Source organism: Myotis nattereri, assembly GCF_964212035.1.
Source record: "Myotis nattereri genome assembly, chromosome: 15".
Taxonomy (NCBI): Eukaryota; Metazoa; Chordata; class Mammalia; order Chiroptera; family Vespertilionidae; genus Myotis; species Myotis nattereri.
In genome coordinates this window covers 11,336,960-11,409,048 of record NC_138090.1, presented here as the reverse complement: position 1 = coordinate 11,409,048, position 72,089 = coordinate 11,336,960, and the positions used below count along the sequence as shown (strand labels likewise).

At 44.9% G+C, this 72,089-nt stretch overlaps 1 protein-coding gene across 1 annotated transcript; it reads left to right on the top strand.

The window, feature by feature from the left end:
* The first annotated feature begins 19,144 nt into the window (after positions 1–19,144).
* CDH11 (cadherin 11) lies at positions 19,145–66,660 on the top strand. Its single transcript, XM_081107030.1, has 11 exons — positions 19,145–19,548; positions 23,401–23,695; positions 26,621–26,740; positions 28,750–28,917; positions 32,118–32,305; positions 38,219–38,472; positions 43,471–43,607; positions 44,421–44,554; positions 45,020–45,137; positions 61,015–61,266; positions 63,526–66,660. Exons 1-11 carry the CDS (start codon positions 19,321–19,323, stop codon positions 64,020–64,022), a joined length of 2,391 nt encoding a protein of 796 aa, XP_080963156.1. The 5' UTR covers positions 19,145–19,320; the 3' UTR covers positions 64,023–66,660.
* The last annotated feature ends 5,429 nt before the right edge of the window (positions 66,661–72,089 follow it).

Genomic DNA, 72,089 nt, shown 5'->3' with positions numbered 1-72,089 from the left:
TGATGCCTGACGGAGGTATGACCTCTAACGCACAGGGAGGGCTCCCTAAACAGGACTCGGGGTGGTAGTCGTGATGGCGAGGCAGAGGTGTCTACACTTTAAAATATCCAGGCGCGTCCCAATGTGGGGCTGTGGAGACAGAGGTTGGCCATGATTGATGGAATCCAGGTTGCAGGCAAGTTATTGTGTTTTGTTTTTATTGATTTCAGAGAGGAAGGGAGAGGGAGAGAGGGATAGGAACATCAAGGATGAGAGAGCACCACTGATTGGCTGCCTCACACAGGGCTCCTCGCTGTGGCTGCTTCTGGCCCAGGCACCATGCAGTGGCGTGCGCGGGGGCTGGCATCGGGCACTTTCTGCAAGGAGAGGCTCTGCAGACAAGTGAGGATCTGAGCTCAGGCTTCCAAGCTTAAGGCTGGGGCTGGACTGTTCCATTTCGAAGACTATGCTATTCATGGATCCAGGAGAGAAGAGAAAAAAGTGGGAAGGGGAAGAAGCCTGATGTCTTTGTATCATTGGATTCCTACCCCTCCGCCCTGTGCAGGGGAGCAGTTCATCTCTGCTTTCCAAATGAGCAAAGGGAGCCTGAGAAAAATGGAGTCATTTGCCTGATGCCTCGCAGCTGGGAAGTGGCACGAGGAGAGGGAAATTGAGTGAATACTTCAAATCCAAACCGGAGCTGCGTGGCTGTAACAGCAGGCCCCGCCGCAGCCTGAGCGTCAGGTTTTCTGTCTGCGATGCCCACAACACAGGCCACTCGGTCGGCCCCTTGAACGTCTCCCCTCTCTCCCTAACGGATGGAAACCCAAGGCCACAGTTCATTCTCTTTCAGCGTTTTCCCTTTCACCCAAGTTTTTACAGACATCATCTCTGCCTGTCCTGCCTTTTCCTTTCAGCCCTTCGTCTGCTCATCTCAAACTCCCCATTTTCCAAGTCATTTCCGACAGGGAGAGGAGCAATGGGTGATCACACACAGACTGAGATGTCAGCATCTCCAATGACCCTTCTTCCCCCCAGAGTTCACCCACCTCTGGATCTAGGCCACTGCCTGTGGCCCCACCCTCATGGGTGGTCTTTCTGGAACTATTTCAGGGGTTTGCATTCTGAGTCATTTTTAAAATTGCAAGCACCCTGTCTTGGGAGAATATGGGGAGCTCGTCAGGGTTATCCAGGGAGGAGATGTGGGAGGCACGGGAGGAGATGATGCCATTTACCGTGGCTTGTGGTGAGTGGTGGCTTGTGGCTCTAATGAGATGTGTCTGCGTTTCTTTGGCGACTCATAAACTTCTCCATCTGGACAACTGGATGTGATTTCAGAGAGGAAGGGAGAGGGAGAGAGGTGGACACATCAGTGAGCTAACCGGCTGCCTCCTGCACGCCCCACACTGGGGATCGAGGCTGCAACCTGGGCATGCGCTCTGACTGGGAATCAAACCGTGACCTCCTGGTTCACAGGTTGATGCTCAATCACTGAGCCACGCTGGCTGTGGGGGAAAAAAATCAGTCTCTTTAATTGCAAAATATGGTCCCCAAGGAGGAGGAACAGAGCGGGCACCTCCAAGCAGGTGCAGTGTCAGGTTCAGCACCTCAGAGAGTCTGGGGAAAGTAAAGTTAAGCCTGGAATCCAGCGCACCTCTCATTTCTGACCCAGCAGGGCCACAGTGAAGATCAAGGCCCTGAGGGCAGAGAAAAGAAATACACAAACATCACAGATTATCTCCTCTATGAGGAAGGCTGTGCTAATTGGGCCGCCCACTTCAACATCCAATAGTGAAAAGTGAAATCTCTACCATCCGATGGCCGGGGTCACTAATGGCGTGATCTTGGGCAAGTTAATCTCTTGGAGCGTCCATTTCTTCATTGAAAAAGCCGGGATACCACGGTCAAAACCCACGGGGCTGTATGCGTAGTCACGGAACAAAGCCCGCGGAGCGCTCAGCACAGTGTTCAGCGAGGAATACACACCCGGTAACTGTGAGACGCCCTCGTCATCAGCTACTGTTTATTCATCATCTGTGTCCTGGACACAAAGCACCCAGCTCAGCTGAGTGAGCTGCCTCCTGCCCGCTCCCCACTGGGGATCAGCCCACAACCCCGGCCTGTGCCCTGACCGGGAATAGAACTGTGACCTCCTAGTTCATAGGTTGGTGTCAATCACTGAGCCATGCTGATGGGCAAAAATCAATTTGGAGGCTGACTTTGGAGCTGTCCACTCCCAAACAGAAATGACGTTCCCCCTCAAGCAAGTTTTTTCCTTTCCTGGGGCAGGAGTCTCAGCTTTTCTGAGAGCAGCCTTCATCTTCACGAATATCTCTGAACATGAACCAGTAGAGTATGACCTACTCCTTCACACTCCACCCACAAAACAAGGACACTAATAACCATGACCTTTGGCAGCCGAAGTGTAAACTGAGCTGACGTGTGTGAGGGCCCTTTGTAAATTGCAGAGTGCTACAAAGTATGAATGACTGTAATTGATCTCCTCTGGGCATTGCATAAACAATGCTGAAAATTAGGGACGCAGACTACTGGTATTTGAAATGCATCTATGCCTCTTTAAATATATAGCTCTAAGCTGCCAGCAGATGGGTTTGATGACTGTGCCTTCACTCTGATTTAAATATCGGTAACCCCACTGATAGCGACTTTCTGGCAGATGCCAGCAGGTAGTGGGCACAATGTTGGCTATGGCAGTTCGGTGGTTCCACGGGGTGGGCGACATTGCCCTGAATTATCAAAGGTCTTTTGAACCTCACTTTTCTCAATTGAAATATAGAGATGGCAATACCTACCTCACTGAGTTGTTGTAAGGAGTAAATGAGATAATGCTCACCAAGCCCTGGGCACATTACCTCCTGGAGGGGACCTGGAAACCTCTGAGTGCTGCCCGCCCCCTCTGATTGACAGGTGTTCTCTCTCTTGCCTTAGGCCCCTCATTGACACCCCAATCAGAGTTAGAGACCTTACCAAGGCCCCTGCCACCAGCTCAGCAGTCCACCTCCCAACACTTCCCTCACTCTGCTGACCTCCAGGCCTCCAAGGTCAGGCCCAGCATGGCCAGGTCTTTGCAGACTCCGCCACCTCCCCTTGGTAATTCTCCGTGTGAGCAGCCAGAACTCCTGGTCATGCTCCCCACAGGCCGAGGACCTGCCTGGATGCCAAGGACTCTATATGACCAGCCAACTCCGTGTGGACCGTCCAGATGCAGCCACGCGTACACTGCTCTGAGGACAAACCAGAGAAATGCAAAACTGACCTCAGCGCTACTACATTTTCAGGGCCAAGATTGTAATGCCGATCATAGTCACAGGTAGTATTTATTGAGCACGTACTGCGTGCTACAAAGAAGTGTCCAGCATTCACAAGCATGATCTCATGGAATCTTCACAGCCACCCAAGGAGAAATGGTATACGATGACCCTTGTTTTTCTGATGAGGCCACATGATAAGGCAGAGCACAGGTTGCCTTTGAACCTAGTACCCATGGCCACAGCAGAACCCCCGCTTTGCAGGGTGCAGATCTCCTGGGGAGCGGTGGCTGGGAAAACTGACAGATCCCAGTGGGCTGTGCTCCAGCCTGGCTCAGCCTGCACCGTGACCTTCCCATGTGTTAGTGTCCTGGGGCTGCCATACTAACCAACTACTGCAAACTCGGCGGCGTAAACAACAGAAATGTGTTGTCTCATAGCTCTGGAGGTTGGAAGTTCAAAATCAAGGTGTCAGCAGGGTTGGTTTCCTCTGAGGTCCTCAAGGGCCAATCTGTGCCTTGCTTCTCCTGGCCTGAGGTAGCCTCAACATTCCTTGGCTTATAGATGGTATTCCTCCTATGTCCCAATTTCCCCTTTTTAGGACAACAGTCATATTGGATTAAAGTTAACCCTAATGACTTCATCTTAACTTGATCATCTGCAAAGACCCTATTACCAAATAAGGTCACCTTCACAGGTACTGGGTGGGGTTAAGACTTCAACATTTTTACTGCTGCACAGTATGCATGGTGTAAATGTGATCTCTCCCCCTTTGAGACAGCATGGATGGACCTGGAGAATATTATGCTCAGCAAAATAAGCCAGTCAGAGAAAGACAAGTATCACATGATCTCACCCATATGTAGAATCTAAAGAACAAAGTAAACTGATGAATAAAATAGATCCAGAGACATCGAAGCAGGGAACAGATGGTTGAACCTCAGAGGGAAGGTGAGGTTGGGCGGGTGGGAGGGAAGAGATTAGCCAAAGAACTTGTATGCATATATGCATAACCTCAGAGGCAAGGCCTGGGGTGGGGGGTGGGTGCAGGCTAGAAGGGGTCAATGGGGCAGGGGGGGGTAGGGGAGGAGAGAAGCACATCTGTAATACTTTCAATAATAAAGATCAATTTAAAAACACACAATTTACCCCATAACACAAGGCAAGCTCATGTCTATATCACCAGGTTAGACATGACTGTGTCCCATAAGTCTTTATCTCACATGTTCTGTCAGGAAGTGTTCATTGAATGCTTCCCACAGGCTCCAAATCATACTGCCTACTAGACATCTATGGATGCACAAGGCACAGGAGCCCATGCCATGCAGCACTGGGCTGCATCCTTGGAGAATATACTCACTGGGCCCTCTCAGCACTGCAGCTACACCTTTTATCGGTAACTAGAGGCCCGATGCATGAAATTCGTGCAAGGGGCTCGGCCCTCGCAGCCCTGGTTTCGTCCAGAAGGTCTTCCAGAAGGACATCCAGAAAGTCCTTTGACTGTTCGGTCTAATTAGCACATTAGCTCTTTATTATTAAGATTCCAGTGCCCCATCTGAGTGATAACTGAATGTGTAGCCTCATCATTCTGGGTCAACCTAAAGAGATCACTGGAAACAAATATTAATATTGGATCAACTTTATTCGCCTGCTCACACCTCCAGTCCATCCATTGCTTTGCAAAGTGGCTTGTGATTTCTTAAAGTCTGTGTGTGTTTTCCCCCCTAGTTTCCTGGTGGGGGTCTCATCACAGGCCTCCCAGACCAAGCCCCGCCAGTAGGTGATGTAAGCGGGGTGCATCCCTGATTAGGTGGAGGAACTATTACCCCGTGCTCTGTTTAATTAAGCTTCACTTAATGGAAAAACTTTTTTTCTACAAAAAATCAGGTTTACTGGCACCTCATCAGTTATTTAAGGCAGTTCATTTCACAGCAGGGGGGGGGAAAGAAAGGAAAAAATATGTCTCGTTCGCTTTAACTCGATTGGTCTGAGAAAAAGCATTGCTGTCTGGGAGATGCCTAATTGCCGCCGCTGCGATGGCGCGTTTATTCTCCATTTAGTCCCTGACTTCTTATTGAAGCGCTAATCACGGTGAGGTCTCACCTCTTGATGAATGATTTTGTAAAAACTTGATATTCCTCAGCGCAGCTAGGAATGTCTGCAAGTATAATGCCACTCCAGCTGAATGGGGAGATAACTAATGCCCTTAATTTTGCAGAGAGGGCTGTGATTTGGTACATGCAGTACACATCAGGGGAAATCAGCAGACATTAATCCCCTTCTTTGCATAGGCACCGCCTCTGTTCTATCAGGAGCCACTTTCCTGGAGCTGTTTTTGCTGGGGATTTAGAGGATGCCTGGCACATGTCTTTGGGCTTATGTCTTGTGGCTGGGGTCAGATTTGGGTTACGCCTTTTTATCTGATGTTAGAAGTTGGGGAAATGAAGTTCTCTGATTCTGGCTTCATTGGTCGACTTCACACGACTGTAAAGAGGAAGGATCATTCGTGCTCTAGTTCAAGGTTGAACATTGCAGATATGCAATACACGATTCTCTCCCTTCCCTCCCTGACCCCCGCCCCCACCCACTAAGCCTTGCCGGTGGGACAGAGGTGGTTGTTGTCGATTTGTTTATCCCCACACCAGTCACACACCCAACCTAGGTCTAGGTCTGCTGCTTCTAAGAGTTCTAAGGGCTTAATGCATCCAGATGGAAAATGAATGCCTCAAGCAGAATCCATTTGTTTTCATTGAGGGACACCCAAATTATGGACGCTTGGCTATGTCTGCATGGTCGGCTGACTTTCCATCTTGGCATGCGGCAGCATAGATACGAACACAAGCATTTTCTTCACCTTGTGAAGAAACGTTATAATTAAAACTATCATTTATTATTTGTGTGTGTGGTCTACCATTGGCCTACGTTTTTCTGCGACACCCATGTCCTCATTCTTGAGCAGCCCTGAGTTTTCATCATCTCAAATTCCTACAAAGAAGAGTAACAGACACGTCATAGGCTTGGAAAGGTGGCACAGGAGGCAATGTATCCAGCAGATCTTTCTGGTTACAGTTCTCCTGGTTCTGTGCTCACTGAACAACCTTCTCAGCTACAAGTGGTTCTCTCCACAAGGCGGCTGTCCCAGGGACCACTCCCGATACTTTTCATACTGGAAGGCAGGAACATTCAGGCCGCATACGGCCCTCAAAATCATTTGGTCTGGCCCTGCCAAGGCATTTGCGGTGAGTTAATTAAATGTTTGACTGAATGTAGCAGGCTGATTTTTAAGTTGATAAGTTTGTATGGCCCATGAATGATGTTATAAATATCCAAATGGCCCTTGGCAGAAGAAAGGTTCCCCACCCCTGCCCTAAGCATCTCAGCTGGGCATCTCAGAGAGTAGCCGTCACAGTGAGGACCAGATTGGGGGGCGGAGGGGGCCCCCGGGAAAAAGGCATTGGCTTGGGGTGTGGAGAGTGTGACTTCAGAGGAGAGGTGAGGCTACAGTGCCTTCTCATTTATGCCTTTCAAAATGGCTCCCCTCTTCTTCTAGACCTAGGTCCTATCTCATTTCTTCTTGAACTGCCCAGACATCCTGAAGATATCTTGCCCTCTCTTACTGTTTATATTTATCCCTGATTTTATTGCACTGACTGGACCTGGAGTTATTGGCGACTCTCTGTGTGTGTACATTTGTCAAGTCAACTAGCTTTCAAACTCTGAATCTCCCACCTCGTGAGTTCTTGGTGGGCTCAATTAGGTTGCTAGATTTTTTTTAATGTAAATGTTTTAAAATTTTTCTACTAGGTTACATTCAATATTATTCAATATTAGTTTCAGATGTACAGCAAAGGGGTTAGAAAATCATGAACTTGACAGAGGGGTGTCCCCCCTCCCGCCCCCCATGCTTGAAGCAGCCACCTGGCCCCATACCGAGCTATCACAATATCGTTGACTCCATTCCACACACTGTCATCTCCATCTCTGTGGCCATTCTGTAACTACCAGTTTGTACCGCCCAATCCTGTTTGCTGGAGTTTAGATCTTTAAAATGTCTAGACTTGGAAGAGATGGACGATGGAGACTTTGACCTTGGGGATGCGGAGGGCTCAAGCCCAGGGTAGCCAGGGTCATGGTTGGGTCCAGAAGCAGGTAGAGATCCCAGACCAGGAAATGATGCCCTGTTTCTATGGCCTCGTGGGCAGCCATCCGTGAGTTGCACAAGTGGGTATTCTGTCTGAACTCCTTGCCAGGAAGGCAGTGAGTCCTGATGGCAAAGTTCATGGCTTACAGGAACTGCTTTCTTGTTCCTCCTTGGTCTGATCCTTGTGTGATTGGAGCAGCTGTGGTCCAAAGGGGCTTCCCTCACTGAGTGATGCTGGAGACTGCTTGCTACCTTGCCAGTGGTGCCACGGCTTTCGGATTTGCCCTCCAGTAACATTTTCTTGGAAAGAGGAACTTGGTCGATGGGTGTAAGATCCCTGAGCGCAAGGGCAAAGGCCATCCCCAGCCGTCCATGTATGTCCTAGGGAGACATCATGCACGCTTGGGGGAACATCCCGCTGGACTTTGCCACCCTGGGGCTCCATGAAACGATTTCCACGTTTGATATTATTTTGCTTATGTAATTGTGTAACGAACAAACAGAAGCAAGCCGTGCCGACTCCTTTTCATTTGCTGTTGAGAACAGGATTGGATCTCCTCTGCAGTGCGGGCCTGGAAGGGGCTGGCGGTGTGAGCAGTGGCGGATCACTGCCGCTCTTCCGGTCAGAGAATAATTCCGGGCCTCACCTCTGTGCCCTTGGAGGAAATATTGATTTGTGGGACCTGCCTCTCCCACCATCTAACTCCTCCTTTCGTGAGCGACATCCCTAATCTTTCCCACAATGATTAGCTCATGAGATCTCCCTGAGCTGCCTCCTGTCTGGCCGGTGCCTTTTGTTAGAGGATATTTATTGTCTGGCTGCCCTCCTGCAGTTCCCTGTGCTGCTCGCACTTTATTAGTCATTAGCAGCTTTGGGGGCTGAGGCAGTGAAGGGTGTAGAGCAAAATGCTGTTCGGATATGGAAAACGTTCAGAGGGAGAGGTCTGAAGAGCGCCATTCATTCGTTCAAGGGCTGTTGGGAAGCTTTGGGCAGGCACGTGGAAGCCTGGGGGAGGCAGGGGCAGTTCCTCTCAGGAAACATGAAAGGAGCCGTGGCGTTTGAAGTGCGGGATGCGAGACCCTTGGGTGAAATACCTGCTTTCTAAAAATTCCAGGAGCCTGTGAGTTCCTGGAGGCAAAGAGCATGTTTCGGGGAATTCATAGCATTGAACGGCTGCAGACACCCTCGTCTCCACGAATATTTCTTAAAGGGTTGCTATGTGGAACGAAATGTAGCCGAGTGCTGTGCATCCCCAGAAAGAAAAATTAAAACCTTCACAGGAGAATGACAGAGAAGTTCAGCGTGCAAGGTGGAAAGGCAGGAGCCTACGAATGAAGTGCCCTTGTTTCCTTATCTGGACAAGGGAGGCAGTAATACAAGACTCCTGCGGGTGCTGAGGGTCGGAGGTTATGAAGAATGTAGACAGATCACCTAGCATAGCGCCTGTGGCATAGTAGGTCCTCGGGTACCTGCCGGTGTGGCCTGGGCTGTACCAGGCCCAGGCTGGATGGAGAATGAGAGGTTTGCAGAGATGGCCTCCTGGCACGAACGAGGTCAGGAAGCCCATGCCATCTCCTGTGACTACACCTGGCAGCTTGGCCCGCACTCCCAGGGCTGCTCCATTCTCATCCCATGTCAAGGACAATGGAGACCTCGGTGGCCTCTGCAGAGGGACTTCTGCCTCCTTATTGATTCTGGGCCCTGATCTATTCTCAAAGCTTTCCCTTGGAATCAGCCACACCTCGTTCTCCCCAACAACCCCCACCCCCCAAGGAGTGACCCTTGAGGTCAGCATCTTCACAGATCAACACTATGGAGCCCTTTGGCGTCCCCGGGCCACCGGAAGGAAGCCCATGCACACGAAAGGAGCTCATTTGCGGCATCTGGCAGATTCACGTCCCTATCAGAGAGGAGTGAAATCTCATCCCCTTTCTGTAACAATAACAGGTCCTTTACATTTATCTACAACCTGCACCACTAAAGGTTAAAAGGCAGAATCTTAAAATGTACCCGGAGAAATGTAAGTTGCCACTGCTGTTGGCATGACATCATCCTTCTCCTCACCTGGGCAGCCCGCAGGATGCTTTTACAAAAGGCTTCCCGACTCATGACCTCATCAGACCCTCACATTAACTTGGGAGCCCGGGCGGTCAGGCACCTTTCATCCTTTTTCGCATAAGAAAAAACAGACTCAGAGAAGGGAAGTGAGTATCAGTTGTCAGTGGCCCCAAGGTCTCCTGAGCTGGGGCCTCCTCCATAAACCCGGGGTTATGGGCTCTGAGGCAGGAATTTGCTGACCCACCACTGGGCTGAGGCAGCAAGTCTTTGAGGTATCAAGATCTCAGGAGTGGTTTCTTTTCTCCTTTATTATAATTTTTAACTCCACTGAGCTGCTTTTTAAAGTGCCATTTAGCTGAATCTGTTTGCTGTGGGGTGAGGGGCTGGTCGGCTTAGCCATCCCCACCCGTTACAGCCCCGGGTCCTTGTAATGTTTCAGGACACGCTCTGCCTGCCGTTGGAGAGCCACGAACCTCCTCCAGCCCCTCATTTCACACGCAGGGAAGGGACCTAGATTATGGGACATGGTGCACTGAGTGCAGAGCAGTTCTTGTCTGGTGCAGTGTTCCTCCCACACCTTCCTCCATGGGCAGGCGTCCTGGCTTCAGCTGAGGATGTGTCAGTGCCTGACACCAACACTGACTCACAGCACTGTTTCCGGGGATTGAAATGACTGTTGGACACTTGAAATGGGACTAGCGCATCGAGGAAGTACCCTTTCCATCTCATTTCATTTTAGTTCATTCACGTTTAGAAAGCCGCCTGCGTCTAGGTTGCTACCATATTGGGTAGCGGGGCCCCAGACCAGTGGTTCTCAAGCTCCAATGTGGAACCGCCTGGGGAATTTCAAAAATACTGACTCCTGGTTTAGAGTAAAGCCTGGGCGATGGGCTTTCTCAGCTCCCCAGTTAATTCTAACATACAGTCAAGCTCTAGAGACACTGGTCTGGATGTTAGGCTGCACGAGGGACAGAGGCCACGTCGGCTGTACTTTGACAGCTGATAGCTCAATTTTGAAAATGAAATGTATTTTAATAAACATTGCCTTTATAATTATTCACAGTGTGTGTATACATATTGGGGGGGGGCACCCTATACATCCTGGGGAAGAGGAAGTGCCCTTATTAAATTATTTAAAAGGACAATGTGCCTGGCCAGTCGGCATTGACCAATGCAACAAGAGGTCATTGCCAGTTCGATTTTGGGTTAAGGGCATATGCCTGGGTTGGGGGCTCAAATCCGAGGTGGGGGACATGCAGGAGGCAGCTGATCAATGCTTCTCTCTCTTTAATGTTTTTCCCTCTCTCTCTCTAAAATCATTAAAACATATTTAAAAGGACAATGTGCCATGTAGGACAGCACAGAGTAGAGGATTCTAGAGCATCTCTGAGAGGAGGGAGTATAGTCAAGGGAATATGCCTGGGTTGCAGGCTTGATCCCCAATAGGGGGCATGCAGGAGGCAGCCAATCAGTGATTCTCATCATTGATGTTCCTCTCTCTCCCTCTCTGAAATCAATAAAAAAATGTATGTGTGTGTGCGTGTGTGTGTGTGTGTGTGTGTGTATATATATATATATATATATATATATATATATATATAGAGAGAGAGAGAGAGAGAGAGAGAGAGAGAGAGAGACTCAGAATTCTAAAGGCGCTCAGCAGTGGGGAGTGGAGGCACTTTCTGCCCTCTCTTCAGTAATTATTTCAAAAAAACAAAACAAAACAAAAAGCACATCAAGCCCTTGTCTTATGAAGGCCAGGTTGGCATAATGCCTCCTCTTATTGTTTATTCTTTAAAAAACAGACTTTGTAGAAAGTGGTTCTCAGCAGTATTGCAGATTACTTTCCCTCTTCCAGTCTCCCCACTGACAGTGTGTGTGTGTGTGTGTGTGTGTGTGTGTGTATATATATATATACGTATATATATACATATATATATATATATATATATATATATATATATATATATATATATAGTATTGATTTCAGAGAGGAAGGGAGAGGGAGAGAGAGAAACATCAATGATGAGACTCACTGATTGGCTGCCTCCTGCATGTTCCCTACTGGGGATCGAGCCCACAACCCAGGTATGTGCCCTTGACTATGCACCCTCCTCTGAGAGATGCTCTAGAATCCTCTACTCTGTGCTGTCCTACATGGCAGCCTCTGGCCACTTGTGGCTCTTGAAATGTGGCTGGTCCACACCGAGATGTGCCGTAAGTTTAAAATACACACCAGCTTCTGAAGACTTAAGACAAAATATCTCCGTAATTCATATGTTGATTACACATGGAAATGATGCAATTTGGAGTATAATGGGTTAAATATAAAATATATATGTTTATGTATTTTCTATAGTTATAAAACTTTAAATAATGTGGCATCTAGAAAATTTAAAATTATACTAGTGACATATATATTTCTTTTTTCTTTAATTTTTATTTATTGATTTGGGGGAGAGAGGAAACATCAATTTGTTGTTCCACTTATTTATGCATTCATTGGTTGTTGTTGATTTTTATATGTGCCCTGACCAGGGATGGAACCCACAACCTTGGTGTATCAGGACAACGCTAATTAACTGAGTAGATGCTCTAATCAATTGAGTACCCAGCCAGGGCCATTGTATTATATTTCTATTGGATGACACTGGTCTACTTTATCTCATTTCCCTCAAATGTTTGTATCATTATATTCAGCAGTTTCTGTTACAGTGTTATTTTGTGTATCTCCTCTTAATGGACAATCTCCTGGAGTCTTTGGGAAGTCTTGTACTTTATTACATGTTATATGTTGTATTGTATGTTATATGTATACTAGGGGCCCAGTGCATGAATTTGTGCACCTTGAAGGAACTGTGGGCACAGGGGCGGGTCTCAGCCCATCCTCCGCGACCCCTCCAGGCCCCTCCTGCTGCAGCCCCTGGTCCCGTCTGCCAGCAGCCTCGCTCCTGCCACCACTGCTTCCACACGTTGAGGGCGCAGGTCCTGCTCACACCCACTGACAGTGCAGAGCGATTGGGGCCAGCGCCAACAGTGGGTGCGAGCGGGGCTGGGGTGCATGGGAGCAAAGAATTTTCAGTAACCACTAGAGGCTAGCCCCGATGACATCAACTGGTGCCCCACCTTGGTCTGGCATCCCGGCTTACCTGCTCCACCATCCCTGCCCCCGCCACCGCCCCTCACCACCCCTCCCCCCCGTGGCCGACGCCTGGCATGTTCCGCACATGCCCCCTGGTGGTCAGCGCACATCATAGCGACTGGTTGTTTGGTTGTTCCACTGTTTGGTCTATTTGCATATTAGGGATAGATAGATATACATATACATATACATATACATATACATATACATAGATATAGATATATTACGTACTTTGTATTTTTATTGAAGGAGCAAAACTCCTGAGTTATCCTCTTGATCACCTACTTTGTGCAAGGTCATTTCAAGGACTATACAAAGTTCTCTCCTTGCATAATCTCCTTTCATCTTAGCACTCCTTCTTTAAGATCGGTCCTGGTCACCTTTTCACATGGCAGCCTGGACTCAGGGAGGTTGAGTCATGCCCCCAGTGAGCAGTAAATTTTGAGCTCTAAACCTCTAAGTCCATCTGACACCCGGGCCCATGCTCTCAGCCATTTTGTCAAGCCACCATTTCTCATGTCAGTTTTTCCTGCATACCTCTGACAGCTGGGCCTGCATCATCTCCTGCCAGAGTCCTTAATGATGGCCGCTGTCCAGTGAGGAAGTCCTGATTCCTAGTGCTGGGGTTCCAGACCTGGCACATGAGCAAGGCCCTGCACTGCCTGGATGCATGGGACACCATTGCTGTTATATGATGTAGGCGGGGTCTCCAGGTATTGCACTCTGAGCAGCCCTGCCAGCTGTGACCCAAATCTTCTACATGAGGAGCGAACCTTCATCCAGGGACAGTCGCTCTGTGTCAGCACAGACTCTCAGGCTCCTGCAGAAAGACCCTTACTACACTATTGCCAGCCTCCTCTCTTACAGAAGGGGACACTTGGTCCCAGAGAAAGACTTCATCGTTTCTGTGAAGTTGCACAGCAGTTCAGTGGCAGACCCCTTGCAAGAATGCACGCGTCTTGACTTCAGTTGTCACGATCTCCCTGTTGCCTCAGGATTCATTGGACATTCACAGACGAAAAGGACATTTTCTTCATCTGAACAAATGGTCCCCACAGCTACAGCACTTCCCCCTTGACCAAAAGAACCACGTAACTTCTTCCTCAGGATGATGGCCGTTTACGAATTTTGCTGTTTGATGATAAAAGGGAGCACTCAAGTTATCTCCCTAACAGGAAGCTAACAGGAAGGAGGTGTATGGTCCTTCGATGCACAGAACGTGGCAAATGACATAGAAATTCAGGAGCAGGACATTAGTGGGGGTGGGGGGGTGGGCCCTATGGTGCCAGCAGCTGAAGGGCAATCTTGATTACGAAGGTCTTCAGAGAGCAGGCCGTGCTGCCTGCTAGTCACATGGCCCGGGGCAAAGGCTATGCTCATTTCTGTCTGATTTCTGATTGGCTTGCTCATAACTTTAATTTCACTGAAATGCTGGCTGTAGGCTGTAGCTTTGTGTCCATTCCCCCAGGCACCTCATCACCTTCCCCCATTAACTGGCAAATGCTTCCTAGTTTCTTTTATTCAAGCAAATCTGGCTCACCTAGCTCATGCTTTTGGGCCAGGTTACACAGGTTGGAACCATCAGTGGACTAGATATTGGAGACTGTGAGTATCGTTGTTTCCCTGGAAAAAGCTGGAGCTACAAGTATTGGAAAACTGGAGTGACATGGTAGAGACTTGCCTCCCGAGATATGGCCACTGATTCCTCTGTGGTCCTGTACGTGGTCTTGTTGGCATCGATTGCATCATACCATCCTTCATCTGCTTACACTGTGGTCTCACCATTGCTTGAGTAGAGTCTACACATCAGAGATTCATGGTGGCCATGTATCCCCAAGATCCAATCCACGCCTGCATTGTGGAAATTTATTGCTGAATGAAGAGGCAGGTGAAAAAAGGATGCTTTATGGATATTTACTGCTCTGAGACAAAGGGAAATCTACATCTAGACTTTGATACCATAAATGGCCACTCATTAGGTTGAGCATCTGTTGATCATTGCCATTTTCGCCCTAATCTTCCCTCAGGTATTTTAGCTCATGCAAAAGAAAAACTGGAGATAAAATCTCTCTCTTTCCACACATTCATAGAGTGCTTATTCACAGTCTGCGATGATACTGCTAACAACATTGCTTCCTGTATGTGTTGGTATACGTTATTCATCTTAATTATTAAAATTCAAAAATATTACAGTGAGAAAAAAAATACTACTTTAGGGATTGAATAAAAGCACAAATAAGTTCTTCATTGCACACACTGTACTTAAGCATCTTATCCTTTGAAGATGATTTATTGACTTGAAGAGATAAATAATCACTGAATGATTCTATACATTTGGGGCCTGCAGACTTACGTGGGATTCCTGTGATCCTGTGTGGCGATATCCATGCCAGATACAGTGTTGGACTTGAGGTGGTCCTTGGGTACCAGTCATGCAGTCTCTTTGGACTGAAGAGGAGGAACATGGCCTCCCAGAGTTTGGGAGCCAGGTGAAGCCAAAGCGTGAGCTTAACAGCCACATACACTTGAGTTTGAATTGCATCCTTTGCAGGGATTCAGGGTGGATCCGTGCGTGATTTGCTTAACCACTCTGAGCCCCAGTTTCCTCCTAGATAAAATATGGGTGATATTTACATAAAGTTGAGGTGGAAGTACAACAAAATGGTGCGCACCAAGCCCTGAGTAGACTGCCCAGCACTAGAAAAATCAAGCACCTGGTCAAGGATAATCCTTACTATCATGACTCAATGTTAAGTGATAGAACCAGGATTGGACGCGGGTCTGCCCAGTGCCAGGCCATGAGCGAACTTTGCATCTCCCATGCTGACCTCCTGTGGTTCCCTCCTTCTCCAGAAGCAGAGAATCAGACTTACATTGGAGCAGTTTCCAAATTTCCACCCGCCCATAGAGAATGTCCTGGTCACGTGTAAGGGACCCATGTTGGCCGCAAACTTTAACATCTAGATTTGGTATGAGGGTGTGCAACCACATATGCAGTGACCCTTCTGCCGTCTCTGCTGTGTATTTGGCACCTGAGCAGAAGTGATTATTACCCTGAGCTTTTGCTTCGTTCCCAGTGTAGAAATCAGAGAGTAGGCAATGGGACTCAGGAGGGCTTTTCATACTTCCTCTCCCATTCTCGGTGATTTCCACAGACATGGCATAATTCCTGTGATTTGATTTGAAAGGAGAGACCCCCACTCAGTGCTGAGTGATGAAATGAACGGGGAATAAAATATGCTTGCATGAATTTGCATAATAGAGTCCCATTGGTTACAAAGCTGTGTTTGTTGAAGTGGAGACCAGCAAGGGGATTCTGCACACACAGAATGGAGTTTTGAGTTCTGGTGTGGGCCCCGGGAATATCCTTAGTGTAATGATAACGCATCTTAAACTGTAAATTACCTCCCTGGAAATGAAAGAAAGGGTCAGCCTGTATGATCCTTCCCGCTCTGTCGGGGGGAGGAAGCTGAAAAACCCAGGCCGCTTGCTTTCTGCTAAGCGCCTCCGTCTTTCTTTCTCTACCCGGTAACAATTTCCAGCAGGAGTCCACATATACTTAAACACCCATATATGTCATTTTCTTTTACGGAGACAAAAGCAGGCGCCGCAAGAGAGTTTTATGCTCAAGGCGCAGTCGCCTATGACGGGCGATCTGCTCTTAAGATAGAAAGGCGAGCCTTCCACTTAGAGCTGGTGGTTTTGCAAATCCATTTTCCCGTCATGTTATTACTCCCGTGACTTTCAACAACATTTATTTTTCCTCCCAAGCAATATTCTCCGATCATAAAATAAAGTCACTCTATGTTTCAGTGCAACCCCACTGCGTGGGCTTCCTGGCACACTGTTAGAAAGTGCTTTAATGGAAGGACTGTGCAAGAACCGCCTTGGGGGTCTTTAATAAAACGAGTTAGAACATTGATATATTTCCCTAATTGTTACCAATGCCACAGTCTTCTTAGGGGAGGAGGGGCAGTTTCCTATTCATTTTCATGCGTGATCCCTGCAAACGCTCTACCATTGAATACATTGGCGAGACCTCTAGAGTTTAGAAGCATTTCTAAAAAAATAAATGTCTCCCTGAACACATCACTTTAAACCTATATATTTAGAAACTCTGAAAGGAATCTAAGAATAAATAGCAAAGATTAACTTTTGTTTAATGGTGTTGTTTAGGGACCTGCACTATGTTGTGATGGACTAATGTGAGCTATAAAATAATGTATCTTCCTAGTTCTGGTTTGGTTTTAACATGTCAGTCAGAGTATTACTCCTGTCCTCTCGCCCCTGCCCCATGGCTGGTGCCACCAAAACTTAAGTTACTTTCATTATAAGACTATCAGGATGTGTGTCTATATTGGATTTGCAGGTTTCTCTCAGAGAGCTTTTATTACAATAGGATTATAAGGGATAAGAATGCAGGTTGTAGAACCAACCATCCAGGGCTCAGATCCTCTACCTGCTGGCTCTATAACCACAGGCAAGATACCTGATTTTACCATGCCTCCGACTGCTTCCCTGTACAATGGAGATAGCAGTGGTACCACAGTGTAGGGTTATTGTAAAAGTCTAATGACTCAGCCCATTGAAAGCACTTAGGAGAGTATTAGGCAGATAATAATTAGCAAGTGTTATTATTTTCACCATAGTCGTATTTTTAATAGACATCAAGTCCTAATATTGGTTTACTTTGGATTGCTTCTAGGTCACTGTTTTTATCACAGTGTCCATAGCATTTCCTTGTGAACTTTAAACACATGGCAAGAGTTGGTATTGATCACTTGTTGAGAATACAGACTCCAGAGCCCGATGTCCTGGGTTCTAATTCTAGCTCTGTTACTTATCAGAAGCATAACCTTGCACAAGTTGCTTCATTTATCTGGGCCTCCGTTTCCTCATCCTTTAAAATACGAATGTTCTCAGTACCTATTAACAAGTTTGTTATAGAAATTAGGCAACAGTGTAATGGCCATAGAAAGCTTTTGCTAAGTAAAATTTCCTTCTGAAACTGAAGAAATTGAAAACATCATGTCTTAAAGTTAATCTCATACAGACCTGAGATTGATCATTAAATAACTTTATATATCACACAGTCACATAAGCACTTACAAATAATGGGTCCAATGAATTACTTTTTAAAAGCGAGTTGGTGTGGCTGGTATTTCCAACAGAAAAAAAAAATAGACAATTTCATCTTTTCAACAAAGGGCTTATTATTTATTGGTCGTATGGAAGCTTTTAAGTTCATTAGTATCAAGCTAGAATTTTTTTTTTTTATAAAGGAAAAGAAAAAAGTTGTCATCTAGTTGCAACACTTTTAGTGTCAGAAATAATTGTGCTTTACAGCAAAATGGCAGCCAGAAGAAAGAGGTGCAGAAATATCAACTTTAATTAAACCCCTTCTTTCCAATACACTTCGCAGTTTATATGCGAGAATAATTTATCACCATGTGGATGAACACTTAATACTTGGCATGGTGTAAAATGGGCAGGGATCTTGCCGCACCATATGTTCTTCCCTTTCTGTTTCTTTTTGAGACTCTATGGTGTCAATGTCAAGTTTGAACTTGAAGTATGTGGTCCAAGTCATACTTCATCCTTTTGACACACTGCCAGGTGAGGTTACGGTCTTCAGCTTCTCATGTGGATGTCTGATCAACAAAAGCAAATCTTGCCCATCGAATTGACACTGTGGCGTTCAATGATTCACCAATGAGAACTGGACCCACGGTTTCACTGACAGATGTTTTAGTGACCATCAGTGTTTTCCGGATCTGTCCCAAATGCCCTTATCTAGCCAGGTCCATTGCTGCCTTCCTGCTTCCTTGTAGTCTCCACAGATGCCGGGTGTCTTGGAACTTGCTGTGCTTGTGACCAGCTGTGGGCTTTAGGACGTGTTGTTTCTTCTGCATGGACATCCCCTCCATTCTCTTCCTATCACAGTAACTCCCACTTCAGGGTTGAGCCCAGCCATCCTGTCCTCTAGGAAGTGTCCCTTAACTGTCCCCACTGTCGTCATCTCCATACTCGGTCTCCATTGATCATAAGTTCCTCTCCTGGACTCCCATGATGCCCTAAGTTTTTCTATTATTACAAAAACCTACCCAAACACAATTACAATCAATAATAACATAAATCTGGGGTGCTTACTGTGTACCAGGCACTGTGCTGATACTTAGGGCCATTACTCATTTAACAGCCTTGCAGTATGAGGCTCATCCCCATTGCATAAGCAAGTAAGCTGAACTCAAAGAAGTCAGCTTATCCCAGACCCACAGGCAGTGAGTGGTCTAATGGACACTAGGACCTGGGCAGCTGGATTCCACAGCACACATATTTTATCCTCATGTAGACATGGAGGGGTTGCTGTGTGTGTGTGTGTGTGTGTGTGTGTGTATCTCACCCACACGTGAGAAGCTGTGATAGAGGAAGGACTATCACTTACTCATGTCTACCTCTGCACGTGGTCCACCCTGGGTAAAAAATGAGGAATGGGGTTGAGATGAAATGGGGGTAGAGCCTGCAGCTAATCCGATCTTCCTCTCTGCCTGCAGAAGCCGCCTGGGGAAGCGGGCAGCCCTGACGTGATGTGCTCAGCGAGCAGAGTCATTCCACTCCAGGAGAGGTCTGCGTGACGCGTCCGGGAGGCCACCATCGGCCAGGCCAGGCGCCGCACGGTTGGTGGAAGGGGTGACAGCCGCATTCTCCTGTGCCTACCACGTAACCAAAAATGAAGGAGAACTACTGTTTACAAGCCGCCCTGGTGTGCCTGGGCGTGCTGTGCCACAGCCAGGCCTTCAGCACTGAGCGGAGGAGCCACCTGCGACCCTCGTTCCACGGGCACCACGAGAAGGGCAAGGAGGGCCAGGTGCTGCAGCGCTCCAAGAGAGGCTGGGTCTGGAACCAGTTCTTCGTGATCGAGGAGTACACTGGGCCGGACCCCGTGCTCGTGGGCAGGGTAAGGCTGCTGCCGTCCGGAGGGGTTTCTCTTCCTCCTCCCCCGTACGAGAGTATCGCTGAGAAAATCTAGGAGGGGAGACGCCAACGGTGTGACCGCCCACTCAGAACCCTACAGCCCTCCTTCCAGCCTGTCCTTATTTAATGCATAGCTGTATCCATGTGAGAACACTTCTGTTTCCCCCTTAACATTATACCGTAAAGGCTCTGTTTTTCTTTTTCTGCCTTTTTAAAAAATATATTTTTAGTGATTTCAGAGAGGAAGAGAGAAGGAGAGAGAAGACAGAAACATCAATGATGAGAGAGAATCACTGATCGGCTGCCTCCTGCACGCTGCACACCCCCTACTGGGGGTAGAGCCTGCAACCTGGGCATGTGCCCTGACCAACTGGGAATCAAACCATGACCTCCGGGTTCATAGGTCAAAGCTCAACCACTTAGCCACACCAGCCGGGCAAGGCTGCGTTTTCCATTGGCTGCCCAATAGTCTCCTGGATGGAAATGGTCATTATGCATTTAGCCATTCTCCAGCTGGAGGCATTTTCCTGACCACACCCCAACCCCGACTTGGATCCCCTTCCCTGGTGTCCTAACCCTCTTTACCCCTTTTAGCATCGCTTTCCTTTCTGTATTACACAGGCCTGTTTCATTGTCCATCTCCCTCCCTGGAGCCTGTGCCACTTGCCATCAGGAACAGTGTCAACCCTGGGTCCCCAGTCCCAAGGGTGGATGTATCATAAGAGTAGGTGGGGTTCTGTCCTCTCTGACTAAGGGCTGGCAAAGCTAAGATGGCATGGCTGAGAGGCCTGGCAGTACTCAGACTGCATTCTCCGTGTACACCCGCCTAAAAAGTACAAGGGGAGGAAGAGTCTAAAATATGTTTGAAGGACTGACTGCTCACTATCACTTATGGTAAAAGATGCCGCTGTCTTTCAGAGAATAGTCACACTGATAGGGTTCACATACGTAATAACGGAAAGCCCGCTGTATGCGGGTGCAGAGCTCAGCAAAGGGCACACTAGGATGGAGAGCCTGTGACCTCAAAGGGGTCTTCCCTGAGCAATTAGAAAAGCTAAACCCAGGAGTAGGGCAATGACAAAACTCAATAGGAATGATTTTGAATTTACATGGTAACATTTGGGTTGGATGAAGGGAGCTTCTGTGGAGACCATGATAACAGCTTGTGGCCAGAAAGATGAGCAGGAGGTGGAGGGACAAGAACAGGTGGCAGGTGCTCATTTCTGAGCCTTGTCGATCCAATGAGGTTATCTCAGCTGCTCCAAACATCAGCAGAGCATTCCCTGTTTATGAAATTGACATATTTGGAGGACGTCCATATTAATGTCTCAATAATATTGTTTAAATTTGGGAAAGGTGTTTTTTTTAAGAGATGTACGAAACAATTTCATTCATTTATACCCCCAAATGGGAAGATTACACCCAAGATAGAAGTACCCCTGCATGGAGGAGATGACTCTGTGCCGAGAGGAGGAGGGGGCTTCGGCTATGGGGCTGTGTGGATTGAACCACGTGGAGAGCTAGGTGTGAAGTGTTCAGAACCTCTGCCATGGGGCTTTCCTGCTGCGGAGTAGCTCTGTGTTGTGGGCAGAGACTGCAGGAGAGACAGGACCTGGACAGGCATTGCAGCATCTCTGGAACAAGCCATGCCCGCTAAAAGGAAGCTTAGGGAAAAGGTGGGGAAGGAGAAGACATGAGTGATGCTTAAAATCTATGCACACAAGAACACGTCAGGTGTCGGGTGGGATGGGGGAAAGAATAAAGTGGTTGAATCCTTGCATCTTTCTTTGGACATACTGCTGATCTGCAGTTTCCAATGAATCGGGGGAACAGACTAGATGACTGGTTCCCTAATAACCTTGGATTGGACGACTTTCAAGTGGTTGAAGATGCTGTGAGAACGTGGGATTTGGCAAACCCAGGGCTTGCGGGTTTCTTGCCGGAAGCACAGTCTGTGTCCCGCTGTGCTGTGCGGAGCGGAGCCATCCGTCCGCAGAGTCGGGAGTTGGCTGTGTCCGCCTCAGCTACTGGATCCCTCCATTGCACTGGATGGTTTCCCGAAATGCTTTTTGTGTTGAACCTAATAAATACTGTTGTCAATTGTATGGATTATCTTTGTTGGCGAGAAAAATAAAGGAATTTATTTTTGACTTTGAAATCCAAAAGCAAGAAAAAATTATGAGCAGTGGATTTAAAACCTTTTCAGTGTTTTAGTTGGTCATCAAATAATGTCTAGTTAATTCCCAAGAGTCTTGCCAAACTCGTATGTACCTACAGGGATCCCCCTGAGCTGAAATATTTGGTGTTTCACTGAGGCGTTGCAAAATCAATGAGATATTTTTGGAAAAATTTGAATCGATACAAAAAATTTTACAAAGCATTGTGTTCAATCTTGTTTTATGACTCTGGACAAACTCTCAAAGCCTTGATTTCATAAGAGTAATAATTAAAATGACATTGATAATAAGTGTAAAATAATATAATAATTTATTATCTATAATAATAAAAGTGTAATATGCTAATTAGACTGGACAGCTGGACAAAGCCAGGGCTGCGAGGGCAGAGGCAAGTCGCCACAGCTGCGATGGCCGAGCCCCTGGCAAGAATTTCGTGCATCGGGCCTCTAGTTATATAATAATAAACTAAAGCTTTTTATTTTTTTTCTGGCTTTTCTCATGTAGTTAGTAGAATGGAGGGTTTGTTGTTTTATTTTTTTTTTTATCCTGTCAGCTACTCTTCTAACCTATGAGAGTGGTTACAATGATGCACTGAAGGCAGAATGAGGGCAGGTTAAGATGAAAGCGGCAGAAATTGAGGTTGGACAACAAGGGAGGGTGAGTTTATTACAGGAAGCTCAGATGTGGCGTTTGGGGGAGAGAAGGCAGGAAGGCACAGGATGGGGAGTTAGGAGACCTACGTGACCTCCTGGCCCTGCCTGGTGTGCACTTAGGCAGGTACCACAATTTCCCTGGGCTTTGTCACAGGAGGGGGAAACCTACAGATATTTTTCTTCCTATGGTCTGAGAAGCTGCATGTGTCGCAGGCTATCCTCCAGCCCCATTTCCTCATTCAGCATGCCCCACTCAGCAGGTCTTCTGGAAAGGTCTAATCTGTGAATTGTTTGTAGCATCAAAATCCTGGGAACCGTTTTCTTGTCTTTTGGAAGGAAACTGCTAAAAGAAATGATCGTGGCGTCCACACAGTGTATGGAGGTCAATCTGTATGTCCCCCACGTTTATTCTTCAAGGACAACAGAGGGGAAGGGGGACTTGTGCCCTGTGGCACTTTACTGCATACAAATAAACAGGGCATTTGCATATCTGTATAGATATTCTTGCATATGATAGAATGTGTCACGGGACTCATGGGAAGCTGGTAACAACCGTTCCGAGTAGGGAAAATGAAGGACTAGGAGTCAGAACTGAGGGAAAAGTTAGTTATTGCATAAATGTTTGTTTTTTTATTTTTTGTAACAGGCAAATATTTCTTTCAGAATAACTCTGTATTAATGATATGTATGTGTACATATTTTGTATGTTACATATATATGGGGAGGAAGGAGAGAGAGCATGATTCTTAGAATTAAAAAAAAAAAAATTCACCGTTCCCATCTGTGTGACTTTGGCCAAGGCGTTTATCTTCTCTAATATTCCATTTCGTCATTTGTAAAATGGGGTGAGAACGTCTCCTCTCCTGTGTGTGTGTGTGTGTGTGTGTGTGTGTGTGTGTGTGTGTGTGGTGTACATGGCGTGTGGCAGCAGACAGCATGGAAGTGGGTATCTTCCTCCCCGTGCAGCCTTCGTGCAATTACAAATCTCAATTTCTCTTTTTCTAGCTTCATTCCGATATTGACTCTGGTGATGGGAACATTAAATACATTCTCTCAGGTGAAGGGGCCGGAACCATTTTTGTGATTGATGACAAATCAGGGAACATTCACGCTACCAAGACATTGGACCGCGAGGAGAGAGCCCAGTACACGCTGATGGCTCAGGCAGTGGACAGGGACACCAACCGGCCGCTGGAGCCGCCGTCCGAGTTCATCGTCAAGGTCCAGGACATTAATGACAACCCTCCCGAGTTCCTGCACGAGACCTATCATGCCAACGTGCCCGAGAGGTCCAACGTGGGTACGTGTGGCAGGGGAGACCCGTTCTGCCTGCAAGACTGGTCTATAGGGGGTGGGGGTGGGGGGATGGGGAGGCTGGTCCCAGATCAGGAAGGAGAACTTAGGCTGTATTTTCTATGCTGGAATAACAAGAGAAAATTTTATCTGTGTAGTCTTAGATATTAAAAATGGACCTGAGGGTTTAAAATCTAAACTGACAAACTGTGAGTGTGGAGAAGTGGGAAGGATATGATTGAATCCAGGTCCTCTCCACTCGGGCACTTCTTAGCTGGGTGACTTGGAATTAGTTACAGCTGTTCTCTGAGCCTTAGTCTCCACCTCTATAAAATGGGAATACCAATTTCTAGTCATGCAGGATTAGAGATACTCTGTATTCAAGTCACCAGTACATGTTGATGTTTGGTTATGAAAACCAGTGGTAATATTTGTAACTTGTAGGCATTGTGATAATTGATGATGTACATGCACTATTTCATTCAATTTGTGCAACGATTCACCTTTGCAATGAAGTGGTTCCTATTTGACATATTTTGCATATGGGAAACCCAAGCTTGAAATAGGTTAACTAATTTATCCGAGGTCACCTGACCCTTTAAGTGAATTGGGAATACACACTTAAGCATGGCACCATGTCACCACCTATTAGGCTAATTCAGAAGCGGGCATGTCTTTTCATTGTGCATCAAGACATGTTGCATGATTCCCTGAAGGGCTTCTTCAGCCAGCCACCTTCCCCTCGCAATGACTTCCACTTGACTTTGTAGAATGCATGTAGTTGTCGTCTTTTGAGAATCATGTCCCCTGTTAAGAAAGATTTGCCTTTCAGATAGTGAGCAGGGCTGTGCTGATCAGGCAGTGAGTCTGCTTATATGGATCAGAGGTTTAGAGCTCAAATGAACAGAAGGATCATCGGGGCCCACGCCACCCTTTTATAGATGAGAAAAACCAAGCACCAGGAATGGGCATCACCCTGCTCGAGAAAGCTAGATGCAGAAGTGACCCTGAGACACCCGGCTCCTTGCACTTTGCACGTGGAGCTTGTGATGTTAAAAGAACTAGTCCCTTACTCCTCCTCCAGGAAAAGTCAAACCCCTCTCGTACTTTACAGAAGCCGGGCTGAGCCATCCCTTGCCACCTTCTCTCCCCTGGGCCCCGCCCGGGCTCCTACTCTCTCAGTAGTCACCCCGGGATTTAATGAGAAACAGTGGGCATCAAAGAAACCATTACAGAGTAGACAGTAGTGTCAGCAGCTGAGTCAGGGGGCAAAGGCCAGTCACCAAAAAGGATTCTCCAGGGGAATTGTCACTGCCTCCACCTTCAGGGGCTCCTCAACTCTCAGGAATAACACACAGACTTTCCACCGTGGCCTGAGCGTGGACTGTGGCAGACAGTCCTGGGTTCCTGTCACACCGCACCTCTGACCACCACTGTCCTAGGGGAACCCAGACAAGTTCTTACATCTTTCTCGGTTTTCCTTTTGTCATTTATAAAATGAAGATAATGTAAAGAAGGGGAGGGTGAACTAACATGGATGTAAAATGCAAAGAGCTGTACTTAGTGGAGCTCTGGACGCAAATGAAGCATAGCAAGATTAATCATTTTCCTAGCCGTTTCCTGGTGGCAGAAAATAGATCCTATTCTCCCTGATACATCCATCTCCTCTACCTAGAATAGAGCCTGGTTATGTGGGAAGAGCTCCGAAAAGTTGTTTGCAGGAAATCAGGAATCACAGAAGCGTAATTAGAAGAAAGTGAGAGTTACTGTTACACCAGGTGGAAATCGCGGCCACCTTGTGCGTTAAAGGTTGTCAGAGGCTGCGCAGACAGCTCCCTTGCCTCCCACGGGGAAGCTGGCCCAGCTGCTGAAAATGTCACGGCAGCAACTCGGGTTTGCTTGTTTGCTGGATGGGGGTAGACTCCCCACTCCAATAATAACCCAGTTTTCAAAGTAGATTGTAAAACGTCATTCCTCTCCTACCCGATATCTCAAGTCCAGTGGATGCAAGTGAATACAGAGAGAGGGACATGGGCAGGGTACCTGGGATGTGCCCCAAACACTGCCTGGCGCAGAGGAATTTGAAAATTGCCTCTCTGCCACATTCCAAGCCCAACACCTCCTGCCCTCAGATCCTGTGACCATCAGGGAGCACATTTTTCTAGGAAACACACTCTCATCTCCCTTCAGTTCCCTGGTTTGCTTTCCCTCTGACCCACGCATGCTCACCCTGCGTCTCAGCAGATGCCTGCTGGTACTTTCTGTGGTCTGACCACTACACCCCTCAGAGGTGGGACCATGCAACTGTCAGGCCAGTAGGGAACGGAACGGCCTTCTGTGTGATATTTATAGCCATGAATTAATTAAGATGTAGTATGAGCAGCCACTTTCTTACATGCAGAGCAACAATAAGATGATGTGTTTATTGCTCTGCCACAGATGGAAGGAGGCCTGCATTCTGTCCTTTCATGAAAAGCAAGTCATCACTAATTACCCCTTCTTATACTCTTTGGGGAGATTTTTATTTAATTATTCAATCGATTGAATATTTCAACTGCCATGGGTCTTCGAATGTTTTTGCAATAATATTCATAGTAGCATTTTAACTACCAAGCATAGCAGGGTGGACTAGGAATATAGAAAGTTCATTTTTAAGGTATGGGAATTAAGAGGGAAGGAAGGAAGGAAGGAAGGAAGGGAGGGAGAAGAGAAGGAAAGAAGGAAAGAAGGGAGGGAGGGAGGGAGGGAGGGAGGGAGGGAGGGAGGGAGGGAGGGAAGGAAGGAAGGAAAAGTACCTTGCATTTCAACTCCAGGAAATGAAAGCATATAAAATAATCTCCTCCTTTTTATGTTTTAAAACGGAACTTTGTAAACTAGAATAGGATTTGAGAAGCCGAGGGAGCACTGCTAATGCATCCATTTCATTTCTAAGGCACGTCAGTGATCCAGGTGACGGCCTCAGATGCAGATGACCCCACCTACGGAAACAGCGCCAAGCTGGTGTACAGCATCCTCGAAGGACAGCCCTACTTCTCGGTGGAGGCACAGACAGGTACCCTGAAATGTCCCTGTGGCTTGTGACACTTTGTGAATCAGGAGCCCAGACCTGCTCCCTCAACCCAGTTGCTTTTCTCTGCGTTCTCAGACATGGAGAGGGCCACCTCCCAGGGTTAGTGGGAGAATCAAACACTGTGCAGGTGCCTGGCATCCCATGAGCCACATACACTGTTGTTTCCGTCTGTATTTCACCATGTCAGAACAAGAAATGTAATCTTAAAACGCAACTTTTATCTTAAAATTGTATCTTAGAAGTCAACTAAAATTGAAGAATTTATCTTAAAATATTTAAGTTTTATCTTAAAATTCAACAGTGGATCCAAATGAAGAGGCTACACAACTTGAAGGCTGATATACATACTGGAGGCTCTCAGAGGCCACGGTGCAGGGTGCACGCAGGGGTGTTAATGCTAATGTGCAAGTGCGTTTGGGAGGCAGCACATTCCGGTCTCCCCATCGCGCTGAGAGACACCCTGTGGGCCTGGGCATCAGAAAGAGACTCCTGCGCATTTCTTACAGATGACAAACAGCACACCCAGAGAGTGAGTGCTAGCAACAACCCAAACCGAAGTGTTTCACTTCGTTTATGCCAAGTGTGACTTTCATTAGAATACACACCAAAACCCTGTGAAACTGCTCGTCCACAATATTACTCCCTACAGCCCTTTCCTTCTCGCCACAATATGCCCCATATATTTGAAAGATGTTTACAAACAATTCACACTTATTGTTACAGTTATAGTCCACCCATCAGATACTTGGCTCATTTCCTTGATATTATTTCCGCCTACCCTATGCCCTCGTTTATTTGTAGCCACTGTGCTTCAGATCACAACGTACGGGGCTACTTGCTTTGGTTTCATCAAAAGCACTGGCATGTAGCCTTTCCGGCTTAACCAAGGATGAACGTGGGATTCCATCTCGACTTTTGAGATGTTCAGCACAGGTGGGGACTCACAACCTTCATGGTTTCAGGGTCTCATAGTTTGAACCTAACAAATGATTTACAGATCAGAAGAATGAGGCCCCATGAGATCAAGGGTGTTTCCACAGACATGCAAACATTGCGGGTAAGAGAGCGGTAAGGACCTATGGTGTCCGCAGTGCTCTTCATATTTCCATTGGAAATGTTGCCATTTGTACAGAGGGAAAAGCTCACACATGTTCCCAAGAGATTTAACTGAGCCTGATTTTCATGTAAATCATATGCTAATATCTAGGGATCTTAACGAATTACATCATTAATTTATTGCTGTTGTCAGCGACAGGTCATCATAGAGTAAATGTTTGTATAAGCATTCTGTACATTTTTAACCCATATGGTTCACTCTTTTCAGTTTTAGTATTAACATTTAAGGTATTGCATGAGATATATGCTTTCTTCTTTTATCCTAATATGGACCAAACATGGAAATGTTTCCAAGAATTGCATGCAGGGATAGACTTCAAAAGACTCTATTGGTAGTCCAGAAATTGGTTTCAATCATGGATACCCTCAAATATTTCAGTAAGTGTATACCTGAGAATGTGAGGCAGTCACTTGCATTTGAAATACAATATATAAAACATATAAAATTTCAATGCTGTATTAGTAATTATGGCAGTTTACTGGAAATACACCTCTGGCGCTCCAGGCACGGCTGCTTTGGGTTATAATTATCATGTTGAAGTGACTTTACTGTTCAAAGTAGGTTCTGTCTCACTCACCTTTGCACCCCTGGGACCTAGTACATTTTTAGTTATACTGTTGTTATAAGTCAGGGGTGGGGAATGTCCGGCCCGTGGGCCCTAGAAGGCCTGAGAAATCATTTGGTCTGGCCCTGCCAAGGCATTAGGGGTGAGTTAATTAAATGTTTGACCAAATATACTAGGCTAATTTTTAAGATGCTCATCTGTAAAGCCTGAGAATGATGTTATAAATATCCAAAAGGCCCGTGGCAGAAGAAAGGTTCCCCACCCCTGTTATAAGTGAATGCCTGTGATGGTTTCTGCTCCCCTGCCCAGGTATCATCAGAACAGCCCTTCCCAACATGGATAGGGAAGCCAAGGAGGAGTACCACGTGGTGATCCAGGCCAAGGACATGGGCGGACACATGGGTGGACTCTCAGGGACAACCAAAGTGACGATCACACTGACCGATGTCAACGACAACCCACCAAAGTTTCCGCAGAGTAAGTAGGTGGGCTTGGCTTTCGCTTTTCAATGCTGCTGCAGCCCGCCATCCTCTGTGACCCAGTCTTGCTTTACTCAGCGTGGAAGAAAAAGTCGAGAAAAATGGAGGTGTTTTACATCATTCGCGCCAAAAACGGAAACAAGACAGCAGCAGCCACAACAACAAAAACAACAACAAAAACAATGGAATAGATCTAGTAGGAGAAACGGGAGACGTAAAAAGTCCCAGGATTCTGGAAACAGGGAATCGATTGTGCTAGGTGCCTTACCAGACGCTGTTGATGCCATCTAGTAATGAATGAGCCCATCTCTGACTCAGTGTCCTCAATACTAACTACCTGGGAACCGCAGCACCTGAATCAGTTACCCACTGCTATGTAACAGACCGCCCAGCACCTTTGTGGTTTAAAACAGTAATAGTGGGGGTTTTTCTCATTAGTCTGCCATTTGGGCAAAATGTGGAGGAGACTGCCTGTGTCTATAGTGTCAATGGGGGACAGTTCACTGGGACCAGAGGGTGCACTTCCAGTAGGGCTCACTCATATGCTGGTGAGGTGGTGCTGGCTGTTGGTTCCTCTCCACGGGGGCCTTTCCATGGAGTGGCTTGGATAGGGTCTACAAGGGGGGCCCCCAGGAACATCAGGCAGCACTGACCTGCCTATGTGGCCTAGCGTCAGATAGCCCTTCATTCCCACTGTAGCCTTAAGACTGCCCACATGGAAGTGGAGTTCTTGTAGACCCCGCCTTTCAACAGGATGTGCACAGTCAGGTTAAAGGAAAAGCATGGGGGGCAGGAGATGTTGTTCTGGTCATTTTGGGAAAATACAGATTCCATAGGACCTGAATAATAGGAAGTTGTAGAACTAAATGAGCTAGTGTAAAATCTACAGTGACATCTGTCATAAGAGGTCAACCAATGTTAGCCTTGATTATTATCTGAGAGACTGTGGCCCGCCCTTCTACAAAATGTATAGGATTGCTGAGGGACGTGACAGAAAAGCAGATTTTGAAAGGTTGTTATTAATAACCATAATGACAACTACCATCACTTAGTGAATAGTTACTACTATTGCAATCTCTCTCAGAACCTACATTTTACAGGTAAAACTGGGCTCCTGGAAAGGCTCAGTAAATTGCCCAAAGAAAGTGGCAAAGCAGCATTTGAACACGGGTCTGTTTCCGGATGTCTAGGTATAGACAGGTTCAGTGCAATCATAATGCTGCTGCTGCTGCTAGTAGTACACTTTCAGCGTAAGTGTGTCTTCTTCATCAGGTTAGAAGAGTAGCTGGTAGGGCCTATGAGTTGATCGCCAGAGAGGTGACATTCCAAATGAGGGAAGAAGGAAGACAACCAAATATGGCCCCGTGAAGGCACTATGGTCACTCAAAGGACCCCAAAGACAACGATCTAGGTCAGAGAGACACTAGATAGAGAATTACAGGCAACACCCTTTGTCCTGAAGACCCGGGAGAGCTGGAGGAAGACAGCTTTGCCTGATCAGGAACGAGGTTCAGCATCCCCCAAAAGCGTAAGGCTCATGTAGCACTCTACCAGCTGCACGCTCCGTTAGCCACACCGTAAAACTGTCTGGTGTCTGGAAGGAAAAGGCCAAGCAGGATTATTAGCAGGCAGCCATTCAGGCCCTGGCCCTCCTACCATCACGTAGACAAGATACATCATTTCTATGCGGTCACCGGCTTCATAGCCATGAATGCAAATGAGATTTGGAGAAAATCAACTCATAGCTGGTTTACGGACTCCCACTTTCCACGCGTCCTTCAGTGTGAAGGACGTGGTGGGATTAAGTTGAATATTGGTCCAAATGGAAAGTATTCAAGGCCAAATGATACACATAGATATAGACAGAGTGCGGGAACAGGAAGAAATCTGCATGAGGGGAAACGACAACTTAAAGAGGTTAAGTAACTTGCCCCAAACCATTCAGCTGGGGAGTGACTTCCGTATAATGTCATACAGGGTAATTGCGGAATGTGGACGTGCCCGTCAAGTCACTTCAGGTTTCCCTTGCCTATGGGAAGCCTGCCAGTGACTTCCCACTATGTCTGAACAAAACGTTCAGGACCCCTCCTACAAAGCCCTTTACATCACTGGGCCCCACTGAACCTACACCCCTTATCTCTTCATAGAAGGCACCAGCCACCCCTCTTCTTGCTGCTCTGTACTCAGTACCTTCCCACCTCAGGCTCTTTGCCATTTGCTGTTCCCTGTGTGTGTCACTGTTTTGTCTTTGTAGCACAAAGTAGTAGGAAGTAGTCACATGGTTTGTCTTTCTCAGGTCCTCCAGGGGTGTTCAGGTGCTTTGTTTAAGGGGTGTCTTCCTGCCCACCCCATTCAAAATCTCTCTCTCTCTCTCTCGCTTTCTCCTTCTCACCACACATACTTAATGCAAGTGCACACAGTGTCACACACAGACACACATCTAATGCATACATATACACACACTCATGCACACACATATACACGTATTCATAACCTGCTATCACACAGTTACAGTCCACACCTCACTGTCTCATTACGCTCCTCCCCGTAACCTACCCCGTTTCCCTTCTTCCCAGCACTGACATCAGCGTGTGTACACATTTCGTGTTTCCCTGTAGGGTAGTTGCCTCCTTAAGGGAGCAATCTCGATGATTTCATTGACAACTGAGTATCCAGGGGCTGGGACAGTGACTGGCACATAATAAGTTGCCAATAAATAATAAATGAATATATGTGGCAGGGTCACGCTGTGGGAAATGTTTGCAGGTGAGCTAGTGTTTGAACAAATGGTGAAGGGAGTGAAGTAAGAGGAAAGTCAAATACTGAGTTAGAAGGGTCATGACCTTGAAAGGAATGAAAAGAAGTCTTGGCTGATTGAAGTTCAAGGATGCCATGGCCCTCCCGCGCTTGCTGATGGGAAATGTAACTGAGCATTCTTTCCTTCCTCATGTGGGGCAGGGGACCCCACTCCATCTCCTCTGACCCCGGGATTGTTTCATCGTTCTTTGTAGAACCCATTTCTTTGACACACACACAGGCCATGCGGGCTCTTCCATCCATTCGCTTCTTTTCATGTTTTCAATCAATAGGAAGTTCAATTTCAAACCCTTTGAGAAATGTATTGGGGTTCAACGGAATCTAAAGTCCTACAGCTAATAAATAAAAGGGAAAATAAGAGTAGATGTTTTCTTCTTTTAGGCGTATACCAGATGTCTGTGTCAGAAGCAGCGGTCCCCGGGGAGGAAGTCGGAAGAGTGAAGGCTAAAGACCCCGACATTGGTGAAAACGGCTTAGTTGCATACAATATTGTTGATGGAGACGGTATGGAACTGTTTGAAATCACAACGGACTATGACACACAGGAGGGCGTGGTGAAGCTGAAAAAGGTGAGTTGGGATGAGGAACCAGACATATCAGTGGTATGGCCTGCTCTGCCAAGGCAACATGGCAAGACATGGGGAGTTGAGGGTTTAAAAAAATGCAAACAGGGGCATATGGAGCTGACCTGCTTTTACAGCTGAGCTCTGAGCTCTGGGGAAATAGCAGGACTGTATTCGGGGGTGGGGGGAGGGGGGTGGGGGGGGGGCGGGGAGCAGCAAGGGAGACTGGGGCACCTACCTGAGATTGCTAGTTAGCTCTGGGCACAGTTTTGCTCCAGAAGGAAAGACAGCTAGACATACCTACATTTGGGAGAAGCAGCACTGAGCAAGTATGAAGTTCCCCCTGTGGCTTGGCCCAGCGAGTCTGTTCATATGGGCTGCTCAGGACTTTCCCTAGCTCAAACACCCAAGTTCCATTGCACTGCTGTCATTTTTTCTCAAAATTGAACCCAAGAGCCCAGTCGGTGTGGCTCAGGGGTTGAGCGTCCACCCATGAACCAGGAGGTGACGGTTCGATGCCCGGGTTGCAGGCTCAATACAGAGTAAGGGGCATGCAGGAGGCAGCTGACTGATAGAGTTTCTCTCTCATTGATATTTCTATCTCTTTATCCCTCTCTCTTCCTCTCTCTCTCTCTAAAAATCAATGAAAAACATATTTTTTTAAAAAAAAAAATTGAACCCAAGAAACAACAATAATGGTCCTTCCCCCATGCTAAACTGTCCCTAACATGTGTCCTTCGGATTAATTCAAGACAGTGGGGAGTTTATTGTTCTTTTCCTTGCTTTGTTTGTAAGATCTAACATTTTCTCAATACTCAATATTGGCCAGAGAAAGCCCAAGCCTCTTCCAAACACTCTCTTGTTTACCTTTCACAAAACTCATTAAAAAGATAGATCATATGATTCCTATGGACAAAGAGACCTCCATTTAATTATGAGGAGACTGGGGCTCAGACAGACTATACAACTTGACGCTGTCCTAGTCACACAGCTAGGAATTCACAGGCACGGGATTCAAACCTAGAGTATTCTTGAACAACTTCACTCTCAAGACATTTTAGCAACAGCTGGGCCATGAGGGCTTATAAAAGTGAAGAAACTGTTAGTCTATTCTAAAATGGTCTTCCCCCTGATTTACCACTTGAGAAATCAACCCCTCTCCATCATCAAAGTGTGGGGAGCATTCAGTCTGAATTGGATGATGGGGTTACCTTGGTTTTAATCAAGCATTCATTTTCAACCTGGTTTTCTAGTATGAATATTAAGCTTCTCAGTGTGATGGAAGAGATTGGACTGTAACACTGCTAAAAATACAATTTGAAGAATCAATAAAGAGGCCGGCAGCTGGGGAGAAATCGAGGGTGGAGTGGAGGAAATTCCTGGGGGGGGGGCAATTTTTCAGTAAGGGGGCGGGCAGGAGAGATGTCCTCCACGGGGCTGACTTGTCATAGCATTTGAAGGCACTGTTGGGTTTGGGAGAAATATGATGGGTCACAGAACAAAGAGAAGATAGGGGGGGACTCTGTTGTAAGTGCATATGGAATCGGGGTGAGTTTTGGATACTTGGAAACGTGGACATTAGTGACAGTGACGGGTGTGTCCGCAGGGCCTGGGGTAATCACTCCCTTGGGCTTCTCCTCCGGGAGAATCTCCGTGTGAATTGCGTGTATCGTAGAGCTGTCAACTTAGCGCGTTAATTAATATTACTATCCCTCTTGCTTGACACTGACATATGAGCATTGACATCAGCCATTTCTGCCTCGCATCCTTTGCTGTTCAAAGTAATTGGGTAGTTGGTTATGCTAAGGTTGTCACCTGTTTTCAATGTATTTAGGGCATAAACACACACTGCGTCTCCAAAATCCAGAAGCATTAAAATCACCCCGTGGAACTCGCACATGGCAAATGAGCTCTCCGCATAAGATTAATTTGCACATTTCCCCCCAATGCAGTGTGTTTATTCCAAGCAAAAGGATAATAAAGCACTGCTGTGTAGGTTTAAAACAGAGTAAGATGTCGTTTCATTCCTTAAACTTATAGCACAAAGTTCCAAATGTCCACTAGAAAAAAAATCGAGAGGTGAATTTAACACAGTAAAAGGATGGGTCCTTGTGGAAGTCATTATATATGATTTAATAATGTAAAAGGGTATGGAGAGATAATGGGGATATGCTTGTCTTTTAAGAATATTCTTTAATATAGTTTTTTTGCACATTTCTTGATTTATTTATCCATTTTTTACCCAGAATTATTGAGTTATTATTTGTCGGGCAGGCCCTCTGAGGAAGGCTAGACATCTGAGGTTGAAGAGTGAGAGTCCTGGCCACAGAGAGGTCACAGTTTAACAGGACAGAGAAGTAAAATGACAATTACAACAGAGCGAATTTTCTCAGCCTCAGCACTAACAGTATTTCCGGACAGATCATTTTTCATGCAGGGGCTGTTCTGTGCATTGTACGATGTTTAGCAGCATCCCTGCCTCTCCTCACTGGATGCCAGTAAGCACACCCCACCCCACCACTCAGGATAATAATAAATAGTTGTAGACAGTGCCTGATGAACCCTGAGGGAAGTTTGCCCAAAATCACTCCCCAGTTGAGAACCAGCTGTGTGATCAGATCTATGAATAGGGACATAACGACTTCTTACAGGGGCCAATCTTGAGCGGAGTCTCCATGGGCGAGTAGGAATTTACCAGATAGATAAGGAGAGGAAGGGCAGAAAAAGAGCTCCTGAAGAACTCCTTGGAATCTGGTATGGATGGAAACAGAACAGGTTTAGGAAAGTTGAATAAGTTCAGTCTCCAGGGTTTAGAGATGGATACAGTGGGACCATTGCAAAAACGGTTGCTGGAACTCAAGGGAGAAATTATAAAGAACTGGAGAAGGCAGAGGAAGGGAAGATGAAGAATTCAAGAGATGTTTAGGAGGCAGAGCCATCCATTTGTTGAAGAGCTTAGGAAGCAACAGCCTCAGGGTTACAGTGGTGCAGAGGAGAGAACTGCCCTCAGGCTATTCACACAGCCTCTGTGTGGTAGACTAAGGAAGAACCAATGCAAAATGAAGGTGAAACTTATCACTGGCTCAGTCCACTTCCGGGGCAAAATCCAAACTGTTCATGCAGCACCCTTGACCCAGTGAGGCTCCTATTTATCAAAGAGATATCCTGGCACTATTTCTAAGTTATTTACTTTCAATCAAATAAACTCAGTGTAAAACAGTGTGAGAGCAGCATTAGAAAACATTTTAAATATTCCCCACTTTAATAAAGTCATTTTGATGTCTAAGTATTCCTTGCTCACATGCATATAACATTTCATACATCTGCAATCATAGGGTCATCAGATTTGTTAACTTAATGTCACATAGTAAACATTTTACATGTTGTTATATACCATACATAATCATTTCTAATGACTACATGACATCCCATCCTACGGATGGGCTGTTTTTTTCCTTGATAAACTCACCCAGTGGGATTTGATGTTTTGTGGGTACCTTCCTCCTGATTAGACATAACCCTATACTCTATCTAACAAACATAACACCTTTTTGAATATTGTTATATTCTCCTGAATTCATCCCCCAGAGAGAGTTTTCAGAGGTGGGATAGTAAACGAGGGGGTAGTAAGATTTTTATGGCTCAAATAGAGTGTTGCCTCATTTAGCTTTATTTCAGCTGCTCATAACATGGATATAAATGTGCACATGGGAAGCGACCTTTTTTATATATATATTTTATTGATTTTTTTACAGAGAGGAAGGGAGGAGGGATAGAGAGCTAGAAATATCGATGAGAGAGAAACATCGATTAGCTGCCTCCTGCACACTCCCCACTGGGGACGTGCCCGCAACCAAGGTACATGCCCCTGACCAGAATCGAACCCGGGACCCTTGAGTCCGCAGGCTGACGCTCTATCTATTGAGCCAAACCGGTTGGGCGGGAAGCGACCTTAAATCTCTTTTGGAAGGAGGCAGGGGACATATTGTAGGTAAATATTAAAATGGAACTCATCTGCCCTGCTCCCCACTTAGTCACAATGATGGGTCATACAATCACTTGGCACAGTCATTCCTGGGCACTGGGGACGCAAAGATGAGCAAAGATCCACAAAACCCACTGGAGCCCTTTGGGCTGCTCCCCACCTTCCGGGGGTGGGAGGTGAGGGGCTGCAAGGGCAACTAATGGACCACCTTGATCTGTCTGGGGGCTTAGGAGGACTTTCCAAGCCATGAGGTGTGGGCAGACCACCAGAAAATTTAGTCAGACCTCACCAATGTAGGAAAGGGCATTCCAGACCAATGTGTGCAGAGATTTGGGCCATTTTGCTTGGGGTCCAAAAAGCATTGATCCAACTGCAGCATAATGGCACCAGCCTTCATGCCCACAGGGCTTGCCATTGGGAACATGCTCTGGGCAGGTGCCTAGACCTAAATGAAAAGGTTTGGCTCTAGGAGCACCCAGCTACCTGAGATGAGAAATGTTCTACCTCCCAGGTCTCAGAACTATCATCTTCCAATATTTTTTAAAAATCTAATAATTCAGAGATTTTTGGAGAAACATCAGCAATATCAATACCCTCAGCCTAGAAATGTCATCCTGTTCTGCGGCTTAGTCACCCAGCGAAGGATAAAGCTCCAGAAGGGCTGAGCAGCTGGGGCAGGAAGAGGGAGTGTCCCCGAGTGGGGAGCAGGAGGGTGGGAAGATGATGGAAAGTGTCCAGGGTGTGGATTGTGTTTAACCTTCCTGGACGTGGATCATCTTCCTTTGGCAGTTGTAGAGTGGCAACCCTATGGTTGCCCACCCATTCAAAGGAGGAAACGGCGTGGCAGGCAGCTGTTTGCCTTAAACAACCCAAGTCTTTGCACACATTTGGTAGCTTAGCATCATCCATAATGCTCGTTAGAAAGCCCTGTTTCCTAGGCAGGAGGGCTCCGTTCTCTGCTGCAGTTTTACTTTTCACCCTCTGCCCATCGATTCACTGTACCGCCTCTCGTTCGGAATGAGGGTGTTTTCCATCCATTTCCCAGTAACTGCAGCCATTCCAATGCTACTTCCCAATTATTTTTCATATCTTTGTAACATCTATGTTGTTTATAGTTGTTTTTCTTCAAATGGATATTCTTACAAATATACATTCCTATATCAAGGAAGCATTATACTTATTTGCCTATGGCTTGCTAAAAATAGAAGGTTTCCTACAAATGAGCACAATCATAACAAACTGTCATTCCCGTCTGACTAGCAAGTCACAGCACAGTCTCTGAAAAGAGAGGTTAAGAAGCATGGCTGATATGTTAAAAATCAACATCACACTGGGGTATTCCTTTTTTTAAAATTATTTTTATTGATTACAGAGAGAAAGGAAGAGGGAGAGATAGAAACATCAATGATGAGAAAGAATCATTGATCTGCTGCCTCCTGCACGCCCTCTACCGGGGATCAGACCCAAAACCCAGGCATGCGCCCTGACTGGGAATTGAACCAAGACTTCCTGGTTCATCGGTTGATGCTCAACCAGCTGGGCCAGTGGGTATTTTTATTGCCAAGATTTTCAGTACTTTACAGAGCAGTCTATATACCATTTATTTCTGTAGTGTTGTCATTCCTTCTCATCATGGGTGCCTTTTAGGGGCTTTGAGCAGCCTTCGTGTTGCTGTATAGAATGAGGTACATTTGAGGTCACGGGCCCCTTCTGTGTCTGTTGTGCTCCTAGAATTGCCCATTAAGCGTATTCCAGGGTTCAGCCATTGATTTGTCTGATTTTCTGACCAAATGGCTCAGGTAATTGGATATTGAATAGACACTGATTTTCTCACTTTGAGGAACTACACACTCTGCCCTGTAACACAAGCAGGCCTCTCGCTTTCATTATTCTTTCAAGGAATCAGTTGCCAATCTTCTCTTCCTTCTCGTCAGCCCGTAGATTTCGAAACCAAGAGAGCATACAGCCTGAAGGTGGAGGCAGCCAACGTGCACATCGACCCCAAATTCATCAGCAACGGGCCTTTCAAGGACACGGTGACAATCAAGATCGCAGTGGAAGATGCTGACGAGCCCCCCATGTTCTTGGCCCCAAGTTACATCCATGAAGTCCAAGAAAACGCAGCCGCTGGCACCGTGGTTGGGAGAGTCCATGCCAAAGACCCTGATGCTGCCAACAGCCCGATAAGGTACGGACAGATGTAGCGTAAAAGCCTGGATGGGGAATTTTAGAGGCAAGAGGCTTTAGCGAAGCCCTGCAGAGACCCGAAACCACACCTTCAGTTATAAAAGGGTCCAAAACAATCAGGTCCAATGCCATGTAACCGAGATTAAGAGTTAGAAGATGGACGTCTACTTTGCCCCTGCTGCGCGCTTTGTGCATGGGTTTGTGTAAGCTACATAATTTCTCTCTGGAGCAGATTTCCAGCGACGGAAGCCTCAGCTGGGCCTGTGTGCCCAGGGGAACTGAGGGAAAGTATAAATACTAATTATAAAATAAGTAGAGTAATTATAACTTATTGCACACCTTCCTATGCTCTGGTCAGTCCACTGGATATGCAGACATGTGATGTAATTTACCCCCTCCCCTCCCTATTATAGGAATTGTTATCCTTACATGGAAGGGGAACGGGGCTCTGTGAGGCAGAGTGATGTGCCCAGGAGGCATGGCCAGTGAACAGGAGGCCAGGCGAGCGCGCTCTGACTGTCTAGCTGCTGCTGAGAGGTAACAGAGTGCCGGACAGGTTTAGGGTGCCTGTGTGTTGTGCACATTGTTTTTTTGTGACTTGGAAAAGCAAGATAGAGAATTGTGGTTTAGGATCCCGCCTCCCCCATCAGTGACATGAGTTAATGAGGGATGAGGCTGATGAGGAAGTGGCTGAGAAGGAGACTGAGTCACAGATTGAAGATGCTTATAGGACAGAAACTCATAGTTGCCTGAAAACTGTCCTGACCTGGATTCTAGCAAACGTTACCCTCTCCACGGCCATCCTGGATCCCTGCTCGCCTGAATTCCTCCCTCCACCCTCCTCATGGTGTCCCCGCCTTCCGTCTCCCCCGACCTTTCTCTCATCAATCCCAGAGCCAGAGCCATCAGTTTACAACATAGCCAACATCACCTCAAACCCAGTCCAGCAACAACATGATCAATGATCACATTGTCCCAATGCCCCGTTGTCCCCCCAAAATAATCTCAACTCTCTTACTTGGCCCAAGGCTCTTGCTGGGCCTGCTCATCTCTGCTCTCCCCTGTCTGTCTCACTCTTTCTTCCCACCTGGCTCTTGGCTGCGTGAGACCTGCCTACTTCCTGTTCTCTGACGTAGAACTGCCCTCTCCCAGTTCCCGGACTTTCCATGTTCTTCCTCCTGGTTCTTTCTTCCCCTTTCTTTGCAACTTGCTTACAGGGTGCTGATTTCCTCCCTCCCCGCCCTCCCTCCCCCCGCCCCCCGCACTTAGATGTGACCTGCCACCTCACAGCGCTCGCCACGGTGCATCACAGCGACACCTCAGTATGCATGTTGTCCACGGCACCCTTACAAAAAGGGTCAGGACGTGTCTGTCGAGTTCAGGGTTGATAAGGTCCACCTGCAGGACAGTATCAGCTGCCATTTGCATTCTGAGGGACTTCTGTACTGTTTTCATAATGACTGTGTCTTGAAGAGATAGCTGCACCCCTGTGGTCATTGCAGTGTTCACAATAGGCAAGACATGGAAACCACATAAGTGCTCATCAACCAGTGAATGGATAAGCAAAATGTGGTACCTATATACGATGGAATATTAAGTCTTAAAAAAGGAAGTCCTGAAATTTGTGATAATGTAGATAAGTTTGGAGAAAAGTATGCTAAGTGAAATAAGCCAGAGTATAGCGTGATGTGTAGAATCTAAAAAAAAAATTAAAAAAATCAAACAGGACAGTGGTGGCCAGGGGTTGGGAGGTTACACATAAGGGAGGGGGGGTGCAGATCTTAGTAATGGGGTACAACTTCTAGTTATAAGATGAAGAAGTTCTAGAGCTCTAGATAATATATTTTATACTTGAAATTTACTGAGAGTAGATCTTAAGTGTTCTTACCACAAACATACACACACACACACACACACACACACACAAGATGGTAACTTTGTGAGGTGATAGATATATTAATTAGTCTGATCTTGGTAATCATTACATAAGGTATACTTTTATCAAAACACCATGTTGTACACATTAAATAATTGCAAGTATTTATTTGTCAATCCTACCTCAGCAAGGCTAGAAAGAAAAGGTAAACAGATCCGAGCATGACAAAATATTGTCATGGACAGTGACATCTTTCTATTTACACCAAAGAAAATGCTGAGAGAGCGGAAGGGTGTTCCAAGTGTAAATACTGCCATTGCCTTGCTTTTTTCAATCCTCAGCTGAGGATATGTTCTTACTGATTTCAGAGAGAGAGGAAGAGAGAGCGAAAGAGAGAAACACTGACGTGAGAGATCAACATTGGTTGCCTTCCTACCAGAGATCAAACCCACAACCTTTTGGTGCATGGGACAATGCTCCAACCAACTGAGCCCCCGGCCAGGGCTCCACTGCCTTTCAATCCTTGAACCTTGTTCCTTGTTGGAAAGGAAGAGAATTTTCCTGAATTGAGCATCTTCTTGGTCCCAACCTGTTGCACTAAGTTAAAGTTAATAGGCACCTCTTGAGGCATTCACTGCTTTAGGATCCCATAGATGGACATACGGACACTCAGAAGGATGATGTGAATTCTTCAAAGCCTGTATGGTAGTCCACATCTACCCTGAGTCCACGTTGAGCTTTTTACTCTAGCCCAGCCACCACTAATGACAAGATTTCCCGACAAGGTTTGCGTCCTGAGTTCTCCCTGTGCAGGAAGATGCATTACATTATGACCGAGGGTCATTGTAACACCTTTCAACTACTCAACACTGTTCATGGTGTGAATTATAAGTAGCTTCGCTTTGGTCAGGAATATCGAGGTGCATTAGCGACTTTTTAGAAGAGTGATGATGTAAAATCACGTGGAGCAACTGCGGATCCCCTCTGCACCTCATTCTCTCCCAGGACCCACTTCAGCAATTGGGTATTGGGGTCATGTTTTCAGTGGTTGCTGTTTCATGCAATCAGGCAATTTCCATGTCTATAATTATCCAAAGATGCTCAGTGCACCAACCCCCTTGAACCAACCTCCTTCACCCACTTGGGTCTCCTTTTATTCACTGGGTCTCCTATCCTCACCACCTACTTTGCTAATAGCTTATCTTCACCTCTAAATGAATTTGTGTCTTAGACATATAGGTAAGGCCTTATTGTGTCACCCCAACTCTCAGCCACATGACCATTTTGCATATCTTCTTTTTCTCAGACTCTGTAGCATTAGACACACCTATGTTTACAACTGTCTTCCTTAAATATTCACCCCTCTTAGCTTCCTTGGCAGGAATCTCTCCCGTCTCCTACAGCCCCACACCTGGTGTCTTCACTAGTCTCAGAACCCTGCCCAGGCGCTAAGTCGGATATTTTAAACATCTATTACGTCATGTAGTTCTCAAAACCAACCCAAAGTTAGGTACTGTTCATATTCCAGTTTAAAAGATAATAAGCTGAGATTCAAAGAACTCAAGTGTCTTTTCCATATCACTCAGCTTATATGTACTGGAGCATGAACTTACACCTAGGATTTTACAAATCCAATTCACTTGTATGGAAGAATGCTTGGAATCCTTCCATTTCTTCCTACGAGTGTGTCTTATCATGTTAACTAGACAGTAAATTTCCTGGTGGTGAGACAAAACGTCTTCTATTATTTTTGCCTCCTTTTCAGTAGGGCTCTCTGCTGAGGGCTCAGTTGCTAATCCTCTATTGACATCTACGAGATGTGTGATGTCTACCGTTTCTTCGCTGGGGAAGGGCACTGTTCATCCCATTCCCACAGGGAGCTGTGCAGTCACGTGATACCAGCGATGAGCTCCTGTGGGTGCAAAGAACAGGATCTGGGATCGGAAGATCCGGGTTCTAACAGTGGCTGCCCCAGAAACTAGAAAATAAACCATTGGCCAATCCCGTCATTTGTAAATTGAAGATAATAAACCCTGTGACCTCCATGGGCTTTGCTACCTCTAATATTCAGTTGTATGGCCCTCGATGAATGCCTCCAGGCATAGATATTCTGTAAACTTCAGGGAAACACAGCTAAGCCCTCCAAGAACAGAAAACTACCAAGGTAGGAAGCCCAGCAGGCTACCCGAGTTGACATGACCATCTTTTCCACTTGGAGTCAGTGTGGGGGAGGGCAGGAAGGGCCGTTAGAGTTCAGCAGACTCTTGAAAGCCAGGGCTCCAATACTTACAGCTTGGTATGCTCTGAGTACTGGTAAGTCACTTTCCCTGTTACCTCAATAACGGCCCTTCCTCTTGGCCCATCTCCCACCTCACCCTGCCATAAATATACTCCAGTAATATTTTGAAAATTATTTTGTCTTTTGTTTGAAACAAAGTAAATTTTCTAGTGGAGAGAAGTAGCTGAAACCTTGTAGCTATGCTGTTCGATACAGTCTGGGGTCATTAAAGTGTGGGCAGTGTGAATGTTCCACATGAATGGCCAAGCCTGCTTTGCATATTTCACCCTGGAATTCAGAACCAAGCTACCCGAGGACCCCTAAGACTAAGCAAATAAGTCTGCTCAAAATGCAGTTCACATTGTTCTTTAAGGACAAAAATGATTGTTTTGGACCATAAATGACCCTTGCTGATAAATTCAGATAAACGTGAAAGTATTTAATATCTCATGCAAAAATCTGGCAAAGGTTTGATACATTTATGACTTTCTGAGTAGTTTGGGAGCAAGGCAGACCGACTTCCCAAAATGCACTTCCATAAATATTCAGATGGTGGGTGATTGTAGTAAATCCGGAGAAATATGCAACATGGCATTATGCTTCTCAATCAAATATGCTAAACAGCTCTTTCATTCATTGCACTGGATAAAGAATGCTAATGTGGCGAAGTGATTTCTATCAAAGATTCATGTACAAAGTTTGAAAAGTAAATTTGATTAAAAAGAAAACACCTAGCTCAAGCAACTCCTTGGGAAAGTTGCTTTAAATACAGCATGGAGGAAAATACTCAAATAGGAAGCTGCTTGGAATGTCTCCTCTAATTGCCTCATTTGCATTCTGCTTAGGTATTCAATTGATCGGCATACTGACCTGGACAGGTTTTTCACTATTAATCCAGAGGATGGTTTTATTAAAACTACAAAACCTCTGGACAGAGAGGAAACCGCCTGGCTCAACATCTCTGTTTTTGCGGCAGAAATCCGTAAGTGTTTTCCTAAGGGCTTTGATTCTGCTTTATCAATTATTATTCCCTCAGATTCCGCATATTCTGGAAAGGGACAGGCAGCTGAGATAGAATAAACATGTTTTCCATCTTTAGAATTTATTTTTGGTTCTCTATCTAGGAAGTCATACAAGTAAAGACATAGAGGCATTTTTGTTTTCTCTGGGTGCAGACTTGGCCAGTGAGCTGACCACCCTCAGCAGCTTGACACTCATGACCTTCATGGAAGGATTCCCCGCTATATCCTGTCACTCAGCTTTGTTTAAACCCAGAGCAGCAGAATCCTTAGAGCCGAGATTTGTGGCTTCTTGTTTACCTGTAGACCAGTGGTTCTCAAACTTGATCGTGTGTTGGAATATGATGGAGGGATTGTTATAACAAAGATTTCCCTCAGCGCCTCTGGTTCAGTAGGTCTGGGCTGGGGCCTGAGCGTTTTCATTCCCAAGGAATTCCCAGGTGGTTCTGCTGCTGCTCTGGGGAACCCCAGTTTGAGAACCACTGCTATGGACTACACTCAGGGGTGGCAGGCTCTATTCTAAGCATGCAGAATAAAACCTCAGCATCAGAATCAGAAGAAATAGAAAAGTGGTTCTTCCTGGTCTAATATTCGCATTTATTCCAGAGCATCCCCCTCACCCTGGTCCTAGCATACTTCCGGTTTCAGATGGCTTTATGCCAACAATGCCTGTCCCTGCACTGCCTGGAGGAGTGGCTGGAGCTTACTCCTTCCTAAGAGTAATCTTGGACCTACCTGCATTCCTACTTGGCACTGACTGAATGTTCTCTTTCCAGACAACCGGCATCAGGAAGCCAAAGTCCCCGTGTCCATCAGGGTCCTGGATGTCAACGATAACGCTCCCAAGTTCGCTGCCCCTTACGAAGGCTTCATCTGTGAGAGTGATCAGAACAAGCCACTTTCTAACCAGGTAACTTGGCTTTTCCTCTCCCCTGGCTATAAGCAAGGCATTGGGAAACAAGTTTGTTTGTTTTTTTAAATATCTTTTTATTGATTTCAGAAAAGAAGGGAGAGGGAGAGAGAGAGATAGAAACATCAATGATGAGGGAGAATCATTCATAGGCTGCCTCCTGCATGCTCCCCACTGGGAATCAAGCCCACAATCCGGGCATATGCCCTGACCAGAAAACGAACCGTGACCTTCTGGTTCATAGGTCAACGCTCAACTACTGAGCCACACTGGCCGGGCCCAGTTTGCTTTTTGAGAGCATCACCTGGGGATACTTCCACTACCCAAGAAAGCTTCAGAGCCTCAGTTCAGCTCTGGAACTGTGTTCTCTGATTAAAACCAGGCTTGTTAGCCAGCCGGGAATTTTTAAATAAATGATGCGACAACGTCAGCATGATTTAGTTATGGTCCACCTTTCTCTTTCAGCCAATTGTTACAATTAGTGCAGATGACAAGGATGACACAGCCAATGGACCAAGATTTATCTTCAGTCTGCCTCCTGAAATCATTCACAATCCAAACTTCACAGTCATAGACAACAGAGGTTCGTACCAAGGTTCCTATGCCTTCAGAGACATAGAAATGGGAAATGGATGGCTTTTATATTGCAGAGCGCAAGTATTTTCCCTAATCTCAATAATCAATGCCTTTCTGGTGAAGAGCAAACGAGAGACCGTAATGCCATCTTTATTATGAGGCATGGGCTCATTTGGCGCCTATGAATGAGTGAGTCTGATGGAATTTTACTTTTGCTGTTGTTGTTGGCTTCGATGGTCATGAAGCGGTGGCAAAACCAAGTGGGGAAGCTTATAGAGTCAATAGCAAATAACTTCATTCATATTTTTTTTCAGAGGTTGATGAACCCGAGAGGGGAAGTGTGGCTTTATGACTATTGATATCAGGTAGAGATTAAAACACATTAGGTCAAGTTTACCAGGCAATGGAAGTTTTCAGCTGGCCTTTTCTTCCACGCGCAGTTGGGATGCAGTGTGATGGGTACAGAACTGGGTCCCTGTGGGTGGCTGTGGGATGACCACCGGAAGGGCATGGACAAGGCACCTTGTGGCCACGGGAAACATGGGAAAAGCAAATGCGTCCTGCTTCCCAGTGCAAAGTCTTCAAGTTGTTTTTGTTGGTGCCAGAACCAGGATAAAAATCTAAGTTTCTTGACTCCCGGCCGGACTGTTTTGGTCTGCAGCTGTTCCGATAAACCTATGACAATGCAGGTCGGTAAAACAGGCTGACAAACGCCAACATTGGACATAGGAATTAAAGGCGGTCCTGAGTGTAGATATTTCATCAGGTATGAGCTAGCTGTGTGCCAGGCTATAGGTTGATTGCTTTCTCGGTGACTGAGGCCAGGCTTATAGGACCTTAAATTAATCGAAGAAGTAGTAGTATCTCCTCATCATCGTTATTATCATCCACTATTATCGGTATCATAAATGCCAGCAGCTATGTTGCAAACACCATGCCAAGACCCTTCCCACACTCTGCCCATTGCATTCTCTCAGCCCACCACAGCTAAGGGCTGTTATTATTATTCCCACTTAGAAGATGAGGAAAATGAGGCACGGAATTATCAAGAACTAGTAACTTGTTCACAGCCGATCAGCTACAAGCAGGGAAGGGATGGAGAAGTATAGATAGGCAGTTGCAAAATGGCCATGGGGATGTCAAGTACAGCACAGGGAATATGGTAAACAACATTGTAATAACTACGTGGGCTGCCAGGTGGATCGTGGAAATATCGGGGAACACTTTGTCTGCTGTCTAACCGCTAAGCTGTGGTTCTGAACCTAATACAAAGTACCACTGAATGTAAACTGTAATTGAAAAAGGAAAAAAATTAAAGTCAGGCAGCTGCACAGGAGGTGGATCTAGATGTTAAACCCAGGCACCCAGAGACAAGAACTTGCAGCCTGGGCCACGCACACTGCTGGGCTGATTATTAGAACAGAGGAGTCTTCCCCCTGCCACTTGGATTTAGGGTGAGATGACCTGACCTACTTTATTATTACTTCCTGCATTGATTTGCCCTGACAGAGAATAGAATCAGCGGCCTTTCAGTGCATGGACGATGCCCAATCAGCTGAGCCACACTGGTCAGGGATGAGTTGAGCATTTAAATGCAGCCCTTCTTAATCAGGTGCATATTAAATGAGACTCTGGGGTAGAAAGGGCCAGGTGTTGTGGCAGAGATTCCTCTCCGGATGCCTTGCTTTCTCGGTGGACACACTCTGGACAACCAGGGTGTGAAGGAAGTTAGAGGGAGAGACATGTATTTTAAAGGAACCGGACAAAACAACCTCTAACTCCCTTTGTAAATGATTTCCATCATTTCAAAATAGAAACCTTACTTGGAGCTCTTTAATGTTGTATTTCATCTGAGGTTTTTCTTGTACTTGTTGGCTTTGGTTCATGTGCATGTGTGAGCGCCTTAAACCCCTTAAAGGGAGAATTCTGCAAAGCACTGGGATAGATAAGCAAGCGATTCTCAGCTAGGAGCACGTTGCCTCCCTGGGGCACGGATGTTGTGTCACCGTTTCCTTTTGTGAAGGTGCATCTCTCCAGAGAAGGCAGACCCTGGCAGGCAGCGGGCACGAATGTGCACTGAGCTGAGTTGAACATAGCGTTTCAACACATACACAGCGTTTTTATAATACTTAGTACGATATGTGAGCACCTTTGAGCTTCTGAGAATCCGTGTTTCCACTCTTGGAATGTTCTTAATTCCCAAATTATTTTCTGCCAACCCTGGGTTGCTACATGGCTGCATTGTTTCAGGCTACGCTTATGTCAGTTTTACGATGGGAAAAAAAAACAACAAAAACCTAAAAGTTTTATCACTAGTGAGGTGATCTGCATGGTTGTCCAGGAAACTCTGGTGTTCTCACATGCCTTAAATGCTACCACCTCTTTTATTACCTGTCTTCTCAAATACCTGCGGTCAGACATTTATCTGTGTGTTTGTTTAATCCACAACTCTCATCTGAGCTTCATTGCTGAATGTATTGCCTACATCCCCAGTTTATCCTGACCCCTCCCCCCAAAACAACAGGTGTTTTTTAGGCTTCCGGGCTGTGCCAACGTCACCTCCATCATCAACCTTTTCTTCCTTACTTTTATGTGCGCAATAATACTCAGCTGCTCTTAACTCCCTGAAACATTACACCAAGACATATTGCTCTTTGGGGAGTTATGAGTATGTCACATTGTCCCATGCTTGGAGGATGCCACCTGTATTTTCAAGGAGATTATATTCCCATAGATGAGCCAACCCATTGCACAATCTGTGTCCCCTTTCTTATAAGAGTCTCATCCTAGATTGGAGCCACCACTTTTGCAGGAAATTGCTACTTTTTAAGAAAAACGACTTTATTAACTATGGCCAACAGTTAATGAAAACTCCCATGTTTTGAGCTATTATGAAACCTTAAAGCAAATGCAGCCTTATAATTATCATTTAATAGAGTATCTTTCTACTAGATCCTAAAAGTAATTACATATTGCAGTAACCCAAAAGGAGGAATCACTTTCCACATCCTATTACTAGCCCACGGAGCTACCAGATTTCTCGGCTGAGACCGTTTTCCATAGTAAACACGCGGCAACCAGGCGGTAATGGTTTACATCACACTGGGTAAAAGCATCAGTTCTTTCTCCTCGAGTGTTCACTTTCATTATGCCATGTAAATACTTGGGACTGTGCCTAAACTTGACATAAGCACAGGGTGTCTTTTTAAAACCTGGATTTATGGGGGTAGCATTCATTAATAAAATTATATACCTTTCAGGTATACAATTATATAATACATCATATGTATATTGTATTGTGTGTTCACCACCCCAAGTCAAGTCCCTTTCCTTACCATTTATCTCCTCTGTACCCTCTTCTACCGCCCCTCAACCCCTCCCCTGGTGGTCACCATACTGTTTTCTGTTCTATGAGTTGTTTTTTCCTTTGCTTAATCCCTTCACCTTTTCACCCTGTCGCCATCCCCCTGCCCTCTGATAGCTGTCAGTCCGATCTCTGTAGCTATGAGTCTGTTTCATTTGTTAGTTTATTTTGTTCATTAGGTTCCAGATATAAGTGAAATCATATGGTAGTTATCTTTCTTTAGAAATATAAGGGAGGAAGCCATCTTCATGCATACAAATCTTTTCATTCCTTTTATCTCGCTCCATTCTACAGCCCCAGCTTCGGAAGCAAGTCTGTAGGCAGACAATGGGGATAAAAATGTGCAACATTTAAGTCCCTCCTGGGCTGTTAATACCGAAAAGGGTGCTGTTTGGGCAGACGAAGAGCTGATCCGCCCAGGTTTTGAGATGCATTTACTTTGAAAATGTCAGACTCAATGGCATCTCTAAAAACACAAGAAACGTGGAATGGATAAGGAACAAGCCAAGCAAAAGAAATGCTGAGACTAGCCCCTCTCGTCTGTCTAGCGCTTCATGAATTTATAAAACCTTCCCACGGCCATTGTTTCACTTAATTTCTCAAACAGCCCCATGAGGTGGGCATGTTGAATATTTTTATCCCCATTTTCTAGGTGAGGCAAGGATATGGACAGCAAAAGCTTCAGAGGCTCAAGTTCATGCTGCCGATGAGTGAAATAATGGAAACGTTTGAGTAGTCGGAGGGTTCTCGCTTAGTGAGCCTAACACAGTGTATTACGGATATAAAGCTCATGTCTTTTCTAGTTCATTCTTTTTGCAAAACCTTTGTTTATCCTGTAGTCAAATAATCACAGTCTTCAGAAGAGGTAAAACCTGAAATTCAATGAATCAATCTAGGTTTCCAGGGAAAGTGTGAACCAAAGACAAACTGTACTTCGATTTCAATTTTAATCATAGCCATCGCCATTGTGGTAAAATAAATTTGCAAAGAGTTTTATAATTTTCTTCTATGGCCTAATTAATACTATTCCTTGAAGGAAAATTAGAAAATCCAAACAAGCGGAAATAAAAATTTAAATGATAACATAACTTGATGGTAATATAGTGTCCAGAATTAATCCTGATACTTTGTACACCCTTCCAGACTTGCCCTTGGCATATATTTTGATCTTTAAACAAGGCAGTCATAAAACACACATCCAGTTTTTCCCCACTTACTTATGTCAACATCTTCTTCTAAATAGCTTCCTAATTTCCACCTTAAGAATGTCTGATAACAGTTGACTACTGTTGCGTAAGTACATTTTTTTTCTTTGTTTTATATATATATAAATTATATGTATATATTTAATTTCAGAATGGAAGGGAGAGGGAGAGATAGAAACATCAATGATGAAAGAGAATATTGATCGGCTGCCTCCTGCACACCTCACACTGGGGACTGAGCCCACAACTCAGGCATGTGCCCTGAGCAGGAATCAAACCTTGACCTCCTGGTTCATAGGTCAACGCTCAACCACTGAGCCACACTGGCTGGATGCATTAGTACATTTTCACATACATTTGCCAAATATCTAATTATTCTTTTAGGCTAAATTTCTGGAGTGGAATGACTGGATCAAAAGCTTTTGATACTAGTAATTATTGACAAACTACCCACCAGAAATGTTTATAATACCAGAAATATTTATAATAACCTTTAGTAACGTAGGTGAGGTCCCATTTCCTCACCATCAAGCCAACTCTAGATATTATTTTTCTAAGTCATTGACAAATTGATAGGTGAAATATAATCACATTTTAAAATATCAATTTCTTTCATGATTAGTAAAGCTAGAAGTTTTAAATAAGTCTTGATATTTTTTTTTTCTTTGTAAAACTGCTATTCATGGCCTTCGCCCAGTTTTGGAATTGTACACGCATTGTTTAGTCTTTACTTGATTTGTGAAGTTCTTCGTCTCTTAATGCTATTGACATTTGAGCTGTGGAACCCATTTCATAGGTTTCCTCCACGTTTCAATGCCCTTCTGATTCTGAGCATGCTGTGTTCTGAAGTATAAATGGTGCACTTTTTACATCATTTTTCTCGGTTTAATATTATCCTTAGCAAGGCTTTCCTTATCTCAAATGGATATCAACATTCGCCTATTTTTCCTTCTTATCCATCATGCTCCCCATTTCCAGCGTTTATCATATGAAATAGACAACCCCCAATTGTTGCCCATTGCCTAAACATCACTTAAGAAATAATGTGTTATTTCTTAAAGGCTTTGAAATACCATCTTTATCGTCATCTCTGATTTTGGGGGTGGGGGCTTTCAATTCTTCCCATTCTCTCCACATACTCTAATGCTGTTATTATATTTCTCTTTAATGGTTGTATACATTTATATGTTAAAAGCTGATGTATATGTTCTCCATATTATTTTCATTTTAGTGCTCTTTCTTAAGTTTTGGTTTTTTTGTTCCTGTTGATATAATTTAAAATTAATGTGTTTTTTTTCTTATTTTATTTTATTTTTATTTATTTTTTTTATTTATTGCTTAAAGTATTACAAAGGGTATTACATATGTGTCCATTTTATCCCCCCACCCTAGACAGTCCCCTAGCCTCCCCTATCCCCCAATAAAAATTAATGTTAAGGTGCCTAAAAAGTACATTTGTGAATTTTATTGAGTTTATCTTAAATTTAAGAACTGAAAATTTAAAAGTATTCTTCTCATGTGGAAGCATGGTCTGACTTTCCATTGAATCAGTTCTTTCTTCATTTCCATCAGGGATGTTTTGTAGCTTCCTTCACTTTTGTTCTACACATTTCTTATTATGTGTATGTCTAGCTAATTTACATTTAGATACTCTTGTGAAGTGGATTTTTAACTTAAGTTTTCGAGTGACTATTTTTAATACTAACTACAGCTATTTTAATTAATTCATTGTTCTAAAGTGATACAACTTCTTCGCTGATTTTTTCTGGGTTTCCTAAGGAGACACCTATATAAAAATGTTATGAGAATTTGCTTCATTCTTTTTTTAGTATTTGGTTATTTTTTGGGCTAATTGGATAAATGTGCACTTTTACAATATGTGTTCAATAATAGCAATAATAATGGATATTCTCACTTTACTTGCTACTTAAATAGGAATATCAGTTCTAGAGTTTCACCATTTATAGTTAATATTTGTATGGTGGGGCATGTATGTCTGTGTGTGTTTTTAGGGAATTTCCTTTCCATTATTTTATTAAGAAATAAATGTCCAATTTTTATCACAACTTTGGATTCTAACCATAAGATAGTTTGATTTTGTCTTTTGACCTAAGGATTGGATAAACTAAATGGGAACATCCTAATATTGAAGCTAATATTTTTAATTTCTAAACCTCTTGTTTTAAACAATGATCATTTGATAAAGTAGCGAGGAAGGAGCAAGGGTTGAGATTAAATGTCTATCTTAACATTTTATCTCTAGAAAGGAATCAGTCTTAATATTAATACATGAATATTTAGCACATAATTAATCTCACTTTAAAAACTGTCAGTTATTACAGCACATTTCATTCATGGGCTGAGCTGCTATTCTGAGAGATAGAGGCCCTGGAACACAGAAAGCTGGCACAATTGGACCGCATCCCAGGTTCCCAGGACCCTGGGGCCGAGTGCTGCCCAATACAAAATAGATCTATCTCCACTAACGTTGAAGGCCTGTCAGACCATGGTGTTACTTGGCTACTATAACACTGCTTATTGATTTGAGCAGTAAAGGGAAATTTTAGGAGCTTGCCATAAGTTTCTATTATAATAAGAAGAATGCTTTAGGACTTTCAAGTCAACAAATTGAAAGTATAACCTTTTAGACAACTTGAAACACCTTCGCTGTCTCATTTGACCTTCTCCGCCCTTGATGGCTCTTCCACACTTAGTGCCACTGTGACTTCCATCAAAAGCTGGGTGTTCCCCTGTTCTTCTATTGAAATCTCTTCTTTCCATCCCTCCATAATCATGGACAAATGAGCTGTTCTCTTGTACTGTGGCCGGGAAGTGTCCTAGAAGTGAGCTTTAGCAGTGACAAGGACATAGTCCCTGATGCCAGGGAGTTCCCAAAGCCCACGGGGCTAAGTTAGTTATATTGTGAAAGTTTAGCTAATTTTGATAATGGCTATGAAGGACTTGTGCATAGAGGAGCCTGATGGTCATGGTGGCCCCCAAACAGGCCTGGTTGACTCCAGTCTTGCCACCACTTAAACCAGCCCTCACTAATAGACATACCTGAAAATGCCTCTCCAATTTAAAATTCCTCCTTGGCTCTCCATTTTCTATGCATTTTTAAAACAACTTTAATATATATTTATTGATTTCAGAGAGGAAGGTAGAGGGAGAGAGAGATAGAAACATCAATGATGAGAATCATTGATCGACTGCTTCCTGCACATCCCCTACCTGGAGATCAAGCTCACAACCGAGGCATGTGCCCTGACTGAGAATCAAACCACGACCTCCTGGTTCATAGGTCAACGCTCAACTACTCAGACAACTGGCCTGCCATCTCCTATGGATTTAACTGGCACTTTATAGCAAAGAATTATGTGATCTCCCTCCATCCAGTAAACTTGGCCTTTGCCTCTTCTCTTGCTACCTTGAACCTTAAGCTCCAGAAACTTCAGGCCACCTGTACTCTCCCCAATATGCCACACTCTCACCCATCCATGCTCTGCTCTGTGGAAATACGCTCCTCTGCCTATTCCTCTTCCATGTCTCACTGTCAACGAAGTCTCTTCTAGGTGAAGCTTGGCCAGGTGTCCCCACTCCCAGCTCATCTTACTAGTAGAGGCTTCCTTCTCTGTGCTCCTTAGTCTTACCACCCTGCATTCTAAACAATTGTTTCCCTGCCTGTTTCCCACTAGACTATGAGCTCGGTGGGGCATCATCCCAACATTAACAAAAGTGTGTTGACCAAATGCATGAGTTAAAGTCAAAGAGTGGATGGAAAAATGCCATGTCATGTGCTTCTGAAATTTCAGGGATTAGGCACTATTATGAAAGAAATGATTATGTCATGATATAAGCCTCAGGCTGAAAAAGACAACCTATCTTTTGATGTTGGAATGTTCCAAAGGAGTCGATGTCACATCACCCACCCCTCCACCCATGCATTTTCGATAATTCCATAAGGTTATGCTGGATATCCAGGGCTTGGGTACAGCGAGAGAAGACCTTCACATGAATGTATTTGGCAAGAATAGTCTCTAAGATGGGCCAGTTGCAGGTGGAATGAGCTCTGATATGTGATACATTCAAAGTTTCATTTGAACTTAAAAAAACACAAACATAACAAAAAGTTTGCATGAAAAGCAGATTTGGCTGAATAAGAAGACAGCCAAGATTCACCCCGATTGGATCATCAATTGGCAAGCGTCTTTTTCTTTTCTTTCTCTTTTACTATTTTTTGTCTTAACTAAGTACATTTCTTTTTTTATGAGCAGCACCAAATAACATTCGAATATGCCTCTGGTTTTCCACTTTCACTATTCGAAGATACCCAAGCAGATTTCTGTGGAACTTTTTCCCTCCTTTAATTGCTTTTGGCAGATCAAAATGGCAGATGTCTTTTAATGCCCTGCCATTTTCACTGTGTAAATAATTATGTTCCTTTCCTGCCTGAAATTCATTGCTGCAGTATGTCCAACGCAGAGCACAGTTTATCTGGGAACCCGCCCTCCCCATCCAGATGAAAAAAAAGCCATAGTTCTCCTTGATGGATCCCACACGTTACGCATTCAAGGCTTCCGCCTGTCACTGACTTAACTAACTCCTGGGATTTCTCAACTCACTAAAAGATCATAAATGTTTATATCCCACTGAATTCTTTAGAGGTTTTGAACCAAGAAACAGTTAGGTGGTATATTTCTTTCTCCTTCCCCATCACCAAGGAGAAAATGATCCCAAACACAAGTGGAGGGAGAATTGATTCTAAGGGATGTGATAAATTATAACAATGAAAAATCTATTATAACAATGAACAAACAGTGCACAGCACTTAAATAGCTTATACACACACACACACACATAAGCAAGTATTCCTACAGTGCTGTTTATTGTATCTCATAGGTTGCCCCTCCCTCGGTTTTAGAGTGATAATAAAAAGATCATGATCACCCCTCCCCAGTGGACTGCAGACCCTTGACTCGGTGGAAAGATATTACAGCCTTCAGTCTTGGGTCAAACACTTTTCTTCATGAGCACATTAAAACTAGCCTACAACTAGCTTTTTCTAGAATTTACCTCATTGCAGCATTTGCTTCATTGCAAAATATTGAGAAAATAGATTTCTTTTTGCCTCTTGCATGTTGGGGAGTGTGTGTGTGTGTGTGTGTGTGTGTGTGTGTGTGTGTTTCAGAAAATGCTGTGGGAGTAGGTGTTAAAGTGGGTCTCTCTGCCATACAATTCTTAGGTTTCTAGGATCCGCTCTTTTTCTGGGACCTGAGTCTACCTTGATCTTCCTACAGGTTATGAGGGGGGGGGGGTCCAAATAATTATATAACCATATTGGGGACATCAGGGGGAAATAAAAAGAACCAATGTAATTGATATGCTATGGTGTCAGGATTCTAGGGATGGCTGTGTGCTAACAAAAATATAGGGACATCTAGAGGAGTTTGATTCCTAGTTTTGTGTTTTCCATGTGATTGTGAGTAATTGCTTCCTTCTTGGTTTCTCAATTTCCCTTCCTATAAGTAAGGGTAATTATATTTTCTGCACACCGTTTCAAGAATTTTTTGTAGTAAGGTGTGCAGAAGTAACAAGGAATAGATTTGCACATATTAGCAGCTCAATAAATGTAGCCTAGTTGAATCTGACTCAACATAAACAATAGAAAAGAATAACGAGATAAACAATGAAGCTATTTAGCAGGAACACAATCCACAGTATAGACACAAGGCAGTGTTGATCAGGTTGGGTTCAGAAGTGAAATGGGAGGAGGTGGAAACTGGCATGAACTGCAGACTAAGGAATCGGTCAAATCTGACTGTGGAAAAGCCAGATTGATGCTGAGATGTGGGGGAAGGAATATAACCCAGCTGTTCATTCTGGTAGCACTCAGAACACTGCTAAATGGGCCAAGATGAGCAAGGAAGGCCCCTGCCCTCAAGGAGATTACTGTCTCATGAGGAGGATAGACATTCAAACAATCGCTGTAGACTGGAATGTGCAATTATGTGCTTTGACTACAGGTGGAGAGAGAGTTCATATGGTGTTCAGAAAGGAAAGGAAATAAACATATGCCCAAGCTATTATGCTCATCTTTAAGAATTAGTAACATCAAATATAAATAACACAAACTTTAAAAATATCATTTGAAATTTCTATTATTTCAGTTCCTCAGAATGAAGATGGCAAATACTGGCATCAAAAATTAAAAGTGATTTTTCAAACATCCCAACTCTGGGTATTAAAAAAAATATATCTAAAAATTAAACTTTCCAACCATGTCTTATGCCATTGCTTAGCATGTATACTTCCCACATTATTAAAGCTTAAAACTCCACTAAGACTTTTGGACACACCTTGTATGCATTTCACATGTGTGCTTATGCATGTGTTTCCCATAATGTCGATAGTGCTATTGCCATGTTTGTAGGGAAAGTAGAGAGGGCCCAGAGGAAAGAGATTAAATAATGATTATTCTGCTGGTGTGACTGGAGCCTGGGATCAAACCTGCAACCCAGGTACTTGCTCTTGATCAGGAATTGAACCTGCGACCCTTTGGTCCTCAAGCCAACACTCTAACCTCTTGCCACATGGGCCAGAGCTATATTTTCCCTTTTTAATGTCAATTGTATGTATCCCTCCATTGGGCCACATCGTCTTCATAATCGTTATATTTGCATCCCCGTTATTATCAGGAACCTTTACCCTGTGTTAGTGTAATACAGAGTGCACAGGCAAAGCCAGCATATGATTAGCAGCCCAGGTTGTAGACATACATTTTGAATCTTGAATTTATTTCCCATTAATAGAACACTGTAACTTGTGCATGACATCTACTAGTAATTAATGGCCTGTGTGCAAGTTTTTGCCTAAGTGGAGGGGGAAAAAATAGAACTGGTTATGTTCTTGTAGCCAAGGATGGGACATTGGGTGTCAAGATGAAAAAGTGGGGTGCTTGAGAAGCATTCTCTTACCTTGGGAATGCACTGCCCGGGACTGAAGAGCGCGGACGGTTTCCTTACCTGATGATGAGCCTTCTGTGTAGGCAGTGAGTTGCTTTCCAAGCTGTGCTGACATTTCCAGGAATTCACTTTGCTTTCATTGCCAATAAACCTCTCTTCCTCATTAGTCTACTGCAAAAAGGAGAGATTCGAGAAAAGGATTAATATTTACTGCACATTTCCAATAGTCGGGCACTGTGCTAAGTACTTTTGTGAAGGTAATCAAATTTAACCCTAAAATTATTACTTTCTTAGATGAGAATATAGAAATTCGAGGCATTTACTTAGTGTGTCTAAAGTAAAGCAATTAATTTGTAGGTGATTTAAGATTCAAACCCAGGTCTGTTTGACCCTAAATACTAAGAAATTTGCTCTTTGGAAACTTTATAAAGGAGAAGGCCCTAAGAAATCTCTTGGTGGAAATTGAACACTAAATACATTTGACGTTTTTGGCTTCATCTTATTAAATATGGAGTTAATTTGACATGTCCCTGAAAATGTGTCATCATGGAACCTCTTTTTTACCTTGGGTCACCCAGAAACCTTGCAAGCATGTATGTCCCAAGTGAGGGGACCCTCTTAAATACAGATTGAGAATGGCTGGCTCATTAAAATAATTTAGATGAAAGAGAATCTGTAGTCAAACCTAAAATGCAAGGTTGATTTCCAGAATAGGGGTTCTGTTATTATTGTTAGTGCATTTCTTTTTCCATTTGTTTTTCTAGATTTGTTTTTCATGAAGTGTCTGCCCATAGAGCAGCGGTTCTCAACCTGTGGGTCGCGACCCTTTGGGGGTTGAAAGACCCTTTCACAGGGGTTGCCTAAGACCATCGGAAAACACATATATAATTACATATTGTTTTTGTGATTAATCACTATGCTTTAATTATGTTCAATTTGTAACAATGAAATTGGGGGTCACCACAACATGAGGAACTGTATTAAAGGGTCGTGGCATTAGGAAGGTTGAGAACCACTGCCATAGAGGGAAAGATCAGTGGTCAGAGTGGACCACAAGAAAGACTCTCACAGGCCGCAGCACTGAATCCTCTGGAACGTCCCTCCCAAAAGAAAGCGCATCCTTCCATTGGTGCTGGAGCCACTTGGATCTAGAGGGGGACTATTTTATCTGCTCAAGCCACATGGAGCACCTAGGTGTCCAGCCAGGCTGGTGGAACACATTTCCTGACCCACATTCCCCCTTCGCTGCGTCTCCAACCCTGGAAGAATTCGGTCCTGGGTGATGATGTTTCTGGTAGGACCCCTGAGCCCACTGGAAGCACAGCATGGAGGATAACCACTGACTTTTCTGATATGATTTGGTTCCAATGACAATCCCACGCTTAAGGCATGCTTAATCTCAACCAGAGTCCTCAGTTTTTAAAATATGCTCTTTTTTTTTTTATTGATTTCAGAGAGGAAAGGAGAGAAAGAGAGAGAGAAGCATCAATGATGAGAGAGAACCATTGATCAGCTGCTTCCTGCACTTCCCTTAGAGGGATCGAGCTCCCAGCCCAGGCATGTGCCCTAACTGGGAGTCGAACCATGACTTCCTGGTTCATTAGTCGACGCTAAAACACTGAGCCACACCAGCCAGGCAAGGGTCCTCATTTTAAAGATGAACAAGGGAGGCTCTAGATGGGACAAAGGACTCCTTCTAAAGTGTATAATTTAGAACATGCCCAAGAAGAGAGCCTCAGCCCATTTATTTCCCACCTTTAGAGCTAATCTTAACATTCATATGTCACACATGTTTGACTAGAAGAGATTAAACAAGAGTTCTCAAGAGGCTACTGATCTGTCCCTCAGAGATTTAAATGCTCCAGTCAGCTGGGTACTTTGATGAGCTTCTGTGCCATCGTTTCAGTGAGTCTGAGAGGGCTCAGCTGTTCACAGTAAGAAGCGTCTTGAATTCACACACTGGTGTCCTGCTCAGATCCGTGGTTCCTATCCGTGTTTGAATTTCATTTACTTTCATGTGGAAGCCGGCCTGCTGGGATCCAGAGGGACAGTCTTGCGTGGATGGCACCCTGAAGAACAGATTTTAAATCACGGCCTCCACAGGTTTAAAGCGCCGAAAACACTCAGCTCACATTGCCTCCACACCAGCACCGTGGGTAACAGGGTGGGACCTCATAGATAAACTAAGTACACTAGAGGTGTCACCCATATCGGAGAGGTACCTTTAACCAGGCAATTTTACTATTGTGCGTCCCTTCTTAAATTTTTAATGTTTATTCATGATGTTGTTAGTGACATTTCAGATCATTAAAATGGGGGGTAGATATTATAACTTAATTTGCAAAAGTCTCACTGAACTCCAAAGAATTTATGAGAAGGAAAAAAAATAACATATTTTGAAACAATTTATTATAGATATGGAAATGCTTTTCTAATCGTTAAGCATAGAATAGTGGTATACCCTAAAGTAGATAGGTCAAAATAGCCAGGAAACTGGGTTTACAGTTAACATTTTATTTGACCTGTTTATTTTAATTTTTCATGATTTTCCACAGTATATATAATTTTTCTCCAGAGATAAGAGCCATGGATGTCAATCACACAAAATTCAGAAACTATAGAGACAAGGGCTAGCTCTTCGGCCCTGCCTTGATTGAAATGTTGGCAGTGAAGGGCAGAGACCTGTCATGACAAGGCTTGCGAACAGCTGAGCACACATCTTACCTTCTGTGCTACCTCGAGTATCTGCTCATCCCTAAATGTGTATATTCTCTCACCGAGTATGTGTTACATTTCCTTTCACCTAAAATATATCAAAGCAATTTTGAGATTCTAAGATATTTTTTCCTATGACAAGAGGGAATTCATAGTACTGTCAATCCATTGAGAGCCTGCTAGCTATTGGGCCATTGTGTCAGTGATAATATTCATGTTGCTATAAATTTCTGATTCTTAACTCACAAAGGGAGGCAGGCCACACCGAGGAGCTATGTGTGTGTGTGTGTGTGTGTAATTTGATGGAGCATATTTCAAACTTCAACTGTCTTATCATACCAGTGTCTTCCCTCCCACCCACCCCCCCTCCCGCCCCCCCAGAGCATACAGCCTGGGAAACATATTTTTGGGATGTAGAGAGATGCAGAGAAAATGATGAGGAAGCATTTGGGGGCATAGGTTACAAAAGATTGAGAAACATGAAAGCTCACATCTGGAATTTGGGTCAAACCTTTCCCAGAACGGTTACATCATTTGTTCAGCAAAGATTGATTGGATGTCTGCTGTGTGTCCAGCACTGGAGAGGCTGAGATGAATCAGATAAAATCCCCTATTCTCCCAGAAGTTCATAGTCTAGGAGATGTCAAATAATGACAGAGCAGCGGGATACCAATTTTTGCAGGAATACACAGTGTTATGGGTCACAAAGGAGGTGAGGGGAGAGGTCTAGAAAGGCCTCCCCAAAGAGATGGCTTTGGGATTCAATTTGGAGGCCTGAGGAGTTCACCTGCCTGGGTCAAAGGAATGGCTGGCGCGTAGGGGGCATTAGAGCAGCAAAGAGATCAGGAGGCCAAGGAAGAGTGCTGCGCCTGGAGGCAGTGACTTCAGCGTGCTAGGCTGATCAGGAGGTGGGGGAGGGGCTGGATGTGAGCCCAGAAGGCAGGACCAGGTCCAGATTCAGGCACTTCCTGGTGGCTGACTGTGTACATGAGGGCTGTGCCGTGTGGGCAACAGAGAAAAGCTGGAATCATTTTAAGCAGGAGGGGTGGCGTGTTCAATTGGGTGCCTGATGGTGCTTGACTTTTCAAAGAAACTAGAACCCTGCTGCTGGGTTTTATAAAGCATTTCCTCTTGCAGAAGCATTTTCCTTTAGGACTCATGATTGAGTTCATAGTTTGGGCAAGGTTGGAGAGTGGACAGGGAATCTCTGAGAAACACACGAACAAAAACACAAAAACTGGCCAAAGGCTTGTCATGAAGGAGGGAAAGTGCAAAGAAGGAAAAGAAGGGTTTTTTGTTTTGTTTTTCATACTCACTTAAGTATTTATTTACATCCTGCACTAACATAGACTATGTGGTGGAAGCTCACACTTGCTTGTATTTGAGGAAAAGGACAACACCCGACTAAAAAAGGGTGTGGTTATCTTGCCAATGAAAGAGCCGAGTTCTGAATTTTGTTCCAAAACTGCAGAGGTTATTCTGTGCTTCTATCACAGCAAATGACTGCAGCGTCTAGACTACAGAACAGGAGGGGAAAACTGTTAACCTTGGCCATGAGAGGAGCCCCCTCTGATCCGACAGGCTGTGATGCAAATGGCCCGGTTCCGAGAGCTCACCCTGTCTCCCCTCTTCCCACAGATAACACCGCGGGGGTATATGCCCGGCATGGGGGCTTCAGTCGGCAGAAGCAGGATCTGTACCTCCTTCCCATCGTGATCAGCGATGGTGGCATCCCACCCATGAGTAGCACCAACACCCTCACCATCAGGGTCTGCGGGTGCGACGTGAACGGGGCGCTGCTCTCCTGCAACGCTGAGGCCTACATCCTGAATGCCGGCCTGAGCACAGGCGCGCTCATCGCCATCCTGGCCTGCATCGTCATTCTCCTGGGTAAGGGCTCCCCTGGCACCTGCAGGGAGGGCCTTCCTAGATGCCCATCCTTGAAACACAAATATTTCTGAGGCCAGGCTGGATGCTAGAACTAGGCTGTGTGCTGTGGGTGAAATCTGAGACAGAGGCAGTTCCTGCTCCTGCATTTTATGGAATGTGTGTGGGAGGGGAGGGGGTGGAGGAGGGGGAGGCAAATTAACAAGCAGTTAGAGCAATGTTGGGGGAAGGCTGATAAGCAACTTGCCAGCCACCCCAGGACTGAATAGTAGAAGCCACCTGGGGGTACCATGGGGTCACCAGAGAAGGTTTTGCAGGAACTGAATCTGGGCAGAGACCTCGTATATGAGTAATGCTTTGCCGTGCAAGAGGAAGGAGAAGGATTAGAGACAAAAAGAATAATCATGAGGCAAAAGACAGTGTGTGAAGGACTCGAGGAACTGGAGGAAGGTCGAAGGTCCCCTGCCTGAAACTGGGTCTTGATTCCCCCTCTGATTAGCATATGTAATATCTGGGGTGTGCCTGGGCTTAAGGGGACCCTGAGAACGCTTTCTGCCCTGGCAAGCTGGGCTAGGGACCCCCTCTTCTGCTCTCTCCTCACATCTGTGGGTTCCTCTGTGATAACAGGAATGTACTGAGGCTCATACCATGGTTGGGCCTCAGGAAGAGTAGATCAGTCCCCCCAGCCTCTCAGAACCTGTAAGTGACAAAAGTCAAGATTCAAATGCAAGCATGTCTGACACCACGTTTATGCTTTTCTACAATGTGTAGTTCACCGCTGAATGAATGAATGGGGTTCAGTTACATAGGGGAGAATGGGTGCGCTCAGTTCCACAGAGAGTTCCTGACGATGGTCTGGGTACCAGGCCCCATGTCTGGCCCTCGGGGGAGGGAGGGTGAAGAGAAGACCTAGACAAGATCTCAGTGATGGGTAAGTTCATCGTCTATCGAGGAAAATACGCCCGAACAGATAAACTACAGAGGCACCTAGGGCGGTGAACCAAAGATGTTGGGGGCACAAGAATAGAAAGTGCCTGACCTTGACTGGGAAGGTCAAAAGGTCAGAGACAGAGACATCTTACTGGTCAGGTCCTGAAAGAGTTTCCCAGTAGGTAAAAGAGGCTGGGATGGATGCGATTGCAAGCAAAACACGGAAGAGCTCTAAGAAATGCACAGGCTACCTGGGGAGCCAGGGCTGTGTACCACATGATAGAGATGATGATGATGATGGTGAGAACAGGGACAGGTCAGTGCAAGAAGCAGGTGCTAAGGGCTCTATCTGGTGCCAGGATGAAGGATAAGACAGAATCAGGCAAGCAAAGCGAGTGAGAGGAAGTGGTCTGGGCAAAAGTGTTGTCAAGAACAAGGCAGAGAGGAAGGACACTGCTCGGTGAGCGCTGGAGGCCGGGTACGGTCTGGGCAGGTGCAAGCACTCATCCCTGGATCTCACAGTGATGAGGGACCCAGAGGGGCTCTCAGACCGCCTGCCACATTCAGCCACCAACATCTTCTCCAGCGTTGCTGAGTATGCGGGGAGCGTCCTAATGGAACAGTGGAGAGGCCCCCTGGGGGGATGCGACAGATAAAGAGTGAAGCCTTGCCCGAACTTCCCCTGGAAGCAGCTCTGCCCACTCGCCATGTTGCCTGAGCTTAGTGGGATCCCTTCTTTCACCTGAGTTCAAGCCGATGCTCTTTCCCTCCATTCAATGAAATAGGAAAAGACTTGTCTTCCGGGGTCTTTATGAACGTTCCCTCCTCTGTACGGTGGTTTGAAGATATGGTACCATTTCTCATGAAGAGACAGTAGGTCCAGGCTGGCCTCACCCCCAGAGCTCTGGGCGGGAGCAGGGCAGCGCCTCCCATAGAAAGGGAGGCCTGAGCCCTATGAACAGGCACGTCCGTAACCTAGAGAGGCAGCTGTCTCCCTTTGCCTCAGCCACGTTTAAGAGGCTGCAGATCACATAGTTAGAACCCTCCCACTTCTTAGGACGATGACTTCTAAGTACTGTCTGACTCATTTGTAAAAAGCTCAAAATAGCTCTGCTTGCCGGTTTGTTTGGATATCATGTTGTCCTGGCAGCGTTCTGCAGAGGGAGAGCGGGTGGTGGGCACGTAGCACATCTGTGTGGGTTCTAGGTAAAGCTCTCCTTTCATAGACGGGTTCCCGGTTCTGTGATTTGCGGGAAGTAGCGTTCCCCCCAGGCAGGGAACCCAGGAATACTGGGCTGCACCTGTTCTCACTTGCCTTCTCCTCCCTTGTAGTCATCGTGGTGTTGTTTGTGACCCTGAGGAGGCAGAAGAAAGAGCCGCTCATCGTCTTTGAGGAAGAAGACGTCCGGGAGAACATCATCACCTACGACGATGAAGGGGGAGGGGAGGAAGACACGGAGGCCTTTGATATCGCCACCCTCCAGAATCCCGATGGCATCAACGGGTTTATCCCGCGCAAAGACATCAAGCCCGAGTACCAGTACATGCCTAGACCCGGGCTCCGGCCAGCGCCCAACAGCGTGGATGTGGACGACTTCATCAACACGAGAATACAGGAGGCGGACAATGACCCCACCGCCCCGCCCTATGACTCCATCCAAATCTATGGCTACGAAGGCCGGGGCTCAGTGGCCGGGTCCCTGAGCTCCCTGGAGTCGGCCACCACAGATTCAGACTTGGACTATGACTACCTACAGAACTGGGGACCTCGTTTTAAGAAACTAGCGGACTTGTACGGTTCCAAAGACACTTTTGACGACGACTCTTAACAATAACGATACAAATTTGGCCTTAAGAACTGTGTCTGGCGTTCTGGAGAACCTAGAAGATATGGAAACAGGTATTTTTTTAAATCCAGGAAAGGCTCATTTGAAACTTAGCAACATTTTACAGAGAGGATACGTTTAATAAAGCCGAAAGGACATCAAAGTGGTAAATACTGTGAAGTACCTTTTCTCACACACAAAAAAAGGCAAAGATTGAAGTTGTTTATCAGCTTCGACGGAGGGAAACCACTTGGCGTATGGAATATTTAAGCGAAGGAGAAACCTAACGGTGAACTTGCAATGAAGGGAAATCGTGTATGTGTTATGAACATCTAAGTCCTTCTTTCTTCTTTTTCTTCCTTTTTTTTTTTATTTGTCAAAGAAGCTTCCACAAAATTAGAAAGGACAACAGTTCTGAGCTGTAATTTCGCCTTAAACTATGGACACTCTATACGTAGTGCATTTTTAAACTTGAAATATATACTATTCAGCCAGCTTAAACCCATACAATGTATGTACAATACAATGTACAATTATGTCTCTTGAGCATCAATCTTGTTACTGCTGATTCTTGTAAATCTTTTTGCTTCTACTTTCATCTTAAACTAATACGTGCCAGATATAACTGTCTTGTTTCAGTGAGAGGCGCCCTATTTCTATGTCATTTTTAATGTATCTATTTGTACAATTTTAAAGTTCTTATTTTTAGTATACATACAAATATCAGTATTCTGACATGTAAGAAATGTTACGGCATCACACTTATATTTTATGAACATTGTACTGTTGCTTTAATATGAGCTTCAATATAAGAAGCAACCTTTGAAATAAAAAAAAAGATTCTTTTTTAATTCTGGGTTTGATTCTTAACGTTGGAAAAATTAAGTATTTCTAATGACCCCTTTATATTTCTAATTCAAGATATTGTAATCTTTCAATACCCTATTTATGATCTGTTCGAGTCCACTGCTTTTAAACTGTTTATTTAAAATCAAATGTGTTTTGCAAGTGTGTTTTCGGATAAGATTTTGTAACATCGTGCATAGCTTTGTTTGTACAATCTCAGTGTTAGCTTCCTGGCTTCTCTCTTCGCACACATCTTCTGAAAAAGGAGGATGCTAAAGATCTAGGTCAGTCTATGACTTTGCAATACTTGTTAAATCATATGCATTTATCTTGTATATCAGTAATTCGATAGTTCCAAGAGATGAATCTGTGAGAGGAAATGAGATGATCAGAACTCTAAAGTTCAAGATGTAGATTTTTAAAAATATATATTTTTATTGGTTTCAGAGAGGAAGAGAGAGGGAGAGATGGAAACATCAATGAGAGAGAATCATTGATCAGCTCCCTCCTGCATGCTCCCTACTGGGGATCGAGCCCGCAACCCGGGCGTGTGCCTGACAGGGAATCGAACCGTGACCCCTTGGTTCATAGGTTGACACTCAACCACTGAGCCACGCTGGCCAGGCCAAGATGTAGGTTTTATGCCCCAACCTAGCATTTTGGGAGTGGGGGTGAGAAGAGTCAAAAATATAAATTTGCCACGAGTAGTTATCAGATCTCCAATGTTATTCTATGTTCCCTTCCTTTGATCTTGCCAGGCTATCATCATGCCTCTGATGGTTAAAACTGCTCACTTCTCCTCTTAATTTTAGCTTCTCTTAAAATACAATGGTGTTTTACATTTTGTCAAAGAAAGAGCAATTCATTTCCAAACCTTTGTTTTAAAATGGGCTTTGGGCCATGGGCTCAGAATGAGGGCAGGGACCCTGATGGGTTCTGAGGGTCGGTGCCATTTGATGTGTGAGTTTGCCTACCGTCTCCTGCAGTCCCATCCAGCTGCCCGGGGACGGAGACATCTGTGAAAGACATTGCACCTGCCAGGTGGGCCACAGGTCAGAAACACAGCAATACTAGGGGGGAAAACAAATGAAGTAACGTTGCAAGGGCTTCCTCGCTTCCCCCCCTGGACATGGGGCACATGCTTGCTCTTGGATTGCAGACAATTTTTAGGCTAATTTTTTTTCTTCTTTTTACTATTGTGAAAATTTCTTTGTGGCATTTCTTGGAATCTTATTACGTACTATTTTTATGACTGAGTCGAAATCCATACAAAGAGAAACGTTTCCATGAACTTGCACACTCCCATCTTCCTTTGCATTTAAATCAAGTTGTCTGAACGCGTCAGTGGAATAAATTCTGTGGACAATGTCACTTTGGAATCTTTCATTTCGGCGGAGGTTTGCACATTCTCACTACTTCCATAATTGACGGTTTTTTTCATTTTTTATATAGTTTTTATAATCCAAAGAATATTTTGCTAGATTTGCACAGCTCGCCAATTGAATTTGAAACGAAGAAATCACTCACCAGGAGTATGAGTAACACTTAAACACGGATGCCGCTCTGAGTAACCCTGTCACCATGGGCGATCTTCTTTTCTACAAATGTATTTGGATTCGATTTGACAAGTCTGTTTTCACGTTTTTATGTTTAAGGCTTTATTTTTTTTTAAAGGCTGTCTTCCTTTCAATAGTTAAAATACTTGTTTTTCTTTTTCTCTTCCCTTTTTTTACTTTAAGCCTCTATTGTTTGTAGAACCGTCTCAGAAGCTTGGAAATAAAGTGTCTTTTCCGGCGTGAGGAGTCCTTTCTCATTTGGAACCTATTGCCTTAAAAGCAGCCTTAATTTCCTGGGTCTCCCTCATTTCACTGCTTTCTGACATCGATTCCGCTAACGGAAGGGGCACTGCCCTGTTCTCTGTCTTTGCCCTTGGGCAGTGGGTATTGCTTACATTCATCATTCATTCATTTATTCTTTTCATCAACATTTATATATGTTTTTAAAATATGTTTTTATTGATTTCAGAGAGGAAGGGAGAGGGAGAGAGAGATAGAAACATCAATGATTGAGAGAGAATTACTGATCGGCTGCCTCCTGCACGCCCCCTACAGAGGATTGAGCCCAAAACCCAGACATGTGCTCTGACCAGGAATCGAACCGTGACCTCCTGATTCATAGGCCGATGCTCAACCACTGAGCCACGTCGTCTGGGCCTTATCTTCCATAACCTGTGCTGGTTAAAAGATGCAGAATGAATCTTGCTACCTTCCTTGACATCTTTCAATCTCCCCAATTCTATTCCAAAATATCTATCCGCGTGTCTTATGGTCTCCCACTTACTTCTATGCTTACCCACCTCCCCAGACAATGTAACTGGGTATTTCCTCTTCTTCAGGAATGAGGGGAAAAATGAATAAAAGATATAATGGGAGGTGGTGAGATTTGGACCGTGAATGGAGGGCAGGCCAAGTGCTGCAGGTCCTAGATAGATCTTGTGTGTAGCTAACTTGTAATTTATAGGCCATTTGTCCTGGGAATGGTGGTGACACAGGAGAGCAGATGATCTGCATCACTTGGAGAAATTTACTGAACATACACGATCCTGGTGCCCAGAGAGTATGGCTGTGTGTGGCAGGCGGGACCAGGCAGCAGTGTTCAGAATTGCTCTGGGGTCATTGTGCCACATCCGTCCCCTCCTGAGAGAGGGCAGGACACTGAGGGACAAGTCGGGATCCCTGAGTAGAGGAGCAGTCACGTCCACCTGGCAGGCAGTGTGGAGGACGGGTTAGGAGCATATCAACCTAGAGGCATGCCGGGAGGGGCTAAATGAAAGTCAAATGCAGTACACGGAGGGTTTAACATAATCCAGGAAGCTGAGGATGGGAAAGAGGCAGAGCTTCTCTGCTCTGGCACTGCCACCAGCGGGTCTAGACCTTCCTCATCTCTGACCTGGAAACCCACAGCCGCCTCACAGCCTCCGTCTACCTCCAACTTCTTTTCCCAAAGAAGCCAGAGCAATGGGAACACACCACACAGATCACAACTGAAATCTTTTCACTAGCTTCCCCAAGTCTTTGCACAAATTCCGATCCCCTTACTTCACTGCTGTCCATGTCCAGGGCCCTGCAAACATCTCCAAGGTCACCTTACTCCAGCCTCCTCTCGGTGCACTGTGCTCAGCCTCGCCAGCCACCCATCAGGTCCTCCTGCAGATAAAATGCGCCCCCTTTTCCTTCTGAAGCAAGTCACCCTTTGTTGATTTCTTTTGCATCAATTACAACGCTTTAAACTTTGCTCATTGGTTTCTCCCGTGTCTGTGGGTCTCTCAGCGCCACCAGAATGTAAGCTTCAAGAGGCAAGGCTGGGCTTTCCCCCTCCCACAGTACCTGGCACGCTTCCTCTCCAACGTGGGCCGGGCACAGTGCCTCCCGCAAAGCAGGGTGGCGAGGAGAAGAAAGGCCGTTCTGCCATCCACGGGGTAGTGACCAGAGACTACACTGTCAACAGTCACAGGTGCATCCAGGGAGTGGGTTTCAAATAGCGTGCCCCTCGGGCACACAGAGAGATGTGGAAATTTGCCCTGAAGGAGATGGGAACTCCAGACATCCACTTTGACACGGTTCAACAAAGCTGCCTGGGCCAAAGGAATAAGGACTGCCCCATACTGTATCCCAGTGTGGTTATCAGAAAATGTAATGAGGAGGAAGATTCACCAAACAAGCTCCAAACGTTGGTCACCTGTGTCCCTGTCACGCTTTCAAAATCTACAAACAGTTCATGTGGATGAGAACTAACTGCCGATTGTCGAATAAAGCTATAAAATGGCAAAAAAAGAAAAAAAAGGAAAAGAAAAAAGAAAAACAAGAGGCAGGGATCTCGTCTCATCCTATGCCCAGTTCATTGCCTGGTGCCTGAAATATAACAGGCATACAATCGATGCTTCTTGAATGAATGAGGGCACATTTATCCGGATCTGATGACTGGTCAGAGAATGCCAGTGTAATTTTAAGCTTCCTTACCTGGGAAATTGAGGGGATTGTCATCTTGGTACCTGGGATTCTGAATTTTAAAGGAGAAGTGGGTTTAAGGAAAGGAAGTTGAATTAAGATTTGGTTGGACATGTAGATTGGAGATGCTTGTGTACTGGATGGAATGGTCTAGCAACTAACCAGAAATATGGACAAGCTGCTCGCTCACTGCAGATGGAGGGCTGGGCAGGTGAGTAGCAGTCACCAGATGGTGGTTGAAGTCTCAGGAGTGACTGTGTTTCTATTGGGTTGGCTGCTCACTCCCAACTTTAAAGGGGTGTTTCAGTGGTGAGGTGAATCCCTCTGGTGTTGAAGAGTAATGCTGACGTGTGTTCAGTGAGTGAGACTTCTTCCAGCTCATACTGCGTGGGAGAGAGTGTCCTAGATACAAAACACTGACCTCATTCCTTTGAGAAGACAGAGTACATGCTACAGTCCCCACGTTACCCTAGGAAACTGTAGACCAGAGAGGCTCAGCATCTCTCCAGGGCATGCACAGGATCCAAACTTTACAATCAGTTCACAGTCTCATTCCTCTCTCCTGAGCCAACAAGAGAGTACAACTCCGCACATGGTAGTTTAGTTTCATTGGACTGTTGATCAACAGTTTCCTACCACCCAAAAAGTAATTTATTTTAAAGAAAACTAATTATCTGATCAATGAATTCACTTACATAGGCTATAATATGTAGCACAATATTGGCAAGGCAACAGGTAACATGATTTTTAAATGTCTTACTAAAAAAATAATAAATTCATAAGATTATGAATTATATTTTAATTAGATAGAAACTATGCATCAAATGGCATTTGAAATTTGGATCAGCTTTGTGAACCCTGAGATGAAAGATTCATTTAATGTGAACCTCAAGAAAGAATTAATTTGCTGAGATGAACTCCCCTGGGTGAATCGAGGGCACAACTTTATGAATAAGAGTCTAGTGGCCATGTGCTGATGGGGGGCTCCTCCCCTGCTCTGTATATTGGGAAGAACCTCAGATTGAACTCAGCTTTCAATGCTATGCCCGGATTATTCCCACAGTATGAATCAACCACTACCGGAAAACCTAGGTTTCATCTTTCTACCAACAGAATGAGACCTGCCCCGCCCAATCAGAACTACACAGACCACATCCACATTTGCATCTATACTGACCAATCAGAAAGCACAATTTGCATACTTCATTTACATAAAATGCACCTAATTGGGAACCTGGACAGGAACTTTTTCTGTAAAAGGCAGCTCCCCTTTGCCTCAATGACACACGATTTAAGTTGCTACCTGCATCTGTGTCTCCTGGGCTGCAGCTCCTTTTGCTCACATCAATGCTTTTTATTATTTATTGCATCTAACATTAATTTTGGTTTACAGCTTGTCAAGAATTGCACAAATGTTGGCATTTCCACTATAAAGAAATTTTATGTTTGATATTTTTGCTCATTTGTTGAAACAATGGTGCTCCTTCTTTTATAGACACAATTCTTTGAAAATATTTAGATTTGAAGACATAATTTTCATTAGAATACTTTTTTATAACATTTCTGATGAGTTTAATTTAACCACATTTTACTTCATTTAGCACTCAGGAAATTGGAAATTATTTTGTGCTATGATAATTTTCTTCCTCCCCCGCCTCCCCCCACCCCCCCTCCCCAAGCATTAACTGGGAGATGAAAGAAATAGTAGTGCTTGGAAATGTAATTTTCAAGTTTCTCTCTCTCATGAATTAGTAGAGAGGTCCTTGTGATGGTGCTGACCTAGCAAACCAGACCATCCCTCCTGTGGGCACCCTCTTGTGTTTTTTCACTATGGATTTCCAACATAGAAGTGGTGCAGAGAAAATATTAGGGGCAGGAATATAGGGACAGATAAAGAAAAATAAATTCTTCCTTTCATGTTCTATGTCGTAGAGTGTTCCAAACTACTAGGAACGCATATACTAGTAAGAATTCCTCTGCTATCTTCCCTCCCTCCCCACCCCCAGGCTGCGATACTATGTTTATCATGCTTTGGATTTAGATTTGACAGGGCTGGATATTCCTCCACGGATATTCCCCTGAAACACACTCAGATCAGACTGGCCCTGACGCATAAATGTAGTCCAGCAGATACCTTGTTTGTGCAAGCCATTAGAACGATCTTATGTCTAGGGTCTCACTTTCTTAATCACTCTGTGACCCATCTCCTCTGACTGATGCCCAGTTTCTTGGGGTCTTGCCCAAGGGTGACCTGTGGGTCAGCTCAGTCAGATGGGCATCATATCCCTGTGTCTTCACTGGGAGTGGAGGTGGAGCATTCAATGTCTCCCCTCTCACTGCTATTATTTCTTCATTGGGTTTAACCTTGTATCAAACCGTTTGCAAAGCTAGCTGGCCTCAGGCTATGTCTGCTTTCTCCAGGGCAAATATCCTTGAGGCTAGGAGCACAGAACATCCTGGCTGGCTGTCTTTTTAAAATTGAATCGAGTGGGGCAGAAAATATAAGGAGAATCAGATCTGATTAATATTTAGCAAAAGTATTCTGCTAGGTCATTCTGGTGGTGGGAGGGAGCAGATAGCCATGGCTGATCAGGCAATAGGTATATGGGTCTACTAACATTGTATGTAGATGTGTAGTGATCAGTGGTAAGGAGAGAAACATTTATAAACTGGGGGAAGTGGGAAGACACTGCCAGATGGAGGAGAAAGTGCTCAGTGTTATGGTCTGGCCAGGGAAGGCCTCGGTGAGAAGGTGATATTTGAGGGAAGCGCTGGTGGGAATGAGCAGCCAATCACAGGACATCTGGTCTAAGAGCATTTCAGGCAGTGGGAGCAGCAGGAGCAGAGGCAAAAGAGGAAGAAGGAAAAATATTTGTTCGAAATGCTTTAGGTAAAGGGATTATACCTTTACCATCCCAATGGCTCATATAAATCAGTAAGGTACTAACAGATAAATGAGCAAAGATTATAAGCAAACCACAAAAGAAGAAATGCAACTGACTAGCAACAAGCCAGAAAACCATGTATAAAATACCATCAGCTAGTAATCAAATAAATACACACCAAACTAAATCAGCATTTGAACCGCTATATTTCAATGAAACCAAAATAAAAACAGTGAAAATTTTAATACTAGCACTGGTAAGAATTCATAGAAACCAACACTTTAATGTTTGTTTATTTTTAAATCCTCACCCAAGTACATGATTTTATTGAT

Bases quoted from the DNA above. Each gene is read 5' to 3' on its own strand.
- CDH11 (XM_081107030.1), top strand. From the start codon at position 19,321: ATGAAGGAGAACTACTGTTTACAAGCCGCCCTGGTGTGCCTGGGCGTG. The intron at 38,473-43,470 runs GTACGGACAGAT...CATTCTGCTTAG, and splicing joins GCTGCCAACAGCCCGATAAG to GTATTCAATTGATCGGCATA. The intron at 44,555-45,019 runs GTAACTTGGCTT...TTTCTCTTTCAG, and splicing joins ACAAGCCACTTTCTAACCAG to CCAATTGTTACAATTAGTGC.